The following is a 72,089-nucleotide window of genomic DNA, read 5'->3' on the forward strand; positions in this document are numbered from 1 at the left end:
CACCTGTCTTCAAGGGCCCAACTTTGGTCCCAATAAATTTTGAAAGATGAGACTGAAATATTTCAGCTTTCCCTCAGCATCACCAGAAAGGCTTCAACATGCTGAGTGGAACATGCAAAAAATGACCCCAACCAGTGGAGGAAAATGTCTGGTTGAAGCTGACATTACGGCCTCATGAGGCAGCTAATGTAAAGATTCTGGTGGCAGAATAGAAAGTGAGGTTTACAATCAATCAATAAATCAATCAATCAATCAATCAATCAATCAATCAATCAATCAATCAATCAATCAATCAATCAATCAATCAATCAATCAATTAAAACTTTATTGTCATTCAGAAATACATCAATAAATACAATTCTAAAGGAAATTTTTTTGCATCTGGCTCCCTGTGCAACACAAAAATAACAGAAGGATAAAATGGATAAAAACATAAAATGGATAAAAAGATAAAAATTGAAGGTTTCCAGTGGGAGCAAATATGGCTAACTGAACATCATACTTTAAAGAAAATAGTCGTCTCTCTGCCAACTTTAATATTTAACTTGCTGTCCAAATATTCACTAGTCTGAAGTCTGAAGAAGGGTCTCAACCTGGAACGCCTCCCATTCCTTGTCTCCAAAGATGCTGCCTGTCCCGATGAGTTACTCCAGCATTTTGTGTCTATCTTCGGTTTAAACCAGCATCTCAGTTCCTTCCTGCACAAGGCTATAGCTGGCAAATAACCATGATCCCTACCGATGCCCCATTTTATGTGCAATTGGGGACTCATTAGGAATTCACCATTATCTAAGCCATTGGAATCCATTTCCCAAAACTGTATGCATAAGAGGAGGAGCAATATTAGCTGTGATTTAGTATACATTGACCATAAGGTTGGCGGGAACACTTTCATCATGCATGAGTAATTCCAAAAGCAAATAGGATATTCAGGATATTTACCTCGGATGTATGAATCAGTATATTTTTTTAACAACTGGTCCAGTTTACAAGCCCTGCCGCTCCATACTATCAACATATGACAGCCTCGCCAACCCGGGAATTAACCTCGTGAACCTTCGCTGCACTCCCTCAATAGCAAGAATGTCCTTCCTCAAATTTGGAGACCAAAACTGCACACAGTACTCCAGGTATGGTCTCACAAGGGCCCTGTACAACTGCAGAAAGACCTATTTGCTCCTATACTCAACTCCTCTTGTAATGAAGGCCAACATGCCATTCGCTTTCTTCACTGCCTGCTGTACCTGCATGCTTACATTCAGTGGCTGAGGAACAAGGACCCCCCATTGTATTTCCCCTTTTCACAACTTGACACCATTCAGATAATAATCTGCCTTCCTGTGTTTGCCAAAAAGAGGATAACCTCACATTTATCCACATTACTGCATCTGCCATACATCTGCCCACCCACCCAACCTGTCCATGTCACCCTGCATTCTCATAGCATCCTCCTCACAGTTCACACTGCTCCCCAGCTTTGTGTCATCTGCAAATTTACTAATGTTACTTTTAATCCCTTCATCTAAATCATTAATTTATATTTTAATTAGCTGCAGTCCCAGCACCGAGCCTTGCGGTACCCCACAAGTCACTGCCAGCCATTCTGAAAGGGACCCGATAATCCCTATTCTTTGTTTCCTGTCTGCCAACCAATTTTCTAACCGTCAGTACCCTACCCCCAATACCATGTGCTCTAATTTTGCCCACTAATCTCCGATGCGGGACCTTATCAAATGCTAACTGCAAGTCCAGGTACACTACATCCACTGACTCTCCCTTGTCCATTTCTCTAGTTTTCTCTGTCCCGCCTTTCTTAAAAAGTGAGATAACATTAGCTACCCTACAATCCACAGGAACTGATCCTGAATCTATTGAACATTGGAAAATGGTCACCAATGCATCCACAATTTCTAAAGCCACTTACTTAAGTACCCTGGGATGCAGACCATCAGGCTCTGGGGATTTATCAGCCTTCAGTCCCATTAGTTCCTCTTCACATACCAATGTAGAAACAAAGGTTGGAATGAGAGTATTGGAAATTGAGGGGGTTTGGAGATGTAGAACTTGGAGTAGAGGGTGGCTAATAAATGGGTGGAAGAGATGAAAGGAACTGGGTAATGGAATAGAAAAAAAAGGTGTTCACAGGCCAATGATCGACCAAATGATCTCCTTCTGTTCAAAATTTTTACATTTTTACATTTCTTAAACTATCATTCATATAGAGTAAGGCTTGAATTCGACATATGCCTAAATGATCTTATCTTCATGCATTTAAACATTTTGCCATGTTCCGTGACCAAATGTCCCATCAATCCTGAGTGCAAGTGGATGAAGGTCCAGGATACTGCTGGCAGCTCAGAAGTTTCAAAACATTCATGGAAACTTTTCAACAAGATTAACATTTAGTTGTCAGTTTCTTTGTCTAGACAAGTCTTAAATAATTAGCAGTCTTATAAGAGACCTCCCTCCTGCTCCTGGTCATGAGAAGACATTTGTGGTTTGAAAAGGGCTCCAGTATAATAAGTGCACCGGTAATTGCTACTTGGGTGCTTTTGAAGCATGCGATTTTCCTTCAGAAAATAACAAGAGTTATTTCAATCTGGCAGTATCAGCAAGCATCAATTAAAACTACTCAGGGCTGAAGGGTCAATAAAGGTATCATTTGTATTTCTCTGCAACCAGCAGAAAAGACAACTTGTTTCAGAACCCTGTGAGACTCTGGTCTCTTCTAGGACAAAGAAAGCATCTACTCCTTTTAAACCTGTGCCCCTATAAGTGGTTAGACATTGAAACATAGAAAAATAGTTGCAGGAGTAGGCCATCCGGCCCTTCGAGCCAGCACCGCCATTCAATATCTATCTATATAACTAAAAGTCTCATCTTGACCACTTCCTGTCTGCGCTGTATATTGATTTTAGAAAGAACGCTACCCTATGTTGCTATGATATTTGGCCATCTTACTCACAGTCCTCCTCCGCTGAGGTAGCCCTGAGGATTTTCCGATTGATTAAAGATAAAAAAGTTATGAGTGTTTAAAAATTCTTGAGATCAGCTGATTGGTCCTCCCACCTGTCAATCACCATGATGAAGGTAACGCACCTTCCGGGGGGGGGGAGTGGGGTGGCAGGACTGTAAAACCTCAGATGCCTGGACGTGTGTCAGTCACTCTGGAAGATCGCGAGGGAGAGGCCACAAATGTGATTCTAAGCTGTGAATCAACTGAACTGTGAGTCTACAATGTACTTGCAATAAATGGTTTGTTAGACCTTAATGAAAATGCATTGAGTTGTTTGGCCTGCCCTGTGCTTGAAACTGCAATGGAAATGGAAATGAAATGAAAATGCAATGAGCTGTTTGGCCTGCCCTGTGTTTGAAACTGCATTGGAAATGGAAATGAAATGAAAATGCAATGTTGTTGGCCTGCCCTCTGCTTGAAACTGCAATGGAAATGGAAATGAAATGAGTTGTTTGGCCTGCCCTGTACTTGAAATTGAAATGGAAATGAAATGAGTTGTTTGGCCTGCGTGAAACCACAAATTTCTGCCCACAAGGCCCTTATTAGCTGAGAAACCAGTCCCTTTTGCCCAAAATGCCCGTATTTGCCCAGGAGGAGGATTTTGGCCTAAAAGGCCCGTGCCAGACCTCGAAAAGTCCAGAAAAGTGCCTTTCACTGAGATTTCACACAGATTTTTTTTTATGAGCCCCCTTGGCCCATCAGGCCTGTACTAGCCCAGGAGGAGTCCCTTCAGCCCATCAGTAAGTATTCCTCCTGCAAGTATTATACCTCACCCCAGTATATTTCTCCCTCCAGGCCAGGATAGACTTTTCTCCTTCATTGCTGTGATCTGCATAAAAAGATGAAAAATGTCTAAAATTGATTCTCCCTCTCCCTCTTCTCTCTCAGTCTCTCACCTGTTTCGGGCAGAATTTCTGGCAGTTTCTGAGCTGTCAGCCCACCAGGCCTGAGCGACTGAGCTGCCAGCCCACCAGGCCTGAGTGACTGAGCTGCCAGCCCACCAGGCCTGAGTTACTGAGCTGCAGCCAAAGAATCCATTCGGCCCACAACACCCATACTAGCACTTTAGAAAGCCCCCCCCCCCCCCCCTGGCCATCAATATTGGAATTGGTGGAGAGGTGGAATTGCATTGGGGACCAGGCATCCTTTGTGAACATGGGACCCAACGGCTCCCACTTAGTCTAGTGATCATCTAAAATCAGTACCCCGTTCCTGCTTTTTCCCCCATATCCCTTGATTCCTTTAGCCCTAAGAATTAAATCTAACTCTCTCTCAGGGGATAGGACTGGACTTTGCTGCCTTCCCTCACAGTGGGAACTATTGTGGGGGGGTGTTTTTATGTTTATTGTTAAATTCTTTAATGTTGTGTCTTATTTTTATTTGTGTGCTGCAAATGACAAGTCAAATTTCACTACACGAATTGGTGTATGTGATAATAAATGTCCTTTGTATCCTTGTATCCTCTTGAAACTGGTTCTTGAAATATGGCAGACAGAATTCATGAACTATTGAACAGTATTGATGTAGGTTTTTGACCTGAAATTTTTACTGTTATATACCTTCCAGGCATATAATATTTCAGATTAGTGAGAAGCTAGAGGATTGTGAAGCTTTAAGAAACAACAGAAGGCAACTAATAATGCAACAAGGGGAGAAAAGATGAAAGTAAGATTGTCAATAATATAAAAGAAGATTAGTCAAAAGCTTCTTCATATATATAAAAAGTGGAAGAGAGACAAAGGTGGTCATTGGACCACTGGAAAATTATGCTGGAGAAGTAGTAATAGGGAATAAAGAAATGGCAGGTTAATTGAATATATATTTTGAGTCAGTCTTCACCAGCAACATGCCAGAAATTCAATATAATCAGTGGGCAGAGGTAAGTGTAGCTTGCTAAGTTGAGTTGGCCGCTCTTGTCTTGCCACTCAGGGTTCTTCTTAGTGCTTCCCTGAAATTCTTAACTTGAGTTTGGAATCGTCACAGGGAAGATGATTCCAAACTCGAGTTAAGTTTTCATTTATTTTCTTCCATTAGCTGGGAGCCAGTTGTTCTCTCTGCTGACTATCGACTTCTGGCCATTGGGGCCTTCCTGGCCTTCGCATCAGCTTGCAGGGTAGGAACATTATAATGGAAATATGAGTCAGTCTCAAGAAACACACAGTCTCAAGAATAATGGAAATATGAGTCAGTCTCAAGAAACACACAGGGGGATTGCTGCACCGCTTGTCAAACAGGTCACGACAGCTCGCATGCTAATTAAATTAGAGATTGCTACATCTTGAAGGATTGTGTGCAAAGAGATTTCTTACTGGTAGCACAAATCTACTTGGGGGAAAAAAAAATAGAATTTGCCTGAGTAGGAGGAAAATGACTCACTTCATAATTTGTGTGGATCAAGGACAGATTAGCACCCGTACCATACATGTCATAATTGCTATACCATCAGTTAAGTGTTGTCACTGTTGCAGTTTAGGAAGCTTGACTGCGCAATTGTTCGCAAGATTCCAAAAACAGTGATTAAACGTACTGGCGCACGTTGTTTAGGATTTATTAGAGGATTAATTATTAGCCAGTTCCTCGGGGTGGTATGGCCATGGGATTTTTACTTGCACCTGACAGGACAGATCTTGCCTTACTTCAACATTTCATTTAAAAAAAGGCACCTCTGACAGTGGAGCATTGATATTGCTGAGAAATTACAACATAGGTTTAGTGCTCAAGTCTCTTGTGTTGATTTTGAACTGTAAACCCTCTAACTCCAGCATTCAGCTCTCATCTTGGCAAGACGGACACTTATAGAAGAAAAAGGAGAACAGGTATAGAGCTGGTGAACTATGTTTGAACAAGGTTTTCAATGTCTATCAACACATGCCATTGATGGGGAAGGATCTTGTAATACACATAGTACTCTACCTGGGCAATTCAGTGTAAGAAGTGTCTGAAAGCTTGATTCTGCTGGGCTTTATCTGTTTTTATCTGCTTATCATCAGCAGAGTACCAAAGGCAGTTTATCTCTGCTAGGTCTTTGTAGAATCTCTTGATTTGCCTCCTGATTTGAGATGATTGATCAGTCAATTAATTGCAAAGAAATGTTACCTGAAATTCTGACATTGGTTCATTTTGCATGTCTGCAACTGTCTGTAAAGAGCAGAATAGCAAAGGCGATTTCATTTTGTGAGGTTCTATTAGAATCTCTTGTTTCTGCCCTTGCTTTGCACTGCATGAATGATGTACAAGAATGCAGCAGTATTTGAAGGTGCTTTTAGCTCAAGTACAGGAAGGTTATTAAAGTTAAATTACAGCAAGTCCTTGTTAATTATGAAGAAGGGGTCAGAGTCCTCACACAGATATTTAAAAAAATGCAGAAATCACCAAGACTGCTGTCGATGATGTACAACCCCTCCAATAATATAACAACTACAGTGCAGGTTTCAGCTTCCTTCCATAATATCTGACCTCCAGTGACCCCAATGCTAACCCTGACTTCGCAAGTGCATGGTAAGTCAGCATTTCAATGAGGACTTAGCGTAAGTACCCATACCTGGTTAGAACAGGCAGAGAAAATGGATGAGAATCTGAGGTGAGGGAGGATGAAAATGAAGCAAGCTTGAGTATCAGCACTTGTGCAAGGCAGACTTAAACCAAATTAAAAGTCCTAAGAGAACAGGCAACTGGCACTGAAGGAGTTTGTTGACTAGACACTGTGAAAGCCAGCACCTGTGTGCCAGAAGAGGAAGACAGTACCTCCACTATCCTGGTCACAAGGGCAAACCCTAATCATACTCATTCACAACAGCTATTGGCAAGTGTGGTACACTCTGCACAGTGTGTTATGAAGTCATAGAGCAAGGTCCACATCAACCGTCAAACATTCAATCGCATGAATATTCTTTTATTCTTCCCATTTTCACTTTAACCTCTTTCCAAGTTCATAGATTTGGAGCAATTTACAGTGGCCAATTAACATACTAACCTGAATATCTTTGGGACATGGTGGGAAACCAGAGCACCCAGAAGAAACCCGCACAATCCTAGGGGAATGTGCAAACTCCACACAGACAACATCGGATTGAGTCTGGTCTTTAGAGCTGTGAGGCAGTAAGTCTACTTGCCACCACTTTACACGAGTCTTCACAGAAACATATTATTTGATCACCATGCCGATGTAGAAGGTCAAGTAGCCATCTATATTAATATAATTTACCAGTTCATGGTGCAAGGCCTTCCATGCTCCATGGTATTCTCATCTAGAGCATTTAACATAAACAGCTCAAACTGTGAAATGTACTAAATTTGTGAAAATTAATTCAACTTTTCACTTTCAGTTTATTATTGTCACGTATACCAAGGTACAGGCTTGGGCTTGCATGCTATCCCAACATCAGATATACTGGGCAAAGATGCAATCAGTTCAAACTTCAAGTGTGTTTTGTGCGTTTTGTGTGTTTTATGACTGCTGGCAGATCAATTTCCCTCCTGGGATAAATAAAGTTCTATCATATCATATCGTATCATAACTCAACCACAATTGATAGAGCAAAGGGGAAGATACAGAATGCAGATTACAGTCCTCAGCATTGCAGTGCATTGGTCCTTGACGAAGTCCAATGTCCTCACTGGGGTAGAGGAGAATTAGACGGTACCTACACTGAACAGAATACATTAAACTGAATTTATCAGAAGCCTGATAATGGAGGGGAAGAAGCTGTTCCCGAGTCTGGCAGTGCGGGCTTTTGTAGCTTCTGCCAGGCAGAAGCAGGGAGAAGAAGAAATGTTGATGACCTAATTTCAGTATTGTCTTAATGGTAATAGAATGGACATTAGAAAATTACTTGCCTATTACAGTTTGGTTTAGAGATGGGAAATATTGTATACTACAATATCTAGATACAGAAATATAGCAATAAAGAGTATATTCAAGAATCAGCGGATCATTAAAAAGCCTGAGAGGAAGCAATAATGAGGAAGGAATATAACTGGGAATACTGTCATGTACAAACCTCAAATTGCTATTATAGCACTGAAAGTTATTGGTTGAACTCCTGTTAGTACCCAAACATTTGCTAGGAAAACAATAACTTCATTACACCAGAGCTATCAACATCATTGTTTTTTGCTTATGGTTTGATATATAAAAATGGCAACAGATATTTCAGAAGAATCTGTCCAGTTATTATTGCATTTGATCAACATGGATTGAAGTGATGTTGCTGTTCAAGTGTTTTTATTCCAACCCTTGAAATGGATTTTTTGTGAATGTCATTACCATTACAACGTGGGTCCTTTATAATGAGAGTTCTTTTCATTAAATCAGATGCTAGTCCACAAAATGTCAAGATAATTACATCATGCATTGTTGAACCAGACACCACAGAGAGAAGCATAGCGAGACCAAGAGTGTGAGAATGAAAAAGAGACACTGAAAATGAATCATAGAATCACTGAATGGTTACATTCAAGACCTTTCAGCTCATCTGCACCAGAACAACTTTCCAGTTCCATTATACCACATCCACCTCTTCTCTATCCCTATAAGTTCTTCCTCACCATATAGTTGTCCAATTCTCCCTTGAAGGTCACAATGGAACCTACCTCTACCATAACCTGCAGGTGGTGGGTTTTGAGTGAGTGTGGGAATCTCCCCATCTTGTATTGTATTGTATTGTACTGTATTCAAATTTATTGTCATTGTCTCAGTTAGAGACAACGAAATGAATTTCCCTTACAGGCAGTATCATAAAAATAAAAATAAATAAATAATAATAAATAATAAAACAAATTAAAAATAAAATAGAATTTAAAAAAAAGCACAAACAGTGAAAGTCCACGGCACAACATAACACAGTGGCACCAAGGTGAGGAAGGCACCATAGTCCAGCCAGCCTCCACTCCGTTCTTCCCAGATGTTCACTCGTGGTCGAGGCCTTCCTAGCACCCGCAGTCGCCGCCCCGGGTGGCCCGATGTTCAGGCCCTCACGCCGGGCTGGTGGAACGCCGACGCCGAACCCTGACGGTGACGATGAATGCAGGGAATGCATCTCCCTGCATTCATCCCCTCTCTCTCTACTGTGACAGCCAATACTGCTGTTCACTAAACACAGGGAATGTGGCTTTAAGGGCTAATAACCTTCTTTGATGCTGCCCAGCAGAGTATTATCAGGTGTGCAATATTGGGCGAATTCCAATCAGAAATTACACAGATCCTATTTTAATGCTTGTAAATCTGTACACCTCCACAGTGCTTTTTTCAAAATGTACTTTTGGCCTATTTCCCAACTTTTCTGTAGGGAACCCAGCAGAATGTTTGCATCAAATGCAAGTGCATTGTAGCTCATTAAAAGCAGGAGCAATCCAATTGCTAGCCAATGCATTTAATACCAAAACTGTAGAAATTGAATCTCACACTTATTTGATACAATTCATGGATGCTTTGATTGGCACAAAACTCAACTGGGGGCAGCTCAACCTCCTCCCCCAAAACAGCAAAATTGGAGAACATTTACTTTTGTAAAATCCTTTTGCAAATAATGTTTCCAAAATGGAGGAAAATACGAGGGATGGATGTCACAGGTGACAACTAACCACTAACCCCTAACCAAGATCATCATCACTGATTGAATGCTGTGCAGTGAATGCCCCCCAAGTCATAACAGGGAGAGATCTCATTATTCAGGCAGGCTCCAAAACATCTCTGTGCTGTATTTTAAGAGACTGCAGTAAGCACTGTGTGTCCCTGCAATAATTTAACAAGTATACCAAAGGCATTGGAAGCTCAGGCCAACATATGCAGGCACCTAAACATTAATGCTCCAGTTAGGATTTAACTAATGCTAGGTACTAGATAAATGTGATCTTTAAAGAATTATACATAGATATTGGACTCATTTGCCTGTTCTATTTTGTGCAATTTTCACTAAATAAGAGGAATACTAGTGAATGAAGATGCTGCTATAAGATTTTAAAAAAACTGCTAGTGGAACTCAGTAAGTCAGGCAGCAGGTTAATCTGAAGAAGGGTTTGACCCGAAAGATTGCCTGTCCATTTCCCTTCATAATGCCGTTTGATGTTGAGTTCTTCCAGCAGTTTATTATTTCTTGTGGTTTAGACTTGCTCTTTGACTTATCAGGTATTATAAATGAGGATTACGCATTATTGCTCTAGAGTCAGTCAGGTAGATAGAAATGAGGGACTTGCATTGATAACATCCTGTGTGCAAGAAAGGCATGGTGGCACAGTGATTAGTGTTGCCGATGCAGTCCACGAACCTAGGTTCGATCCTGACCTTCAATGCTGCCTGTGTGGAACCTACACATTCTCCATGTGATCCTGTAAGTTCTCCCTGTGTGATCCGGTTACCTCACACATTGCAAAGATGCATTGGCGGTTATCCCTCACGTAAGAGGTGGTAGGAGAATCAATGGGAATTAACGGGCATGTGAGATAGAAGTCTAGGGATACGAGCGATGACAGGATTGCTCAATAAGCACATATGAACTTGATGGACTGAATGGCCTCCTTCCATGCAATAAAGAAATATAAAATAATATTAACTCCGGATCAGCATATGCCGTGTTAAGGCGAGCAGTGTGGGAAAGTGCCTGGTCCAATTTCTGGATGTGCTGATCATCAATTGGCATTGTTTGCTATCTTGTTAAAGCATCTGCAAAATGGATTCTTTACTGAAAATTGCACATAAAAAAACACTGGCAGGTGAGTCTAATTACTGAGTATAATTCTTTAAAGATGATATCTCTGCACTCGACCCGAAATGTCACCCATTTCTTCTCTCCAGAGATGCTGCCTGACCCGCTGAGTTACTCCAGCATTTTGTGTCTACCTTAGATATACATCAGCAACTGTTTTAGCAACAATTATTTACTCCAAGTCTGGCTAATCAAAGCCAACCAATCCAAAGTAGTTTGGGGCATCCTGAAACTGCCATTTCTTCAACAGAAATTTAAATGAGTCGAGGGGAGCCTTTTTCTCAAATGCAGATTTGAAAGGATTGGACAAAGGGGACAAGATAGAATCGAGGTATTTGAAGATAAGATCGGTGGGGCAGGAGTACACAGAATCTGTGGGGTAACCTTTACACACCAATGGTGGTAGGTGTATGGAACAAGCTGCCAGAGGAGGTAGTTGACGCTGGGACTATCCTAACTTTTAAGAAACAGTTAGACAGGTACATGGATAGGACTTGTTTGGAGGGATATGGACCAAGCGCAGGCAGGTGGGACTAGTGTAACTGGGACATTTTGGCCTGTGTGGGCAAGTTGGGCCGAAGGGCCTGTTTCCACATTGTGTCACTCTATGACTAAACGATGAGTCTGCAAGGGCAGTCCTGTTTGTGGATTTTTTTCCCTCGGATTTAGGTTGGAAGATTTCCCAAATGAGTTATTTACCTGAAATTTCTCCTAAAGACATTGTACATGTTGGAAAGATTTAATGCAGACCAACAACGTAAATATGGAAAATCAAGGAAGTTCTGCAGCTCTCAGTGCCTCACTTTTCCACCTCAGTTATATTACAGAGCAAAACAAAACTGATGTTGCTGCTTTACACATAGTGCTGGATTAACTCAGCACCTCAGGAGAACATGGATGGGCAACGCTTAGGGTCGGGACCTATCTTTAGTCTGAACAAGAGTCGCGACCTGAAACACTGTCTATCCGTGTTCTTCAGGGCTGCTGCCTGACCCGATAAGTTACTCCAACACTTTGCGTCCTTTTATATTACAGAGCAGTTCATTATTTACAGAAATGTACCGTTTTCACAGAAGTGCCCAGCGAAATGCAATGGGCAATCACACTGTAAGGATGCAGCTCCGTTGACCCCCCAGATATCTCGGCAGGTACCCCCGTTCTGGCACACGTCTCCATGGCAGTTGGAGGTCTCCAAAGGTGGAGCCCTTGTGGCCATTATTGGGAGAAAAGAGGATGGCGGCGTTGGAAGCAACGAAAAGGTGGCATCCTTGCCAAGCCTTGACCAAGGTGTTGCGGCAGAGTTCAGGTGGTTTCCATCTATCTCAGGAAAGCTGTAAAGAAGCAAAGTTATTGCAATCAGTTACAATACCAAATGTGGCAAAGATCTTAACGAGGTGTATACAATCATGAGGGGAAATGAACAGGTGAATGCACATAATCTTTTACCCAGGGTAGGGGTATCAAAAACCAGAGGTCAGGGGTTTAAGGTGAGGGGGCAAGATTCAATAGGAACATGAAGGGAAACAGAGAGTGGTGGGTATATGGAACAAGTTGTCAGTGGAAGTGGTTGAGGGAGATATATAGCAACATAAAAAACAGACATTTGGACAGGTTGACTTTTTCATCTCAGAGGGTGGTAGGTATATGGAACAAAGTGCAATGGGAGGTAGTTAGGCAGGTACTACAACACCATTTAAAATACTCTTGGACAGGCACATGGATGGAAGAGTTTAGTGGCATATGGACCAAACACAGGCAAATGGGACTAGTCTAAAAGGGACATTTTGGTCAGCATGGACGAGTTGGCTGAAGGGCCTGTTTCCGTACCGTATGACTATACAAATCCAATACTATGACTCTTGTCTGACCAATCACTCTGTGACATTTATTCACCCATGAGTTATTTTAAAACATTCACAAAAATTAATAGATGTGACAGTAGATCATATATAAACAAAGTCCTCTCTTCAACCTCTTACTCCAAAAACCCTTTCATTCAACATCGAATCACACAACCTGACAGCATCAGACAAGGACAATCAAGCAATATCCATTCTTAAAAAGAGCTGCAAATTAGCCTTAATTTCCCACAAAGACTTCAAAGTGCAAACACCTTCCTCTTTCAAAAGTTAGTTCAATGATCTTACATGAGTTACAATTGAATCTGTTTTCACTCCCCTTTCGGGATGTCACCTATCCTTTTTCTTCAGAGATGCTGCCTGACCCGCTGAGTTAGGGAGGTTAGAACCCAATGGTCACTCTGACGGAGCTCCAGAGTTCCTCTGTGAAGATGAGAGAATCTTCCAGCAACTATATCTGCAGCACTCCACCAGTCAGGCCTTTATGGTAGAGTGGCCAGACAGAAGCCACTCCTCAGTAAAAGGAACATGACATCCCACTTTGGGGTTTGCCAAAAGGCATGAGAAACAAGATTCTCTGGTCTGATGAAACCAAGATTGAACACTTTGGCCTGAATGCCAAGCGTCATGTCTGGAGGAAACCAGGCACCGCTCATCACCTGGCCAATACCTTACCTAAGGTGAAGCATGGTGGTGGCAGCATCATGATGTGGGGTTGTTTTACAGCGGCAGGAACTGGGAGACTAGTCAGGATCGAGGGAAAGATGAACGGAGCAAAGTACAGAGAGATCCTTGATGAAAACCTGCTCCAGAGCGTTCTGGACCTCAGACTGGGGTGGAGGTTAACCTTTCAACAGGACAACGACCCTAAGCACACAGCCAAGACAATGCAGGAGTGGCTTTGTGACAAGTTTATGAAGGTCCTTGAGTGGCCCAGCCAGAGACGGACTTGAACCCGATCGAACATCTCTGGAGGGACCTGAAAATATCTGTGTATCGACGCTCCACATCCAACCTGACAGAGCTTGAGAGGATCGGAGAAATGACCCAAATACAGGTGTGCCAGGCTTGTAGCATCATACCCAAGAAGACGTGAGGCTGTAATCGCTGCCAAAGTTGCCTCAACAAAGTACTGAGTAAAGGGTCTGAATACTTATGTAAATGTGATATTTCAGTTATTTCTTTTTAATTACTTTTCAAAAATTTCTAAACATCTTTTTTTTGCTTTTTTATTATGGGGTATTGTGTGTAGATTGATGATTTAAAAAATTGAATTTGATCAATTTTTGAATAAGGCTGTAACGTAACAAAATGTGGAAAAATGAAGGGGTCTGAATACTTTCTGAATGCACTGTATATCTATAGTCTGAAGAAGGGTTATGACTTGAAATGTCACCTGTCCATGTTCTCCAAAGACACTTCCTGACCTGTTGAGTTCCCCAGCATGTTGTGTCCTTTTATCCATATTATTATGAACATTAATGATTTGGATGACAATGCAGTTAACATAAAATCTCTTCCCTGTCCAGGAGACCCGACCTTTTCCCTGTCGGGTCTCCGTTGTCGTTGGGGCCTAGCACCGTGGAGCGGCCTCCAACCTGAACGACCCGGGGGCTCGGGAGACTGCGGAGCTGCGGACTACTCACCTACTCACTGGCCGGCCTCGGAGCGTGGGGAGCGGTGGTGACTCGCTGCTGCGACTCGACTCCTGGGGCTCGGAGGCTCCAGCAACGCAGCCGCAGGTCCGGTGGACTGGGACATCGGGAGCTCGCGAGTCCGGGGGGAGAGACCGTTTCCCGGAGCTCCCGCAACGCGACTTCTCCAGCCCGTGTCGCGGGGTTGGAATGACCCGGAGCGGGGCCGTACATCGCCCGGCTCGGCTTCATGGCCGTGGGACATTCCAGCGCCCGCCGGGGGCTCCAACATTGTGACTTTTAGACCGGGAACAGGGCCGTAAATCGCCCGGCACGGCCTAAAATGGCCGTGGGACTTAGGGGCTTGGATATCAGGAGAGACATGGAGCTTGGGGCTGGGGCTTGGGTCTTGGATATCGGGAGAGACATGGAGAACAGGGGAGAGAAAAGACTTTGCCTTCCATCACAGTAGGTCCACTGTGATGGATGTCTGTGTGAATTAAATTGTGTGTATGTCTAGGAAATTGTCTTTGTTTGTATGGCTGTGGAAAAGGTCGGGTCTCCTGGACAGGGAAGAGATTTTAAACGGTTTCCCCCTCCCCCCCCCGCCCCCCACATATACACATTTAAATGACAATAAATTGTATTGTATTGTATTGTATTGTATTGTATTGTATTGTATTGTATTGTATTGTATTGTATTGTATTGTATTGATGTCTACATTTATCCAGGATCGAGATCAGTTGTGAAGTTGGGCAATGAATGGCAATTGAAATGTAACACTGACAAATGGCAATTAATGGAAAGACCCTTAACAACTTTGATATACAATGGGATCTTCAGGTCCAAGTCCAAAGATCCTTCAATATGGCAACACAAGCAGGTAGAATGGTAAAGAGTCTGTATTGTGTGCTCCCTTTCATATGTTTGGCACAGACATTGAGGGGTAAAGGGCCTGTTCCTGTGCTTTACTGTTGTATATTCTAAATGTGAGGTATGGCACTTTGGTATGTCAAAGCCAGGGCAGGATTTACACAGTGAACCCTGGACAGTGTTGTTGAACAGAGGTTCATTGGGGCATAGACTCATACAGCGTAGAAACAAGCCTTTTGGCCCAACTTGTCCACACCAACCAACATGCTCCATCTACATTTGTTGCACATGGGTGTGTTTGGCCCATATCCCTCCAAACCTTTCCTATCCATGTAACTGTCCAAATGTTTCTTAAATGCTGTGATAGTACCTGCCTCAACTACCTCATCTGGCAGCTCCAAAGTATGCAAAACCATGAGAAGTATGGATAAAATGAATGTTCAGTCTTTTTTCCAGAGCAGAGGTTTCTAAAACTGGAGGGCAAAGGCTTAAGATGAGAGAGAAGCGATTTAGGAGGGATCTCAGAGGCAGCTTTTTCACTCAGAGGGTAGTCCGTATCTGGAATGAGCTGCCAGAGGAAGGTATGAAAGCTGATACAATTATGACTTGTAAAAGACCTTTGGATAGATATGTGGATAGGAAAGGCTTAGTAGGATATGGGACAAATGCATGCAAATGGGACTTGCAGAGAATGCCAACTTGGACAGGTTGGGCTGAACCGTCTGTTTGCTTGCTGAATAGCTTCATGACTAAATATTTCCCTGTAGTTATTGACCCATTTGCAAGTGGAAATAACATCCAAACCAATCCTTCAAAACTCTTTGTGAATTTGAAAGTCACTATTAAATAATTTTTCTCATTGTCAGCTTGAAAAATAATTCTCTGTTCTCTTCAAATCTCTGTTCTATTCCCTTCATGTGCCTAATTCCTTCTACCTGGATTTCTCGCATAACCCCTCTTCATCCTTTTCTTTGTACTGCCATACATCCAGTGCCATACATCCTGGATTTGTACTCAGTATGCACAGAAGGTGCTGAGTACCTGGAATGTGCTACATGGGACAGTGATGCAGGAAGATACGAAAGTGGTGTTTCAGGGGCATTTTGATAGGCACATGGATATGCAGAGAATTGAGGGATATGGATCATGCGCATACAGATGAAATTAGTTTACCTTGGCATCTTATCTTTGGAACAGATATTGTGGGCCGAAGGGCCTATTCTTCTGCTGTATTTTTAATTCTAAAAGAAACCTGGATAATTGAAGAAATCTTTGCTTCTGGTGGACATGTTCACTGTCCAGAACAAGGGGTCACAGTTTAAGGATAAAGGGAAAATATTTTAGGACTGTGATGAGAAAAACTTTTGTTACACAGAGAGTGGTGAATCTCTGGAATTCTCTGCCACAGAGGTAGTTGAGGCCAGTTCATTGACTATATTTAAGAGGGAGTTAGATGTGGACCTTGTGGCTAAAGGGATTAGGGGGTATGGAGCGAAAGCAGGTACAGGATACTGAGTTGGATGATCAGCCATGATCATATTGAATGGCGGTGCAGGCTCGAAGGGCCGAATGGCCTACTCCTGCACCTATTTTCTATGTTTCTATGTACCCAAAAAGCCTATAGACCTTTAAATACTTAGCATGAAGCAAAAAAATAAAATAGCCTTTTTTAGGTATTATTTTTTTTTCAAATTTTTTCATTATGATCCCAGGGTCATTTAAAAAAATATTTCTTGGGTTGCAGGCATTACAGGCAAATCCTCTCTCCACTTGCCCATAATAAGATGGTCAGCTATATTTCTGCAGTCAGTGCGATGAGGAGAGATCCTAGTTTTCGGCCAGCTGCGCCGAAGGAACTTGATGATGGTATGCAACTCAATGAGGAGCCTGAAGCTGACAAGGTTCCTCTCCATCTGAATCAACATTCAGGGCAGATTAAAAAGCAGAAAAATTGCAGATGTTGGAAATCTCAAATAAAACGAGAAAGTGCTGTAAATACTCAGCAGGTCAAGCAGCACCCGAGCCATAGACTTGATTCGGGTCAGTCATGCTTCAGTCGGACGACAGCAAAACAACCTGGTTACGTGGACAACCGCAGTTTCCACCCTATACATGGATCGATGCCCCCTCCCCTTCACCTGGTTCGTTGGAGCTGTGACATAGCAGATTTACTAGCCTTATTTGCATGCCACTCATAAGAATCGGTTGCGTCGTTTAGTTTAGAGATTCTGATTCATTTAGTTTAGTTTGGAGATACATAGTAGAAACAGGCCCTTTGGCCCACTGAGTCTGCGCCGACCTGCGACCTATGTACACTGGCACTATCCTACCCTTTAGGGACAATCACAACTTTTACCGAAGCCAATTAACCTACAAACATACACATCTTTGGGATGTAGGAGGAAACCGAAGCACCCGGGGTAAACACAGTCACAAGGAGAATGTACAAACTCCGTGCAGACAGCACCCGTGGTCAGGATTGAACTCGGGTCTCTGGTGCTGTAAGGCAGCAACTCTATCACTGCGCCACCATTCTGCTCTACCATGCCACCGTGCTACTGAAACTTGCAGGGTTAAATCTGCAGTTTAGACTCCCAGTAAAATTGCTCGGCACCAGTCCGATGCAGCGTTGCGACATAGTCTATGGTTCTTTAATCTACCTTTTCTTCAAGGTGAGGTCCCTCCTAAATTGTATTTTTCTTAAGTGAAAAGAAGAAAGTGGGAGCTTGGGAAATTAAGCTCACATTTATAGGCATCGTGGGTGTAAAGGTAGAAGAGCAGCAATAATTTCTGATGTGATGGGGTTTTCACGACACAATGATCATTACACCAGTGCATTTTAAGCACAGCTAGCAGTTTCATCAACCTCAAGGGTCAAAACGTTTGAGGGTATGTCCCTTATCAGTACTTAAGCACAAAGCTTACACTGCAGCTTTGCCTTATCGGAAGGTTGGCTTTGATTTTTTCTTTATTTGTGGGACTAATTTGGACAATATCGGTAAAGCTGCATTTATTGCCCATTGTTAATTAACCTAAGAATGTTCTTCTTATTGCGCTGCAGAGCAACTGCAATGTTATACTGTAAAGTAGTGAGTTGCAGAATATATCCAATGAAGAATTTTTAAGATCTCTTGGGCGTTTGCTCTCAACATATAAATCTTTGTGAGCTCTCTCCAAGACACTTTGGTTGGAACAAAAACTGAAGAAGCACTAAATGTTCCACCCATTATGACTGAAGTTCACCATCAACAATCAGATTAATCTTTTCCCTGATTCAGAGATCAGGCAACACCTTCAGTGGATAAAAGAATAGTGGCAAATGCACAAGTGACTATTAAATGCATCATTCTAAGTTCTGCAAACAATGAAGCTGCACAGATGACACGATGTAGTGGCCACATTTAAGCAAGCAGCGTCGTGTGCTACATAACAAAATCAGACAGGCAGAAGCATTGACCCTTTTAAAATAAATCAGTTGAAGCACTAAAAGATCTGAACGAAAAATTTCAAATCCAACACACACAAATGCTGACTGCAGTTTCAATGTCACACTGAAATGCATTTTACATTATAAACTATGCAGTGTTTTGCTGAACATTTAATTGCAGTTTTAGATGCAGCTATTGCTAAAGGGCCTGTCCCACTTACACACCTTTTTTGGCGACTGCTGGCATCCGTCATAGGTCGTCGAAAATTTTCAACATGTTGAAAATTCAGCGGCGACCAGAAAGACGCTACGACTCTTTGGAGACCTCTCACGACTATAGGAGACTACATGTCGCAAGGGGGTCACCTGTATGGTCGTGAGAGGTCTCATATAGTCGTGAGAGGCCTCCAAAGAGTCGTAGCGTCTTTCTGGTCGCTGCTGAATTTTCAAGTTGAAATTTGAAATTTGACCGGCGGTCACCGAAAAAGTCGTGTAAGTGGGACAGGCCCTTTAATGTGGGGAATCGAGGATTTCATGATTTCCTATCTCTCTGTTCTCCTGAGCCCACCCGAACAATCCCGATAGTCTCAAGAAGGGTCTCGACCTGAAACATCATCTACTTCTTTTCCAGAGATGCTACCTGACCCGCTATGTTACTCCAGCTTTTGATGTCTGTCTTCAATCCCAATAAAAGATCATTAATTTGATATGATAACTCTATTTCTCCATCAATAGATGCTACCTCACCTGAGACTTTTCAGGTTTTTTTTCCTTTGGACTTTCACATCCACAGTATTTTGTTAAAAAGTCCTTAACTTGTTGATCTTTCATAATGCATTGTGCACTGTAACAGATTTGCAATGTGAACTCAGTGTCCCAGTCTGGATGTCCATTAACAAATGCCAATGCAATAGGATGCTATGGCTATCAGAATACCACACTTTTCCACTTACGGCTTGTGTTCTAAAGTGAAGTTCGAGGAGCTTTGCCAGGCATCATTTTGAGCTTCATTTTGCACTTGACTACAGTATCCAAACCATGACTATTTGAATCCAGCACTAGGTTCTCAAGCTCTTCCATTTCTAGTATGACTACCTTGAAGTAGTACTATTCTTCATGTAAATTATAAGAAAATTCACAAAGAGTCAAGGACGGTGCTACGGCGGCTGAGGCGGCGGCGACCTGGATCCTGGGCTCGGCCGCGGGCCGGTGGAGGACAATGTCGGGAGCTCGCAGGTCACAGGCTGGTGCCTGTTTTCCGGAGCACCCGTTGCAACAGCTGCGGGCAGCTTCGACCACCCCCCGGGCCGCCATCGCCCGGTGGGGTATCGCCTCGGCGCAGAGGGAGAAGAGGAGGGAAGAGACAGTAACTCTAAGACTTTTGCCTATCACAGTGAGGAGGTGTTTGGTGAACTCACTGTGGTGGATGTTAATTTGTGTTTATTGTGTTTTGTTATTATTACATGTATGGCTGCAGGCAACAGCATTTCGTTCAGACCGAAAGGTCTGAATGACAAATAAAGGATTCAATTCAATTCAATTCAAGGACTGCTTTGTGGTGAAATGAAACTCCAAGGAACCATGTTGCTAGAGGCTTGCAAACAGTACCTGGGGAGAGATTTTTCTCAATCTCTCAATTTATTTTCAATGGAAGACTGGAAGGCACCAAAGATAAAATGTGACTGATTATCTTCTTTAGTGTGGGATTGCACATACTCATGCCAAAGCTCCAGTGGTAGATTACATTACAGAAGTAACTGGTCCTTGGCAAAGTGCATGCTCTGCAAATGGCTCCACGTCAATATCAGGGCCAATCGTCCACAACTGTGCTCATCCCATACCCCAGGATTCCCTTAATGGCTACAGATGTAGCAATCTTTGCTTTGAATGAACTCAATGACTGATCTTCCACGATTGTCCAAATTTAGAGAATTATAAAGATTCCTTATCCTCTGAGTGGAGACATTTCTGCCCAGCTCAACGCTCAATGCTAACTTGTTCTCTTGCTGTGGCCTTTCGTCATGGACCCTCACAATAGGGGAGTCAATCACCATGTGTTCAGCTAGTCAAGCTCTTTGAGAATTTTATGAGTTTCCCAGGATATCTCATTCTTCTCCACGACAGAGAATGAAGACCTAGTCACTCTGTAAATGGCATGCCTGGAGTTTTCCCTTCAGGGCAATACATCCTTACAGAGGATGTCAAGGAGATCAAAACTGTACACAATACTCAGTCTTACTTCATCTCACCCTATCAGCACATCCTATGTTTTTTCTTTTTGCCGTGTAGATGTTGTTTCTGAAATGCACCTCATATACAACTTTAAAAAAAGCACTTGGCAAATATCAAGCAAAGTGAAAGTTTAAAGAGCCAAGATTTCCAAACTGCAGAAAGGCTGTTCATGAAAAATGTTATCTCACAAAAATTCTTCTCACAGAAAGAATTAGACTTGTTTTATATTCTAAACATGGAAGAAGAGATGATACTCATTGGTATTAAGTGATGATAAGCTATTGGAGCCTGAAAGCCGTGACCACCAGGTTCAGGACCAGCTTCATCCCAGCAACAATCAGGCTCTTGAGCACAACGCAACATTAACCTCAGCAAATGTGATTTTCTTTGAACTGCGTCTTTCATTACAATATGGACTTTGGGTTTTGCACTATTAAGATAATCCAGTATTATGGTTATGAGTTTATTGTATTTTTAATTATGATATATTATTTGTGTGTAATTGTATTTACAGGCTTGTTTGCCTGCAGCAAGTAAGAATTTCAATGTTCTGGTGTCGGTACCAATGACAACTAAACACTCTTGATCTTGGACCAGAAAGAGGATGGAAAGTAAGTCACAATGTAAGATTTCTTGGAGAGAGAGTGTCAGTATATATTGCATCTTTAATAATTTAAGTGAAGATGTTAAATGCAAAATATATTGGTGGGGTTTGGAAAATACCTTTGTTTTCTAAATATGGATCCAGAGCTTCGGAAAAGTAGGAACTAACTTCAGAGATTGTTCGTAAATTTACTGTGAGAGGTTTAGTAGGAGAACATCTATAATAGCATAACTTGTTAAGGAACTGTCAGCACGGATTCAAGCAAGGGAGGTCATGTTTAATTAACCTGCTGGATTTATTGCGGACAGGCTAACCAAGAGAATGCAATGGAGATTATATACAGAGTTTGGCAGAAGCGCCGGATGACTTTTGCATGGTGGCTTTCTTTTTATAATGCCTAGGGTAAGGAATCATGCAGAGGGAAGCAATATTATCTGTCAGACAGAAAATCATCTTAAAACACAGAATTGGAACCAGTCAGGCAAAACATAAATTACAAACCTTGCAGCCAAGGACCTTTCTTGGGACAATGGCTACATTTCATTTGTAAATAGCAAAAACTTTGCTATTGTGTGTTCAAGGAGTGCGCCGTTTGATAATAATGGACCACAAGGCAGCAGATGTGTGTGGTTTGGCTGGTGCTCAGTGGTAGCACTTCTAAATCTGGGTCATAAAATCCAAAATTTGAGCTCCACCCAAGGACTGAATACATAATGTGGGGGGCATTCCAGTGCAACGTGAGGGGAATGCTGCAATTCTGCAGGTGAAACACATTGGATGAGATGTTAAAGCAAGGTCTTGTCTAGCCCGTGTCAATGAAGGTAAAACAAAATCTAATTTGATTACTTCTAAAAGAGCAGGTTAGTCCTGGTTCATATTTATCCCTATGCTAATATCATTTTATAGATCATTTGGTCATCGCTGCACTGATGCATCTGGCATCTTGCTGTGCTCAAATCGACTGTCCCGTTTCCTTTATCATTTGTATTGTTTATATGTTCCAGTCCATCACACAAAGAAGCCCTTCCCCATCGACTCCATCCACACTTTATGCTTTCTCGGGAAAGGAGCCAACATAATCAAGAACCACTCACACCCTAGTTATTCTCTCTTCTCCCATCAGGCAGAATATACAAAAGCTTGAAAGCACGTACCACCACATTCAAAAGCAGCTTCTTCCCCTGCTGTTATCAGACTCTTGAATGGACCACTCATATCACTGGATAGACACAAAGTCCTGTAGTAACTCAGCGGGACAGACAGCATCTCTGGAGAGAAGAACAAGTGACTTTTCCGGACGAGACTCTTCTTCAGACTTCGCTCTCGTATCATCGGGATGAATTCCCTATCTTCCATTCTACCTGTAGTTGTAACACTGTAGTCTGCACTGTTTATTTTTTTATTTTGCTCCACATGAGAGTTTATTCAAGATGGTGGTGCGGGCGGACAGAGGAAAGGAACTGTGCCAGTGACCGAGGAGGAGGCACAACTCCCGCTCGCGAGTGCTCTGCGTGGTCCGAGGTTGGCTGTGGGAGGCACCAACGGAGGCTGATTGGATTGGGCACCGCTCCAAGTGACCCGGATAAGATGGAGCCAGCAGCAGCATGGAGCAGTGGAGATGTAGTGGAGGACATCAACAATATCGCCTGATAAGGCTTCCCCTTCATCTCTAACCCAGTGCCTCCGCCAGGACAATTGGCATTTATAGCCAAGGTTAGACGCTATCATTTTAACAACTTTGAGGTTGAAGTGTAAAAGGTGGCGCCATAAACATGGCGATCCGTGTGACCTGCCTCAGTTTAATCTACTATTTTATGCTCTTGTACTTGTGATTTTATGATTGTGCCTATTTATAGTTAGATTTTACTAAACTGTATGTAGAAATTAGATTTCATTGGGCCTAGGGAAACACGCTATCGAACCATGTACTCATGTATGGACTTACCATCAAGGGCTCGCAGTCTGACGAGAGGCTAATCGGGAGCTCCAACGGCGCAGAGGCTCGACCAGCCCCAACGCGGGGTGCGATTGCCAGCCCGGGGGAGCTGACATACCCCCTATGCAGGAGCTAATCGCCCCGATGTGGAGGGCCCGACCGCCGGCTACGGGAGTCAAGATCGTCCCGTCAACGGAAGGCTCGAGGCCCCCGACCATGGGAGAGCAAAGAAGGGAAAGGATTTGAACTTTTTTTCGCCTTCCATCACAGTGAGGAATGTGGAGGATTCACTGTGGTGGATGTTTATGTTAAAATGTATTTTGTGCGTTCCGTTGCTTTTTATTTGTATGACTGACTTGGCAAATGAAATTCCTCGTAAGTTGCAAAACATACTTGGCTAATAAAGTATTATTGTGATTATGATTTGGTTGGCACACACATTTTTTCACTGTATCTTGGTACATGTAACAATAACAAACCAATACTTCACTATTTAATTCCCTTAATTACTTCACCTCTGTGACCTCCTCCAGCTTTAATATAGTTGAGAGATATTCATTGACACTTTGTCCACAGGTATCAGGCTAGATTTTGTATACTAATTTCAGAGGTAGTTTTAACACCAAAAATGTTCTGAGTCATCAAAGAAAATGCAAATCATAGTTGACATATTCAGAAGGATTCAGATCTCTCAGTCAAAGTCCAGGGTAATTTGATGTGAATAACCGTCCAACAACTAACATGGTCGGAAGGGAGCAGTGAAGATGCATGCTCAGTTGTTCGGATAAGGTTATACTGGTTTAAAAAAATTGATACAGAATAGTGCAAAACTGCTGTTATCAAATTATCATAAACTTTGCTGTCTTGGCAAAGAAATGAAAGCAATGATCTCATGGAACTGAATGAAGTACAGGTTGAGTCTACTACTTATACAGTTGGATTCTCAATCAGCAGGTTCAGAGGATGATGACAAACATAGTGAATGGGGAATTTTTCTCCAATTCTATGGCAGTGGCCCAGGTTAGTTCATGTCCTCTTTACTATTGCCAAAGCAGGTCTCTAATCTCCAGTTAAGGCATATGTCAGTCTTTACTATTCATAAGCCTTGTGTAGATAAATAATTTGTGCAGATGTGGTATGGGTAGTATTAATGGCACCAATGCCAGTCCAGTGGGTGCAGAGCAATGGTAGAACAACTTTCATTTCAGGTCTTCTGCTCTAGTGCGATTGCAGTTTTCCAGTCTAAAGGTTTGAGTACCCCTAATCTAGATCATTTTCTACTGTCTTGGTATTTACATGATGCAATGATAATGGTGCAGTTGACAAACATAGGTGGAGAATGCAGGAGAATGCCATGATTGTGTAGTGGAGGAGACTCAATGAGCCAAATTCTGATCCTACGACTTATGAACTTATGAAATCATAGCCATTTACCCTCTATCAACCAATCTACAACAGAACCAGAGATGTGATGAAGAAAACGCACAGGTTTATGAAAGACTGTGGAAGAATAGGGAACCAGAGGTCCAAAGCCGTCTATTTCTCATAAAACACTTGCCCTTACGACAGATCATATCCATTTATGTGTTGCTCAATGTTAAAATGTGTATAATTAGATGATTTGCATTCTTCGGAGGTTATAAGGTGAACAAACCAGGCAATCTAATGTAGTAAAAATGTAAGTCACCGGGAAAAGATAAGCAGGTGTAACTAGTTCTTTTTGTACACTAGGGTCTGGGGGGGGGGGGGGGGAGGGAAAGCGGTGACCTACTGAAAGTTGAAGATAATGAATGGAATTCACATCATTAATCTTAGCAAGTTGCTCGCTGAGATGTAAATGTCAGACAAGATAAGTTAAAAATGTGGGAATTAGAAGTAGAATAAAAAGCTGAGAGAACTGCAGGATTAATTACTGGTGAGGATCACTGAAGAAGAAAGGGTTCAATGGATAATTGGATGCATTTTTGGGTAACTGAAAGGATTGAGGCATATGGCAGAAGATAAATAAGCAATCGATCATCTCTATAAGCTTTTTGACCTTTCCCTGTTTCTGCTCCTGTTCTTATGACAGTATCTCAAGTAACATGCTTTCACTGTTTTACGGGAGGCTCAAAATGATATGCAATTCCCACATCTTCATGATAGAGCAAGCCAGAGAAGGAACAATTTGCACACACTGTAATTAAATACAAAAACTATCTCCAGTGGGATTCTGGAAATTTGAATAAATTAACAGTCTTTTTAGAGCACACTGCTCCAGCACTGTACAGTTTCCACAAGATGAGACAATGGTTATAGATTAATTATAGGGTAGAGTAGGTTAATCTAGTTAAATAATAGTTGAGAAAGAACTTTTGAAATCATCTGCTCAAACCTCTTTTCACCATTACAACTAAACAAAACAATTGGCCAATTCCTGGCAGTCTCTTCAAACACACCAGTTGACAGGATGTAGGTGCTTAAAGGGAAAATATTGTGAACAAACAATAATGCTGCAGCAGTGATGCTCGTGAGAGGAGAGAGGAGCCGGAACGAGCACATGAAGCACAACTGAGGACAACTCACTGGAATGCGGTAGTCATGAACTCCGAGAGAGGTCCTCGTTGCCGTTAATCTGACCTTACATTCTGTGCTTCTTAGTGGTGAAACAATGAACTCCTGCAGGTTGCAATCACTGTGCTAGGAAATGTTGGCATTGTAGGTGTGAAGCAGGTCAGATCTTTACCATTTTTGACAGGGAAATATAGAAAAATGGGAGCAGGAGTAAGAGTTGGCTCTCCAAGTTTGCTTTACAGTCAGTGCCGAAATTTAAGGTTATGTGCCTCAATTTAATCATGGCTGATCATCAAAAGTAAGTACCCTATTTTTCTGGCCTCTGGCATTTTCAATACCCTCTGGCCCCGAGTAAATTATCCAACTCCTTCTTGAATATATTCAATGACTTGCCTTTGATTACATTCTGTATAGAAAATTCCACAGGTCGCTCTCTCTCTGGTGAAGTAATATTTCCTTTTTTCAGACTGAAAGGGTACCTCCACAAATTTTAGATTGTGACCTCTATTTTGAGAGTCCTGAGCCATCAAGAACCTGCTTCCGGCATCCTATCTGTCCAGGACCTGTTTATCTATTAACTTTCTATGAGGTTTTCTGAAATGCCCTCTTGATTTTCTACCCTCCACTGAATATCAGCTTGACTGACCCAATCTCTCTTCTTGAGCCATGCGAGATATGTCAGACCTGTCTATTGCCTAATAATACTTGAAACATCTGACATGCGATGTTAGATTTGCAGCTTGAAGCATGCTAACACTATGCCATATTTAATCTGTGCTATGTAATTAGCCCTGAAGCTAATTATAGCATGAGCCATATTAGAACAGGGGCATGAACGATCGCCATCATTTAAGTCCTGAAGTAGGTAAGACTTGTGGCATATTGCATCTATGCTATATTAGACCTGTGAGACCCGAGGCAAGTTGAGCGAAACGGGTACATTTCAAGTAATTTACATTTTTTTTTGGTTGATATTAAAGTATTTAATTGCTAACAAATATATTTAATCATTTTCCATATTTACTACTATTTTCCTTAATTACTATTTGTCATATTTTTTTAGTTTTTGAAATATCTATATTAACATATTTTTAATAGGTTTAAAGCTGGTTTTCATTTTAGAGCTATTTTATTTAAGCTTTGAACATCTGTAAATGTCAAAGACCTACATAGCCCCTTAATTGCCTGTCAAAACTGCACAAGCCTCACCAATCAAGAATCCGTTTTGGCGAGCAAGTTGTCATGGCAAATATCCTGGAGAGGAAAAGGAAAATAAATAAACAAAAAATAAAAAAATGAAAGCCGCAAGAGTTTTCTTTTCCTCTTGAGGTCAGCTAGAATCATGCGAGCAACAACTGTCAGATTCTAATGAAAGAAACAAAGAGACAGGCACGGATGGGACATCCAGTCAACAAAATGAAAACCAGCTTCAGGTCCAAATTAGATAAGTGTATCCTACCTCAAATATCTCCAAGGTCCCCACGTAACGTGGACATGGGGAGATTTAATCATGGGCCAAAACCATCAGTGCACATTTGCTCAGAGAGTTATAACTTAAAAAATAAATTGCATCCTTAGCATTGGCCAGCTGATATCAATAGGAGAGCATTCAAGAGTCCAAAAAAGCATTGCTGTTTTTGCATTTAAACTTCCTGCCAGAGTGTTAATATCACGTGGGGCAGTTGGAGAATAATTTGCAGGCACTTGTGATGTATAAAGTAGAGTATGTTGGCAATTTGCGGGTGTCCTAACTTTGGAAGTTGTGTTGAGCCATGAACTAACCTGCACAAGGTCCACCCTGGCAGGAGCTCTAATAGTGGTGGTTCCTAGCCAGGGCAGTGCCTGGAGGTGGAGGTTGGATTGGGTTCACCCAAAGTAAAGGTCATCTGGTCACACATGGCAATGAGCGACCTACTTCTCCAATGATGCATTTATGTTCTGATGGCAGAGGATCATCAGAGTTGGACAACTTCGCCTCAAAGGGGTCTCCTGTTAAAATGCTGGACAAGTTGGCATGAAACTGAGCCCATTGTTGCTTCCATGGCATACTTCCCAGGACCAAGAAACCCTGCCCCCTTAATGTGCGTTCATGAACCCACTATCTGAAGTCTGAAGCTTCGTCAAAGACATAAAGCATATATTGCATCGCAATGACATGCTTGTTGCATGCCCTGCATTACTTGTGCATAGCAGATTCACATTCAGAAAAGTAGGTGCTGAGTGTGATATTACCCCTAGTGTAGGAAGTGGATATTAACATTTCTAGTTTTGAATTTATTATTTTCACATGTAGATAGGTACAGTAAAAAGCTTTGCTTTGCATGATATCCAATCAAATAGACCCAGGTTCAATCCTGACCTCGGGTACTGTCTGTGCAGAGTTTGCATGTTCTCCCTGTAACCACGTGGGTTTCCTCTGGTGCTTTGGTTTCCACCCACATGCCAAAAATATGTGGGTTTATTGGCCTCTATAAATTGCCCCAAGAGTGTAGGAAGTGGATATGAATGTGGGGTAACATGGAAGAAGGGTGATTGGGTCAATGGTTGTTGTGCACCCATTGGGTCGAATGGCCCGTTTCAATAGACAATAGACACCAGAGTAGGCCATTCAGCCCTTCGAGCCAGCACCGCCATTCACTGTGATTATGGCTGATCATCCACATTCAGTACCCCGTTCCTGCCTTCTCACCATATGCCCTGACTCTGCTACCTTTAAGAGCTCTATCTAACTCTCGCTTGAAAGCATCCAGAGAATTCTCTGAGGCAGAGAATTCCACAGATTCACCACTCTCTGTGAGAAAAAGATTTTCCTCATCTCCATTCTAAATGGTCTAACCCTTATTCTTAAACTGTGGCCCCTGGCTGGACTCCCCCAACATTGGGAACATGTTTCCTGCCTCTAGGGTGTCCAATCCCTTAATATTCATATACGTTTCAATAAGATTCCCTCTCAGCCTTCTAAATTCCAGAGTATACAAGCCCAGCCACTCCATTATGTCACCCTGGGAATTAACCTTATGAACACGCTGCATTCCCTCAATAGCAAGAATGTCCTTCCTCAAATTTGGAGACCAAAACTGCACACAGTACTCCAGGTATGGTCTCACAAGGGCCCTGTACAACTGCAGAAGGACCTCTTTGCTCCAAAACTCAATGCCACTTGTTATGAAGACCAAAATGCCATTAGCTTTCTTTGCTGCTTGCTGTACCTGCATGCTTACTTTCAGTGACTGACGAACAAGGACCTCCAGATCTCTTTGTACTTCCCCTTTTCCCAAATTGACACCATTCAGATAATAATCTGCCTTCCTGTTTTTGCTACCAAAGTGGATAAGATCACGTTTATCCACATTAAACTGCATCTGCCATGCATCTGCCCACTCACCCAACCTGTCCAATTCACCCTGCATCCTCATAGCATCCTCCTCACAGTTCACATTGCCACCCAGCTTTGTGTCATCTGCAAATTTGCTCATGTTACTTTGAATCCCTTCATCCAAATCATTGATGTATATTGTAAATAGCTGCTGTCCCAGCACCAAGCCTTGCAGTACCCCACTAGTCATTGCCTGCCATTCTGAAAGGGACCCGTTAATCCCAACTCTTTGTTTCCCGTCTGCCAACCAATTTTCTATCCATGTCAGTACCAATGCCATGTGCTCTAATTTTGCCACTAATCTCCTATGTGGGACCTTATCAAATGCTTTCTGAAAGTCCAGGTACACTACATCCACTGGCTCTCCATTGTCCATTTTCCTATTTGCATCCTCAAAAAATTCCAGAAGATTAGTCAAGCATGATTTCCCTTTTGTAAATCCATGCTGACTCGGACCAATCCTGTTACTGCTATCCAAATGTGCCGTTATTTCATCTTTTATAATTGACTCCAGCATCTTTCCCACTACCGATGTCAGGCTAACTAGTTTATAATTTCTTGTTTTCTCTCTCCCATCTTTCTTAAAAAGTGGGATAACATTAACTACCCTCCAATCCACAGGAACTGATCCTGAATTTATAGAACATTGGAAAATGTTCAACAATTTCTAGAATCACTTCCTTAAGTACCCTGGGATGCAGATCATCAGGCCCTGGGCATTTATCAGCCTTCTGTCCCATACGTCTACCCAACACCATTTCCTGCCTAATGTGAATTTCCTTCAGTTCCTCCGTCACCCTAGATCCTCTGGCCACCAGTATATCAGGGAGATTGTTTGTGTTCTCCTTAGTGAAGGTGGATCCGAAGTACCTGTTCAACTCGTCTGCCATTTCCTTGATCCCTATAATAAATTCACCTGTCTTCAAGGGCCCAACTTTGGTCCCAATTAATTTTTTCCTCTTCACATACCTAAAGAAGCTTTTACTATCCTCCATTATATTCTTGGCTAGCTTACCTTCGTACCTCATCGTTTCTCCCCGTATTGCCTTTTTATTTATCTTCTGTTGCTCTTTATGTTTCCAATCCTCTTGCTTCCCGCGAATCTTTGCTATGTCATATTTCTTCTCTTTTATTTTTATACTGTCCTTGAGTTCCCTTGTCATCCATGATCGTCCCTTACTCCCCTTGAAATCTTTCTTCCTCTTGGGAATGAACTGATCCTGCACCTTCTGTATTATTCCGAGAAATACCTGCCATTGTTGTTCCACTGTCATCCCTGCTAGGGTATCTTTCAGGTCAACTTTGGCCAGCTGCTCCCACATGCCTCCATAGTCCCCTTTGTTCAACTGTAATACTGGCACTTCCGATTTTCCCTTCTCCCTCTCAAATTGTAGCTTAAAGCTTATATTATGGTCACTACCACCTAATGGCTCCTTTACCTCGAGTTCCCTTACCAAATCCGGTTCATTACACAACACTAAATCCAGAATTGCCTTCTCCCTGGTTGGCTCCAGTACAAGCTGCTCTAACAATCCATCACGGAGGCATTCCACAAACTCCCTTTCTTGCAGTCCAGTACCAACCTGATTTATCCACTCTACGTGCATGTTGAAATCTCCCATAACCACCATCCTTGTGACATGCCAATTTTAAATCTTGATTCAACGTACCCTATATCCAGGCTACTGTTTGGGGACCTGTAGATATCTCCCATTAGGGTCTATTTACCTTTACAATTCCTCAGTTCTATCCATACTGACTCCACATCTCCTGATTCTACGTCACCCCTCGCAAGGGATTGAATTTCATTCCTCACCAACAGAGTTACCCCATCCCCTCTGCCCACCTGTCTGTCTTTTCGATAGGACGTAAACCCTTGAATATTCAGTTCCCAACCCTGGCCCTCTTGCAGCCATGCCTCTATAATTCCCACAGCATCATACTTGCCAATTTCTAACTGAGCCTCAAACTCATTCACTTTATTTATTATACTTTGTGCATTCATATAATACTTTTAATCCATTACTCCCCTCATCCTTCACATCGATTCCTATTTCACTTGACCATAGTCTCCCATCCCTCTCTGAGCTTTCTGTCCCATTTCCATGTTGTATCTCTGAACCAATCTCGGTACTGCTTGAAAGGCCAGGATTTATTGTCCACTCTTAAATGTCCCTCAGAATTGGGTGGTGACTGGCTATCTTCATTTGCGCTAGTCTCTCTGGGAATGGTGTTGGGTAGGAAATTCCAAGATTTGGTCCTAGCAGCGATAAAGGACTGGCAATAGTTTTCAAATTCAGGATGCCCTGCAAGGAAGGTCAGAGAGTATAGAAACAGACCCTTCACCCCACTTATCTATGCCAATCATGAGAGGGATCTGAAGGTGGAGGTGCTCCATTACACCTGCTGCCTTTGTCCTTTGAGATCACGTGTTTGGGTACCTCAAGCCCGAAGAGCGGTAATGAACAGATAATTGTTTTTTGGGCTTCTGAAATTGCCCATGACACTGGGCAGAACGTTCCTTTCCCTTGAAACAGAATCTTTGATGTTCACCTGAGAGGCCACACAATGTCTGTGGTAAATATTCACCCATCAGTGCAATACTAAAGACACGCTGCTCCAATTCCCTTTGTTGTCATATATGAATACATTTTAGAAACACAGCAATTATTTGGAGTGTTTGATTTGCCCATTTACTGTTAGCTAAAAGACTCCGTTATTTTTATGAAGCGAATTAGCTTACAGGCTCTCAGTGCTCAAACTGAACAAATGCCACATGATTTTCTCAAAGCGAAAAATGTATGCAAGTCACCCGAGTGGCTCACTTGAGATGCTGCAGTCTTTGCCTGTTGTAAATGAATTCGGCAGATGGTAAATGCATGCAGAATTTATAAAGCAACAGCGAGTCACTGATACCACATCAATCCAGATTGATAACAGGTTACAGCCACAGATTATTGCAGTATGGAAAACATCATCCTGTAAATAACAGCAGGGTACACCATGTACTCTAGTCTTTTCATTCTTTAATAAACAATAAAAGCTGCTGCAGGGGGCACTGCAGCACTATAAAAACATTCCATGTAACAAAGGTCTGCTGCTTTAATAAAGCACTTTTTCTTTCCAAAATAAACCACACGTTGTTGGCAAAACGTATTACCCTTACAAACCTAACCCCCTGAAATAGGAAAGACTTCCATTTCTCAATCGCAAGGAGCCTCATGAGCAGCACAGTAGTGCAGAGGTAGAGTTGCTGACTTACTGCATGAGAGACCGGGTTCGATTCAGACAACAGGTGCTGCCTGTATGGAGTTTGTACATTCTCCCTGTGACCCCATGGATTTTCTTTGGGTGATCCTGTCTCCTCCCATACTCCAAAGATGTATAGGTTTGTAGCTTAATTTGCCTCATGTAAAATTGCAAATTGTCCCTAGAATGTAAGATAGTGCTAGCATACAGGGTGATCGCTGGCTAGCGTGTACTAGGTGGGCTGTCGGGCCTGTTTGTGCACTGTATCTCCAAAGTCTCATCGTTGACAAAGTACTTTTTGAAAGTACTTTGGCCACTGCTGTAATGGGTTGGATCAAGCTGGCTTTGCATCCTGATCAGAAAACATCCAACCAATCAAACAGAAGTAAGCCCTGTCAGCATGCTTGTACCATGTCGAGGACTAGCCGACCAATTCCGGGGTGAACATAGCTGTCTGCACCACATGTGCCCAGTCTTGTTAGGACCTCCCAAATTCTGTTGAGGTTCCAACACCCCATTTACTTCAATTGGAATTCTGGATTCATTTTAATGATTCTAGATCTTATTTGAATTATTTCTTCACATTTATGTTATTTGATTTTTTAAAAATAAATAACAACTTTTAAATTATTTATTTCAGATTGTAAAATATTTGAATGACAGGAATTTAAAGAATACTAAAATAACTTTCATAGTCATCAAAGCTTTTGTAAGGGTCTGTGGGGTTAGTCAGATCTGGGGTTTTGTTGTTATTGAGACCTGGCTTTTAAGTGGAAGCTTCAGAGGCATCAGAGGCAATCTTTCACACCTGACACAGGTAAGTGATGGCATGCGGAGATCTCAGGCAAGTTTCTGGGCAGCAGACTTGGTCCATTACAATCTGACATAGCCTACAAATTACAGCAATCTACTTCCATTATCTTATAACAATTGTATTTATAATGTTGAACCTCACATTTGATAAAGATAATTGGAGAAGTGAGAGAAGACATGGAAAATGGAAGACCCAGAGAGGCCTTTTCAGGTTGAATTTGAGAGAGTGTTTCTGTGTATGGCAGAATCCAGAATGGGGTATTACTGTTTAAAAATATGAGTTTGACACTCAAGATGAAAATGACATACAACTAATTCCCTCACTTCTTATAAGATCAAATGAGGCAGAGGATCTGAATACTTTAAGGCAAAGGTAAACAGATTATTGATAAACAAGGGGGTGAAAGGTAACCAGAAGTAGGAAGAATGAGGTTACAATCAGATCAGCTATGATCTTAGTATATACTGTAAGCTGATCAGGCTTGAGTAATCTACAGTGCATTCAGAAAGTATTCAGAACCCTTCACTTCTTTCACATTTTGTTACGTTACAGCCTGATTCTAAAATGGATTCTTTTTTTTTTAAATCATCAATCTATACACAATATCCCATAATAAAAAGTGACAACAGGTGTATAGATATTTTTGAAAAGTAATTAAAAATAAATAAATGAAATATCACATTAACATAAGTATTCAGGCCCTTTAATCAGTACTTTGTTGAGGCAACTTCGGCAGTGATTACAGCCTCAACATTTCTTGGGTATGACGCTACAAGCTTGGCACACCTGTATTTGGGTAATCTCTCCCATCCTTCTCTGCAGATCCTCTCAAGCTCTGTCAGGTTGGATGGGGAGCGTTGATGCACAGCTATTTTCAGGTCCCTCCAGAGATATTCGATCAGGTTCAAGTCCGGGCTTTGGCTGGGCCACTCAAGGACATTCACAGACTTATCACAAAGCTGCTCCTGCGTTATCTTGGCTGTGTGCTTAGGGTCATTGTCCTGTTGGAAGGTGGAACCTCCGCCAAGTCTAATGTCCAGAACGCTCTGGAGCAAGTTTTCATCAAGGATCTCTCTGTATTTGCTACATTCATCTTTCCCTCGATCATGACTAGTCTGCCAGTTCCTGCTGCTGAAAAATATCCCCACAGCATGATGCTGCCACCACCATGCATCACCATAGGTATAGTATTGGCAAGGTGATGAGTGGTACCTGGTTTCCTCCAGACGTGACACTTGGCATTCAGGCCAAACAGTTCAATCTTGGTTTCATCAGACCAGCAAATCTTGTTTAGGTGCCTTTTGGCAAACTTCAAGCGGGCTGTCATGTGCCTTTTACTGAGGAGTGGCTTCTGTCTGGCCACTCTACCATAAAGGCCTGATTGGTGGAGTGCTGCAGATATTGTTGTCCTTCTGGAAGTTTCTCCCATCTCCACAGAGGAACTCTGGAGTTCTGTCAGAGTGACCATCGAGTTCTTGGTCACCTCCCTGACCAAGGCCCTTCTCCCTCGATTGCTCAGTTTGGCCGGGTGGCCAGCTCCATGCAGAGTCCTGGTGGTTTCAAAGTTCTTCCATTTAAGAATGACAGAGGCCACTGTGCTCTTCAGGACCTGCAATGCTGCAGACATTGTTTTATACCCTTCCCCAGATCCTTTCATCTTCATGGCTTAGTTTTTGCTCTGACATGCACTGTCACTGTGGGACCTTATATAGACAGATGTGTGCCTTTCCAAAACATGTACAATGAATTTAATTTATCACTGGTGGACTCCAATCAAGTTGTAGAAACATCTCAAGGATAATCAATGGAAACAGGATGCACCGAAGCTCAATTTTGAGTGTCATAGCAAAGGGTCTGAATAATTATGTAAACATGATATTTCAGTTATTTATTTTAAATTACTTTGCAAAAATTTCTAAACGCCTGTTTTTCCGTTTTTATTATGAGGTATTGTGTGTATATTGATGATAAAAAAAATGAATTTAATCCATTTTAGAATAAGGCTGTAACGTAACAAAATGTGGAAAAAGTGAAGGGGTCTGAATACTTTCTGAATGCACGGTACCCCTGTTGCTAATTGACATGCAAGTTAACTTCTTCAGACCATTGTTTTTAGCTGTTGGCTACAGTTGGTATTTTTTACTTCAAGAAACTTAGAAACAGAGAACCATCTAGCCTCTTAAGCCAAATCTGTTATTCACTTAGATCATTCTCAACTTGGGCCATACTTATCATAACTTAAATGTTTTTACCCAACACAAATGTCTGTATCAATTTTGAACATTCAGTGGGTTTTTGTGGAGTAGTTTCAGATTTTCACCCCCCTTCAGGTGAAGTTGCAGCTGACATTGGGCCTCAGGTCTAATTTAAAGCATAAAATTGAGTCGCACCCACTCCCTTTTTTCCTCCACCAGTGAACATAATCGCTATCAACTCCTTTAGTTCAACTAAGGATCTCATTTGGACCATACTTCAATCTTTCATCTTCCAGCTGGGAATGGAGGATTGGAGGACTTGAGTTAAGGAGACATGTACAAGACATTGGTAAGGCTGCATTTGGAGCACAGTACATGTTACAGTTACAGGGTCTGGAAGGTTTGAGATAAGAAGAGGCTGGAAAGGCAGGGCAATTTTTCCCTGGGGCATAAGAAGCTGAGGGTTGACCTTATAAAGGTCACAAAAAGGGTATATAAAATCATGAGGGACATAGATAAAAGGTGGATAGTCACAACTTTTTCTGGGTGTAGGGAAATCCAGAACCCAAGAGGCAACATTTCACACAGGATGGCACATACATAGATAGCTGCCAGAGGTAGCTGTGGAGTTTATAGAGGTGGGTACAATTAAAATGTTTAAAAGACAAGCGGACAGGTACATGGATGACGAAGGTTAAGGGGATATGGACAAAAGCAGGCAATGGGACTGACTTGGATAGACCACAGTCAGACAGTTGGGCCAATGGTGTATAACTCTATGCTGTATTTCCATGCTGTATAACCCTTTGACTATGGTGAAGAAAATGCAGGCCCAGCTTAAAGTCTAAAACCTAACCTAATAACTTAATGTTGCATATTCCAATGCTGTTCTGTGTTCCCATAACATTAATTTCTCATCATTGCCTGCAGTAATGTCCAACTGCCAAAGCAGGACTATAAAGACAAAGACCTAGATGCTGGAAATCTCAAATAAAACAGGAAATAGTCAAAATACACTGGTCAGGGAGATTTGTGGAAAAAGGAGAGCTAACATTTCTTATGTCAAATGCAATATCTATTTATCTCTTCACATATGATGTATGACCTGCTGAGTGTTTGCACCATTTTATGCTTTTATGAGATAGGGGATCTCATTTTATTTCGGAGTCACGTGAGTGATTCCGTGAAGAACCCGCTCAGCACGCATGCGCGGCATTACGTTTCAGCAGGCAACAGCGGCAGGCGGGAGTCAGGCGCTCCCGCTACAAGCCTGAAAGAGGAAGCTTTAGGTAAGCACATACCTTCAGTTTAACCAGCCACTCGCGTCTGTTTGTTGCTCCAGGTGGAGCAAAGCAGCAGACGCAAGCGGCGCCCGTTGGACTCCGGGCAAGGAGCGTTCCGTTCACGGAAGGGGGAGAGACGCCACCAGGACCGCACACGCTGCGGTCCACAGACAGGGTGCTGCGCCGGTGCCAGTCCAGACGCAAGCGGCCCCCCTTGGACTCCGGGGGAGTCAGGCGCTCCCGCTACGGGGTGAAAGAAACGGACCATCAGGTAAGCTCTGAGGTCGGGTTTTTCTTTCACAGGAGGAGCCTTCTGCTTTCAGGCAGAGAAGAAAGGCTCTAGAACAAACCTGTCCCCCAAGCCACGGAAGAGTGGGGGGGGAGGGGGGGGCAGCAACAAGGCGGTAGGACCGCTTACCTGGCCTCCGCTATTCCCCGATACCGCGTCCTAGCCCAGCCTGCTAGTGCCTGAGCAGCGGGCTGGAAGAAAAGCCACGGAAGAGGCGTCCGGCCGGTGGCTTCCGACTTGTCGGACGGGGATGTCTCTCCACCCGCCCGGGGGAGAGACAGCCGCCTGAGCCGCTGGAGCGGCTCCTGGAGCAGGAGCTCCAGCGAGACACGCTTCGTGAGGGGCGCTCTCGCAGGGAGGAGTTCATGCACTCCCTCCACAGTGCCTTCTGCACTGTCCATTGCTTCCTCCTTACCCGAGGGTAGCTTTGGTGACCAGGACTGGGCTGGTCAAGAAGAGGGGACGATGGCTGAAGATCTCGGGAGTATGCAAGTGGTGCAGGAACAGGAAGAGCTGCTAGGTGTGGTGGACCGCTACGTGGCAACCCCACGTGCAGGAGGCCATTCAAGGCCCTACAGGAGAGGTGGTCAATGAGGTATACAGCTCCAGAGAACTGTGAGTCCCTTAAAGTGCCAGCTGTAAACAGCCAAAAGTGGGGGCACGTTGGGGCAAACATTCGGAACCAGGAGCTAAAACTGCAGCAGATCCTCAGGCTCCTGACGTCAGCCATCACATCATCTGCTCGTTCCGTGGACCAATATGGAGATGACCACAACCTTCGTAAACAAATCATAAGACCTGCCATAAAATCCTAAATTTGCGGGGTTGTGCAAAACCCCAGCCACTGAGCCAGACCCACTGCTCTCTGGCAAAAACCTCACAAAGCATATGAAGGATATGGAGAGGCCTCAACAAGCTTTCGGTCTCATGAGGGCAGGCCCCGGGACGAGCAAAACCAAAAACAATAAGCAGCAGCACCCCATCGCGTCCATCAGTCGACGTCTACATATGGGACTGATGAAAGCTCGGGGTCCGCATTCTATCACCGAAAGCCTTCTTTAGACCAGGGCCCAGAGCGGACCCCATGGAAAATGTTCCACCCCCCAACATCACCGCCACGTCAGACAACGTGCAACACTCGTTGGACCGGCAGGAAACAGAAGAATACCCATAACCATGGAGGTAGGTGGGTCTGGTTCCTACCAGCATATAGAGTAATACTAACACACGGGAGTCTATCACGAGTGATCAGTATATACTCAATGGCATTAGTGGATACAAATACAATTCATACTAGAAAAATTGCCACCAGGTCAACATTCACCCCAGAGGGTATTTTCCCCTCTCCGTTAAAGAAACGAGAGGGACAAGCTGAACTGGTGAGACTAATTACAAAGGGTATCATGGGAAAACCTGAACCCTTGCAATATATTCACTAAACCCAAACAAGATGGTGGATGTCGCATCATCATTGACTTAACTTCACTAAATATGTTTGTTAAGTATATACATTTCAAAATGGAAACAGTTGTTACTGCCAAACAACTACCTTCCAAAGGATACTTCATGGCAAGCATTGATCTTAAAGATGTTTACTATTTAGTACCATTCACAAGGATCATCGCAGATACCTGAAATTTACCTGGATGGGGCAGCTATAGCAGTTTAAAACGATGTCTTAAATGGTAGGCAAGACCATGGAATTGACTATGTTAGCTGTGTCAGCTACAAAACAGTTATTTGAAACCCTGGGATTGTCTTACATCCAGATAAATCTAAGTTGAAGCCATCCACAATCATGGACTACTTGGGCTTCACAATTAATTCAGTCTACGCGACTGTAACATTGCCAAGAGACAAAATAGTTGAATTGGCACAATCATGCAACAATTTAATAGTCAACAAACTACCAACTACTCAACAAGTAACAGAGTAATTGGAAAAATGGTAGCAGCATTTTCCGGCTACATAATTCGGACCTTTGCACCAAAAACAACATACAGGTCATTATGATCGTGTCATGAAGTTACCCACTGAAGCAATATCAGAACTACAGTGGTGGACAAAAAACGTTTGGCATAGTTTACAGCCCTATTGTCATCAATAATGCCCTATTGATTTAGTTATCCAAACAGATGCCAGTGCTCAAGGCTGGGGAGCAACTAACTCTATATCCAGCACAGGTAATAGATGGACTAACCCGGAGTCATCATTACCACTTACACTGGGCATTAATTATCTAGAGATGGGTGACTTTTATGGTTTAAAGCATATGCACAAATATGCATCACTTGCATGTACGGTTACAAATAGATAAATACTACAGTGGTGGCCTACATTACCCATATGGACGGCATAAAATCGGTATCATGCGACAAGTTGGTCAACACAATTTGGCAATGGTGTGTCAAGACATATTTGGCTATCAGCAACTTACCTGCCAGGTAAGCTAAATGCAGTGGCAGACACCAGGCCACGTAAATTTATTGACAACATCGAATGGATGTTAAAACTTTTCGCAAAAGTTATCAAGCAATATGGCACGCCAGATATCGATTTATTTGCATCCAGGCTAAATCACCAGGTACCTATGTATGTCGCTTGGGAATCAGACCTGAGGCAGCAGCGGTAGATGCGTTCGCGCTGGATTGGGGAAATTCTTCTTCTATGCATTTCCTCCCTTCTGCCTCATCAGTTGGGGACTACGCACAATACAAATGGACTCTGCTTCAGGTATTTTGATAGTACCCGACTGGCCTACACAGCCATGGATCCCAATACTCCATGACCTGGTTGTTGAAACTCCGATGGTATTCCCCAGTGACCCAAAGTTATTAACACCCAGTGTCGGGCACAAGCCACCCGTGCCATGAAAAAAATCAAACTCCTGGGTTGCAGATTCTGCACAAACCACTTCTGGGACTGGGATTATCATAACAAACCGTCGACACCATGTCAGCATCCCTCCGAACATCCACTAAAAAACAGCACTTGTCCAGCATCAAAAAATGGGAGATGTGCTGCTTGGATACAGGGACCACCTACTCAACCGCTACAGTTACCAACGTACTGGAATTCCTGGCGAACTTTCACCATGATGAAGGACTCAGCTACAGAGCCATCAACACAGCTAGCAGTGCCCTGCCTGTCTATTTAAAACCAGCTCCAGGACAACAGGCCATGGGGTCCCACTCGCTGGTGGTCAAACTAATCAAGGGTTTTTACAACTCTAACCCCCTAGACCAAGGTACACCCATACATGGGATGTCAGTGTGGTCCTGACATACCTCAGGGGATGGCCACCAGCCAGATGCCTCAACCTGGAACAATCTATGCTCAAAACACTCATGTTGATGGCACTTGTATCTGCACAGAGGGTCCAGTCACTACACCTATTGCGACTGGACACCATGCTCACAGCTCCAGACCAGATCTCTGTCGTTATCCAGGGAATGATCAAACAGAGCAGACCACGAACACCTAATCCAGTCGTGGAATTCCGGGCTTACCCGCCAGAAACACGGTTATGTGCCATGACCCTACTATCCTACATAGACACAACCAAAATATTCGAGGGAGATGAAAAGTCTTGTGGGTCAGTCACAAAAAACCTTATGGTCAGGTGACGAGCCAAACCATTTCGAGATGGCTCAAGCAGGTGCTAAAAGCTGCTGGGATAAAAACTAACATGTACAAATTTCATTCCACCAGGGCAGCATCCACGTCGACGGCTAAAAGAATGGACGTGCCTATAGACCACATCCTGGCTACAGCAGGATGGTGGGGGGAAAGACCGTTCAGAAAATTTTATAGTAAGCCATTGGCAAAACCTGTTTTAGTTGCAGGAAAGATTTTACAGACTGCAAATATTTAATTTAAGCCCAGGGGAGCAATTTAATTTCTTTGTTGTTATTGTTAAAAAATACCATTGTGTTTTTCTACAAACAGATTCATTGGTTGATTACGATAACACACTTCCTCCCTCAAATACTTCAGCAGTGATGTAGTAATAACTGTTACACGGTTTGAAATCAGAGCTTTGAAAACTTCACGGAATCACTCACGTGACTCCGAAGTAAAATAGTAAGATTAAACGAGAACTTACCAGTTTGAAGTTTGATCTGTATTTTATGAGGAGTTACGATGAGGGATTACGTGCCCTTCGCTCCCACCCTCAATAATATGGGTCAAATTCATAAACTGATGTCTCCTTGTCTTTACTATGTTTACTTCAATAACTGTGTCTATCTGTGATTCCACACCGCTGCTTTGAAGTATGCCGCGCATGCGTGCTGAGCGGATTCTTCACGTAATCCCTCATCGTAACTCCTCATAAAATACAGGTCAAACTTCAACCTGGTAAATTCTCGTTTAATCTTACTATTTTAGTAGAGAACTTGCAGAACCTATACGAGGCCTCATTTTGGGTCTATCACCTAAGGCGCTGTTCTGAAAGCACATATCAGAACAGCATCTATCCATGTCCTCCAGACATGTAGAAACAAGGAACCACACATGCTGGTTAATACACAAAAGGAAGCAAAGTGCTGGAGGAACTCAGCAAACAGACAACATCTCTGAAAAACATGGATAGGTGACGTTTCTGGTCGAGACCCTTTTTTCAGACACTTTAGTCTGAAGAAGGGTCTCGATCTGAAACATTACCTATCCATGTTCTGGGGAGATGCTGCCTGACCTGGTGTGTTACTCCAGCACTTTGTGTCCTCTAGAGATGCCGCCTAACCTATTGAGTTACTCCATCACTTTGCATTTTATTCAAATTTTCAGCACCTGCAGTTCCTGTGTCACCTCTCTTTTTTATAATTACGCCATAAAATTCTGGACTGCCAGATGGAAACAAGCAAAAGCATGCATGAGGCATTTTGAATTAGGAAGAAGTGTATATTCATTTGGGGATGTCAGAGAAAATAGTGTTTAGAATTCAAGTCAAGTCTGTTTTTAATTCCTCATTAGGGAAACAACAACTCATATCAAAGGCTACAAACATTTGACCAGATGGCCCCAGCAATCTTTGTTTGCATCATGTAAGCAAATGATTCTCATTAAGATTTTTCATGTTTTTGGCCCATCCGGTCAAACTCTCCCTGGTAGCATCATCTGAAAACACATCATCACTTTTCACATGTTACATTCATTAATTAACACTTCAATAGACCACTGTTTATTGCTGATCACTACCTGCCCCGGAACTAAATGGCTTGATAAACCATTTCACGGTGGTGAACCTATAGTCACAAAGGCCCCATGGTGGAGAGAGGTGGCAAATTTATTGTCCTGATGAACATTAGCAAACCAGATAGGTTTTTGTTCATCATTACCACTGCCCAGTTTTATTTTAATTCCAAACTGCTAATCTGAGTTTAAATTTCACAACTTCCATAGAAGGAAATGATTTCAGGTCTCTGGATTGTCAATCCAGGCCTCTAGATTATTAATCTATTGATTTAACTGACATCCTGCCATCATTCCACCTGTCCAAGGCTGACAGCATTCAACATATCGTATCACCCTTCAATTGTCTAACAGTCAGTACTGTTTGAATAGATATTTTCTCCAATTGGAGAGATGGACAGATACCCCGCTCTCTGGCAACTTCTTAAAACTGAATTTGCCAATCTAATCCTTCGGAAGCCAACAATCCCCTGCTAGGAAGCGGCCATTCCAGGTGGCCCAGCCACTGTGAGGACTCTCCCGACGCCGGGGTAACTCCACCCGGCCAGAACGGCCAGGAACATCGGGCCTCCGTAGAGGCAATAGCGGTGGCCTCAAATAGGCCTGACTTCTGGGAGAACTGGGGTTGGGGACTGGACTTTGTGCCTTCCCCCACAATGGTAACCATTGCGGGGGGATGATTTTTCTGTGTGTAGTTACTATGTTAGTCTGTGTCCAAGATGGCTGTCAGTAGAGAGAGTGGACGCTGGCGCGCTTTAGCTGCCGCTGCTCTCTCTTCACATTGTGTTTTTTGATTTTTTTTGATTTTGTGTCTTTGGAGCGATTTCTATCTTTTTTTTTTTTTAATATTTTATTTTATTAGAAGTAAGTACAGTCATATGGCACCAAAGTGCCTGATATATGTTTTCATAATACATTTTATGTACAACTTTTTTTTTTTTTTTTGTTAAATTGAAAAAAGATTAGAATAAGAAAAAGAAGTTAGATAGTAAAGGATAGAAAGATGTGAAATATATAGTGTGTGAAAAAAGAAAACGAGTAAATGAAGAAAGTTGAGAGAGAAAATAGAGAAAAGAAAATAAAATAAAAAAGAAAAGGAGATCATTAATTATAATCTTGACCAACCCTCGTCCAGTCCTGAAACAGTTAGTTTTTACAATTGTGTTGCACCATATGATTCCAAAAAAACGACGAATGTAGACCAACTCGTTATGAATTGGTCTGATTTGTCCATTAGGAGGAATCACATTTCCTCAAGATGAGCGGTGTCCAACATACTTGCAATCCACATTTTAAGCGTTGGTATTGATGTACCTTTCCAAAATTTAAGAATTATTTTTTTTGCTATTATTAAACCATAGTTAAGGAATAGATTTTGAGATGTATTCAATTTATTCCCATCTTCCATTACACCAAATATAATCGTTTCAGTATTAGGTTCCATTCTTGTCTTGAATAATTTTGTAAATATTTCAAAAATATCATTCCAAAATCTATAAAGTTTTATGCAGGAAACTAAGAAGTGTGTTATAGTTGCCTTTTGGGCTAGACATTTATCACAAGTGGCGGATATATTTGGATAAAATTTGTTCAATCTTGTTTTTGAATAATATAATCTATGTACAATTTTAAATTGAATTAGATTATGTCTTACATTAATTGAACATTTGTGAATATATATCAGGTATTTTGCGATTTCTATCTTTAATTTGTATATTGATGATGTCCTTATTATTTATTTTTCTCCGACTATATGTTTTTTTCTCTTCTGTTAATCTTTGTAAGATGTCCTTGAGATTTGAAAGGCGCCCGAAAATAAAATTTATTATTATTATTATTAATCCTTGGTACCACATTTGACCCCGAGATGAGATCAAAGGTAGACACAAAATGCTGGAGTAACTCAGTGGGACATGCAGCATCTCTGGAGAGAAGGAATGGGCGATGTTTTGGGTCGAGACCCTTCTTTAGGGAGACCCTTCTTCTGAGGTTAGATCATTGTGTTAAATAGTGCTGTTTATTAATTACCACCTCCATGACATTATCACAAGTCTACCTGACAGCACCTGACCTGCTGCCCAAAGCCTTATCCATGCCTCTCATATTCCGAGTATCCCAGTGCAGTTCTACATTCCTTCCTCTAGCTTCAAAACTCTTCAATCATTTTGTCTCACACCTTCTGTTTTTCATCTCTGGCCTTTGGTTTGTCTGCCTGTCAAACCCCCCCCCCCCCCCCCCCTCACCTGTGTGAACCTATTACTTGCCAGGCTTTGCCCTGCCCTCGAGATAAATACAAAATACGGGAATAACCTAATGGGTCAGGCAGTATCCATGGCAAACATAGATTGATGACATTTTGAGAACCCTTCTTCAGACGGATTGTAATAAGGGAAAGACTGGCAGCAAAGAAAGGTAGGATAGTCATGGTCGGAAACAGATGACCTCAGGCATGGATGGAGGTTTTCTGATGGCCTCGTTGTTAGACAAAGGTTAGATATAAAAGCAGAGCTGTGCCCATGAGGGATACATAGTTGCAAATTGTGAAGCTGGTTAATAGATTTTTAAGGTGGGAGGGGAACTGGTGCAAGATAGGCCAGGCTTCGGGGGAAGGGGGGTTTGGGGGGGTGGGTGGGGGGGGGGGGGGGTGGAGAGTAACGGTGGAGAGTGTTGGGGAAGGGGAGAAAGGAGAGGGGGACAGGTGTTTGTTGACATTACCTAGAATTGGAGAATTCAATGTTCATACCGTTTAGTTGCAAGCTACCCAAGCGGAATATGAGGTGTTGTTTCTCCATTTTGTGTGTGGCCTCAATCAGGCAATGGAGGAGGCCCAGGATAGAAAGATCAGACTGGGAATGTGTAGGAGAGTTAAAATGGTTAGCAACCAGGTGTTCCAAATGGCCTTGGCACACTGAGCACTAGTGTTCGGCAAAGCAGTCATCGATTCTGCGTTTGGTCTCACCGATGTGCAGGAGCCCACATCGGGAACACCGAATGCAGTAAAAGAGGTTACAGGAGGTGCTTGTAAATCTGTCTCCTCTGGCAAGACTGCTGGATGGTGTTGAGAGTAGAGTTGTAAGGACAGGTGTTACATAGAGCATAGCACAAGACAGCACAGGAACAGGCTCATTCGCGCCACAATGTTTGTGCCAAACATGATGCCTGGCTGATCTGATCTCATCTGCCTGTACATGTTCCACATCCCTCTATTCCCTGCACTTCAATGTGCCTATCCAAACCTGCCCCCATCGAACTGTGTAAAAGAAAACGGCCCCATATATCTCCATTAAACCTTCCACCTCTCACCTTATAAAGGTGTTGGACATTTTCACCCTGAGATAAAGGTTCTGACTGTCTACCCTCTCGATGTCTCTCAATAATTATATATACTTCTCTCCTCAACCTCTGAAGTTGCGGAGAAACATCTCCTGTGGCTGCTCCTCTCTTCCAGTTTTCTCCAACCCCCCCTTCCCCCCCAATCAGTCTAAAGTATGGTCATGACCCGAAATGTCACCTATCCATCTTAATCAGAGATGCTGCCTGACCTTCAGAGTTACTCCAGCAATTTTTTTCCCTTTTTGTAAACCAGTAACTGCTGTTCTTTGGTACACAAAAATGCTGGAGAAAATCAGCAGGTGCATCAGCATCTTTGGAGCGAAGGAAATAGGCAACGTTTCGGGCTGAAACCCTTCTTCAGACTGTTTGATCAGCCGATCAGTCTGAAGAAGGGTTTCGGCCCGAAACATTGCCTATTTCCTTCGTTCCATAGATGCTGCTGCACCCGCTGAGTAAATCCAGCATTTTTGTGTACCTTCGATTTTCCAGCATCTGCAGTTCCTTCTTAAACAACTGCTGTTCTTTGATAGACACAGAATGCTGGAGTATCTCAGTGGGTCAGACAGCATCTTGGGAGAAAAGGAATAGGTGACGCTTCGAGTCGAGATCCTTCTTCAGACTGAGGACCGAGACATAGTCTGAAGAAGGGTCTCGACCTGAAATGTCACCTATTCCTTTTCTCCAGAGACGCTGCCTGTCCCACAGAGTTACTCCTGCTTTTTGTGTCTATCTTCGGTTTAAACCAGCATCTGCATTTCCTTCCTACACATTTAATCTGCAGTTCTTTGCATCCACTCCTAGAAGTCTTTCCTTTATCAGGACGGCCAAGATCCTGCCGAGTCTGCCTACAGGGATGAAGTCCAAAAACTGACCGTCTGGTGTACCAAAAACAACCTGGTACTAAACCCATCAAAGACAAAAGAACTTGTCGTTGACTTCAGGAGGAAGAGGAGAGAGGAACCTGCTCCCTTATACATCAAAGGAGACATGGTGGAGAGAGTCAACGACTTTAGGTTCCTGGGAATAAACATCTCCCAGGACCTCAAATGGCAAATGAACACCGTCACTCTCTTGAAGAAGTCTCATCAGCGGCTGTATTTCCTGAGGTCTCTACGGAGAGCTAACGTCTCACAGCCGCTGCTGCTGTCCTTCTATCGATGTGCCAGTGGAAAGTATCCTCACCTACGGAATCCTGGTGTGGTTTGTCAGCTGTACTGTGGCTGAGAGGAGGGCGCTGCAGGGAATTATAAAAACTGCGCAGCGCATTACAAACGCTAACCTGCCCTCCTTGGATGACATATACAAGGCCCGATGCTTGCGGCAGGGCCATAAATATCAAGAAGGACACATCCCACCCTGCCAACCACCTTTTTACTCTGCTACCCTCGGGGAGGCGACTCAGGTCTCTGCAGGCTCGCACCGGTAGACTAAAAAATAGTTTCTACCCATGTGCGGTAAAAGAGCTTAACTCCAATAGTGAACACTGGGAAGCAAGAAGTAACTTCGAGGAATACCGCTAAATTCTTTTAAACTTTAAAAAAAATGTATCTATTATTTTACTATTAACTGTACATATGTGTATTGGATGTCGTGTTGTATTTCTTTTAACGGAGGAGAAGCAAATGGAATTTCGTTGCTCAGTTTTGTGCAATGACAATAAACATATTCTATTCTATTCTATTCTATCCTGGCAATTCTTAGCTAACATCTCTGAAAGTAACATCACGGGCAAAGACAGAAATGAATAGCGACAGCCACCAGCTTGTTAATGGAAACCAAAGCATGGAGAGGAAATGCTGTCCTTGCCAATGACACCCTCATCCCATAAGTAAATAAAATTAACATTTAAATATGCTTTACTGTGGCTTTATTTTACTTGCTAATGATTGCAGGAGAGTGAGACTACTTCTAAATCTGCAAACTTCGCTCCTTCCTTCAAGCCATGGAAGCCGGAGGGGGGTGGGAGGCAGTTTTCAGACAAGATCTGCAGCAGAACGGCAGGAGGCGAGATCAGCATCTTGTTCTTCCTGACATTAACTCAATGGCAAATTAACTGGCAAAACTGCCAAAGGGAGATTGGTCTGTTCAATATTTGATCTGAATAGATTGCAGGGTTATTTTCCCTATGCAAGACTGTTTCAAATTGCAGTGAAAACTCTCATTTTGCACCAGAGGTTTCACCAAATTATTTACAATTTTAATTTTCTTTGGATCCTTTTTAAGAAAGCATGCTGTTTAAATCTCTTATTAATCTTCATACAAAAGGAACTTCCATGCAGGGATGCAGTTTTTACTTTTACAGCAGTGCGATTTGCATTAGCAATTCCCTTCTTCTCTGGAAAGACCGCACAATCAATATTTAAACAGACACTTCATGAAGAATATTTAAGATATGCCAAAGTGTTTGGCTATCCAACTTCGCCAAGTCTTCAATTCTACTATAAACTTTGCTAGAGGCACAATCATTACTTTGTGTAATGGGCACTTTAAATGCACATTGTTTAGGAATATTCTGGAAGATTAAAACAAAACTACTTACATTTTATGCTTGAAAGAACATTTATAATTAGACAGGACCAGAATTAAAATGACATATCGGGAATGACCTGATCAGCTCTGAATTTATTGAGCAGTAAAGCAGACACAAGAGGCTGAATGGCCTCAATTTCTTGTTATACATTCCTGACGATATAGAGGCATAGAATCACATAATACACACCAATCATTTGCACTAATCTCCCGCTAATTTCACTTTATTCTCACTACAGTTCCCTCAACTTCCTTCAGATTCTTTCAGTGTTGGTTCATTGTGCTAAATTGGCTATTTTTGTGTTATAAAATCATAGAGTGATAGAGCATGGAAACGGGTCCTTCAGCCCAACTTGTCCCCACCAGCCAATAAGTCCCAGCTACACTAGTCCCACCTGCCTGCCTTTGGTCCATATCTCTCCAAACCTGTCCTATCCATGTACCTGTCCAACTGTTTCATAAGGGTTGGGATAGTACCTGCCTCAGCTACCTCCTCTGGCAGCTTGTTCCATACACCCAACACCCTTCGTTTGAAAAAGTTACCCCTCAGATTCCTATTAAATCTTTTCCCCTTCACCTTAAACCTATGTCCTCGACTCACCTACTCTGGTTGTTATAGGCTCAAAAGTAATTCTACGTGCAAGTCTGACCAATAACTGCAAACAAGGTCTTTCTTCATAAACAGAACACAGAAAGATAAAAGGTAGATTAGTATTAAATATTGTGGCTTCAAAATCCAAAGCTATCTTTTCCCTACCTGCAGCGGCCAATATTGTGTCTGCCGACAGCCTTTAATAGGATTAAAGGGCCCAGCCCATTGATTTCCGTCACTCCCAGGCAGCCAGTAAAATTGTCGAATGGCTCAGCAATCTGCAAAACAAGGATCGTCAGCTCAAAATATGTCGTCTCAAATTTACTGCACATATCCACCTCAATTCTGTGGACATTCCATAAATCTCTTAATTCCCTGTGAAACAGTAGATCTTACAGGAGAAAAGGTTGTTGATAGGGGGCAGAGGAGATTTACAATAAATACAGTAATGGGCCTGTCACACTTAGGCGACTTTTTAGGGGACTGCCGGCGACTGTCATAGTCTTGTTGGATCGCTGAAAATCCAAAGACTCAACCCCATACTACAACTATGTCTAAGACAAGCTACGACAACCTACGACCTAGTTGACGACACGCTACGACAAGCTCCTGGTAATAGTGGAGACTGAGAACGACCACCTACGACTACACCTACGACCACCAAATTCAAGCTACGTCAAACTATGACTCTGTAGGCATAAAAATTTCCACCAAAACAAAGACATAATCTTATTTTACTATAAAATGGTTTGCAGGGTGGAGTTTCAAATCATTTTGAGACATGACTGCCATGAAGGAACTTCAGAGGGCATTGCGCTCAGTAGAAATACAATCCTTGCTGCTTTCAGCAGCCCTCTTGCTTATACATCCGGAAGACAGAAGAACAAGAATAATGGTGAAGAAACTGCACTAGAAAGTCTCAGTGGGTGAAGCCCTTCTTCCAGAGGAGATGCAGGTTGGGCAAGCATGACACATGTTGAAAAATTTGCATCGACCATAATGAAGCCACGACTAGTTCCCAGAATGCAGGAGCTCCTCACGACCATGAAGGCGACTCCCCAGCAACCACCCGCAAACATGTGGCGACCATGTGGCAACCGGATGGTCTCCTGCAGTCGCCCAAGTGGGACAGGCCCATAAGAGTGTTCTCAATCTATGCTGGCCTCAACGCCTCCTTTCTGCAAGTTCCCAAAACCTTTAATTCCTTCAATTATTTATTGATCCCAAATAAATATTACTAGTGATCGGGCCTCCAACATCCTCAGAGATTCACCACCCAACGAGAGAAGAAATTTCTAACTACCACAGTTTTAAATGACTGGCAACTTATTTTTAGCTATGTCTCCTTGTTAGTTTTTCTCTCATGAGTGCAAAAATATTCACATCTTAAGGTCTTACATTTTTGAATAAGGCTATCCCTCGTTCTTTTAAATTCCAAGGAACGCACACCCAAACTGTCTAGTTACTCTTGATAGGACGATCTTTTCATCCTAAGAAATTAGCCTGGTGAATCTTCTGTGGTCTGCCTCCAATGCACCTACATCCATTTTTAGCTAAGGGAATGAAAGCTGTATACAGTGTTCCAGACCTAAACTCACCAACACAATGTACAACTCCAACAAATCCTCCCTATTCCTAAAACCCCAACCTCTTTGCAGTGAAGGCCAACATGCCATTTGTCTTCTTAACAACTTGTTGGACCGGCCTGCCAACACTTTGTGATTCATGCACCAACTTCTACATCCTTGCGCAGTAACTCCAACCATTACAACTTGCAGGTTTGGAGTACTCCTGTGAGAAATGCAGTTGAAATTAACATCAGCAGGACATCTTGGCTGATCAAATCGATTTATCAAGAGCGTCACGAGGAGCACAACAGACTTGCATCATTCACATTTCTGCTGTCAGTATACAAATCATCAGAGTGGAATCAAATGAGCCAATGCATCAGCTTGGGAAATGTTAACTGTGATTAAAGTATCTTAGATCCGTTTTTTTCTGACATCGTCCATCTTAGGTCAAGAAGAAATTTGCCTGGATCCGTTTTCTCCTTCTAAACAGATTGAAACTGAGCTTCAACAAACCTATGCAGCTTTGGGAAGATGGTTTCCTTGGGCACACCAATAGTAGTGGGTACATATTAAAATGTCAAAATATTTAATTGACAAAGAAACTGATCAGTGTACACCAAGAAACTATTAAATGATGCACTGTATTTTTTTTCAAAGTCATTTTCAATAAATTGAAGGCAGGTTATCTACAGATGAAGGACTCAACAGATTTATTAAAATGCATATTTTTATCATGACCTCATTTTCAGAAGAATTCGAAAACTGCATCAGGCTTCTATTTTAAATATAAAATGTAATGAAAATGAAAAGAAAAATCAAGGAAAAGCTACCTGCTATTATACCACTTAAATGCACTGGTTAGTGGAATAGAAGTGACTTTTAGTAGACATTTTAAGTCTAATCTCTCCACAGTTTCAAAGACAGTACTTCAGAAATTAGTCTCTCTCACATTGAAATAAGCACAATTTGTTTGGGTTATCATTAACTCCTTCACTTTTAAACATATTCTCTTTGCTGTCAATTTGTATTTTATTTTAACTGGTGCTTTCATTTAATGAGAATGGAAATTAAAATGATTTTTTTAATGCTTTGTTTGATTTCTTCTTGCAGTCAATAAAGGGTGTGGGAAGAGCATTACACACTCTTATTTCCTTGCCTTCTCTATGAAGAAGCACCTGGGATCATCTCTGTTTCCCTCTGAAACATTTAACCGAGAAGCAATTAGAGGCACAAAGTCAGGCTCTATCTCTCAATAACTAGCACACGGGATGCAAAGCCTCACCGGGCCATCCGCAAAATTGCTGTGACTTTAAAGATAACCAAATCCATTTAAAAAATGATACGTTCATCAAAGTGATGGATTTGAGGGCTGAAAATGGAATACATATCCATTATGGATATTCTCTGTTCAAAGTGTGGTTCTTCTCTTTCACGAAAATGCATGCCCGTTGAAGAAAGGTTAAAACAGAAAAGATACTGTTGGGGAGAGAGTCCCCAATGAAAGACATGGAGAAAAGATGTGACCTTCTGTTTATGGAAATGAATCGGGAAGACATTGTGTGCAATTGATAATTGTTATTCACAATCTGGCATAATGATTATTGCTTGAATTCACAAATGTATATCAATGCCCACAAGTCAACCCATGGGGCTACATTGGATTTTGAATCGGAAGCATACTTGCCCGTAAAGAAACTGGGTGACGTGGCAGATATTCTCTAGTGTTGCATCCCATTTGTGTGCAAATCCAAGTAGAATCTTGATTGCAGCTTATCCTCTGCTGTTTGTAACATTGAAGGGAAACTTGTTGGACTGTAAATACGTAGGTATGGACTCAGAGAGACGAAAGGCCCGTTTCCATGTTGTAACTTTAAACTACTCAACTTTGGAGCAGTCAGGTTTACTAAATTTCATTCTAGTTATTGATATTTTTGGTTGTGCATGTGTTTTGATATTGTATCTGCTGAAGCTCTAGTCCAGGCTCACAGAAGAGAGCTTAAGATGTGCTCCCCAAACAATGAAGGAAATGGAATCCATTCAAGATATAGAAACAATACCTCCTAATTCTAAACTTACTAATCAGCATTCACATTCACAGTTTGTGGAAATGTTAGGTGTGAGCATGCAGTCTTCTTCTAATATCTCTACTCACCATAGTATCTGATACGACTGAGCACACAGTCAACTGCACCCACTTTAAAACCCATTTTCAGGTCACGGGTTTCCTTAGAAAGGCAAAATGCATTCCCCATCCGAAACTGCCAATGGGAAGGTGGTCAAGACATGTCTTCTTGAATTGCCACCATCCCCATGGTGAAGATGCTCTCACGATACTGTTGGGGAGAGAGTCCCCAATGAAAGACATGGAGAAAAGATGACAGTATTCCATGCGCTTGTTATGCTTGCCCTTGGTAATGGCAGAGGGCTTCTGCTTGGAAAGTGCTGTTTGAAATATTTGTTTAGTAACCGCAGTGCATTTGCACAGTGTCCTGCATGGCATTCAAATCCTTGTCAGTTGTTGGACCAGATAGCATTCTACTACACTCCTAACTTTTGTGCACCTCTCCCTCTCCCAATACAACACTCTTCAGATCATAATTGGCTTAACTATTTCAACAAGCACAGTAGATAACCTCACATTTAATTGTATCACCTAACCTGTTCTGCCTGTGGAAATGACAGTGGATTCCCTGTGCATCCTCCTCGCAGCTGACACTGCCACTCGTCTTTGTATCAGCTGCAAACTTGGAGATTATACATTTATTTTCCTTATCCACTGGGTCTAGGAAATGTTCCCTGTGGTACTTCACTTATCATTTCAACCACTCATACCAGGACCTGTTTGTTCTTACACTTTCCTGTCTGCCAATCAGCCTTCTGTCCACGACTGTACATTACACCCCAACTCATTTGCTTGAATTTTGCACATTAATTTCATAGGTAGAATGATTTCAAGCTTTCCAGAAGTTTAAATACTGCACTAAGGCTGGTTCTTTATTCATTCCCATCCATGCCACTCATTACTGCATCAACCACATCCACTAAATTTGTCAAGCATGGTCTCACTTTCCTAGTTGGCAAGTTATAAAAAAGTAGAATTAATGATCAACACGAGTTACTATAACTGTTGCTATGCATTACTGTCTCAGTTATCCTTCCTTTGGATAATACTTGCATTTATTTAGTTCCTTTTAATGTCCCAAGCAATTTTTTAAAAGGTAGTAGTAAAGAAGATGTCATCTGCCAAATAATGATATATGAATAAAGGTGACATGATGCATTGTCGAGTAATGCATTGATGATCACAACTTGGAGGGGGAGACAGACTATAGTTCAGGGTTAAGGAAGGTGAAAGGTAGGAGCCTGGTTAAGAGTGAAATCGAACAGACTTAACTTGTTCAACTGCTCTCAGACGCCTACCATCTGCTTTACGTCTTAATTTTCCAATGCATATACATTATCGTTGGCACTAGTTAATAAGGACATTACTTTCAAGAGAACATTTTTTCCAAGAGCTAATTGATTTCCAATGTATCTAAATTAGCACTGATGGTTTTATTTACAGAAATGGCCTGATAAATGGCAATCTTCCCATTTCCACAAAGGCAGCCCAAATAACATAATGAATTAGTCCCGTCAGTTGATCAGATTTAGTGACCAAACAAAATAAGCATTCTAATTAGATCTATGCGCTTCAAGCTCTTGCTTTAATGACAGCAGTTCATGAACAAAAACATGAAATATTGAATATCAGACCTCATTCACACTACATCATGGCCATTACTGCATGTTATATCAGCTGATCAACATGTCTACCCTGTTGCTCAGCCACATAGCTGCAGGGTCTAGGAACTCTCAGCTTGGGTCAGTGGATTGTTGAAATGCAAAGGTGATAATTCCGGGTCCAAATTAATCTGAACCACAAGGTGAAATGATTGTATAATATAATCCTCCAGATAAAATAAAATTATTGAACATATACATATTTGAACTACAGCTTCAGCCATTCTCCAAATGTCACGGACCATTCATTTTCCATTTGTTACTGTTGAGACTTCTGGATCCCTTCTCTCAGACACGAAGAACTGTGGTCAATTATGAAGGCAGTTTTTGACTACAACTGTTCCATCTCTAGGACTACACCAGTCTCATCGCCAGGACAATATTGCTCAGGTTTGGCGGTGAATGGCAGTGCTGGCTGGAAGGGCCGAATGGCCTCCTCCTGCACCTATTTTCTATGGTTCTATATTTCTATCTCCAAACCTGCACTCTTCCTCAAATTCCCCAAATTGCCTCGCAGTCTGTGAAACGCTGTTGGAGTAAGATGCTATTATAATGTTTGAAATGCATTTGTCAATTTGTGCATTGTAATGCCCATTGCACAGGAATGGCACAGTGACAGGACAAATGGTTTGATTGCTGTTGCTTGCAGTTTAATTGTTGGCTGAGACACTGAGAAGAACTACCCAGCCCCTCTTCCAAAATGTCCCATTGGATTTTTTTTATGGATACAGTTGTCCTTTATATTACAAGCGGGTTACATTCCTAGAAAGTAGGTGATTTCAGAACTTTCTGGAACACGAAATTGTGCCATCCACACAAGCATCGAAATATGAGAGTTGAAAAATAATTTACTTTTTATCCACAAAAATTCCATGAGGGTGTACATTATTTCACACCAACTTACTGGGCAGCGATTTGTGATTTCTGTAAAGGTGAATTTTCATAATCCGGAAGTCTGTAATGCAGGGGTTGCCTGTAATACGAGGTTATTTCTACAAGTGGGAGAGTCTACAACTAGAGGGCACAGCCTCAGAATAAAAGGACGCACCCTTAGAAAGGAAACGAGGAACAATTTATTTTGTCAGAGGGTGTGGAATCTGTGGAATTCATTGCCCCAGACGGCAGTGGAGGCCATGTCATCAGGTAGTTTTAAGGCAGAGATTGACAGATACTGATTGGTAAGGATGTCAAAGGTCATGGGGAGAAGGCAGGAGAATGGGGTTGGGGGAGGAGAGGGGTGGGGGAGAAATAGATCAGCCATTATTGAATGTCAGATTAGACTCAATGGGCCAAATGGTCCAATTCTACTCCTTTGAAGAAGTTTTAAACTCATCATCCTGCATTTTTTAATTTGCTCTCAGACTTCAAGTTCAAGTTCAAGTGAGTTTATTGTCTTGTGTCCCTGTATAGGACAATGAAATTCTTGCTTTGCTTAAGCACACAGAAAATAGTAGGCATTTACTACAAAACAGATAAATGTGTTCATATACCATGATATAAATATATACACACATGAATAAATAAACTGGTAGTGCAAATAACAGAAAGTGGTTGCTAATAATTAGAGTTTTGTCCGAGCCAGGTTTAATAGCCTGATGGCTGAGGGGAAGTAGCTATTCCTGAACCTGGTTGTTGCAGTCTTCAGGCTCCTGTACCTTCTACCTGAAGGTAGCAGGGAGATGAGTGTGTGGCCAGGATGGTGTGGGTCTTTGATGATACTGCCAGCCTTTTTGAGGCAGTGACTGCGATAAATCCCCTCGATGGAAGGAAGGTCAGAGCCGATGATGGACTGGGCAGTGTTTACTACTTTTTGTAGTCTTTTCCTCTCCAGGGCGCTCAAATTGCCGAACCAAGCCACGATGCAACCGGTCAGCATGCTCTCGACTGTGCACCTGTAGAAGTTAGAGAGAGTCTTCCTTGACAATCCGACTCTCCGTAATCTTCTCAGGAAGTAGAGGCGCTGATGAGCTTTTTTGATAATTGCGTTAGTGTTCTCGGACCAGGAAAGATCTTCAGAGATGTGCACTGCCCAGGAATTTGAAGTTCTTGACCCTTTCAACCATCGACCCGTTGATATAAATGGGGCTGTGGGTCCCCCTCCTACTCCTTCCAAAGTCCACAATCAGTTCCTTGGTTTTGCTGGTGTTGAGGGCCAGGTTATTGCGCTGGCACCATATGGACAGTTGCTCGATCTCTCTTCTGTACTCTGACTCATCCCCATCAGTGATACGCCCCACAATAGTGGTGTCGTCAGCGAACTTGATGATGGAGTTCGCACTGTGGTTCGCTACGCAGTCATGGGTATAGAGTGAGTACAGCAGGGGGCTGAGCACGCAGCCTTGAGGTGCTCCCTGTGCTGATTGTTATTGAGGCTGACACATTTCCACCAATACAAACAGACTGTGGTCTGTGGACGAGGAAGTCGAGGATCCAGTTGCAGAGGGATGCGCAGAGACCTAGTTCTGCGAGTTTGGTAACCAGTTTGGAGGGGATGATTGTGTTAAATGCCGAGCTGTAATCAATGAATAACAGCCTGACATATGAGTTTTTGTTGTCCAAGTGGTCCAGTGCGGAGTGGAGGGCAAGCGAGATCGCATCCACCGTTGATCTGTTGTGGCGGTACGCGAACTGCAGTGGGTCCAGGTTTTTGTCGATGTAGGAGTTGATTTGCTCCATGATCAACCTCTCAAAGCACTTCATCACCACCGGCGTTAGTGCCACTGGTCGATAGTCATTGAGGCACGTCACCTTACTCTTCTTCGGCACCGGTATAATTGATGCCCTTTTAAAGCAGGTGGGGACCTCAGACCTCAGAAGTGAGAGGTTGAAAATGTCCGTAAATACTCCCGCCAGTTGGTCCGCACAGGTTTTTAGAACACGACCGGGTATACCATCAGGACCAGGTGCTTTTCGGGGGTTCACCCCACTGAAGGATTTCCTGACATCGGCCTCTGTGACTGAGACTGAAATGCCATCGCAGCGAATGGGGGATCGGGAAGGCACATCAGTATTCTCCCTGTCAAAGCGCGCGTAAAACGCATTGAGCTCGTCAGGGAGTGATGTTACACCGGCATTCAAGCTGCCTCCTGGTTTTGCCTTGTAGGAGGTGATTGCATTCAGACCCTGCCACAGCTGCCGAACATCTGTCTCGTCCTCCAGTTTGGAGCAGAAGTCCCTTTTGGCCTTTTTGATGGCCTTACCAAGGTCGTATCTTGTCTTCATGTAGGCCACTGTATCATTGGAGGTGAATGCCCTGTGTCTGGACTTCAGGAGAGTGCGGATCTCAAAGTTCATCCAAGGTTTCTGATTGGGAAACACTCGGAAGGTTTTTGTAGGGATGCAGTCCTCCACACATTTCTTTATGAAGTCTGTAACGACTGTGGCATATTCGTTCAAGTCCGTTGCCGAGTCCTTGAACATTGCCCAGTCTACAGACTCCAAACAGTCCTGGAGTTGTTCTTCTGCCCCCCCCCCGACCAGCTCTGTGCTGTCATCACTTCTGGGGGTGCGCTCTTTAATTGCTGCTTGTAGGCAGGAAGAAGCAGCACCGCGGTATGGTCAGACTTACCGAAGTGAGGGCGAGGGATAGAACGATAGGCATTCTTGATGGTGGTGTAGCAGTGGTCGAGGGTGTTAGGTCCTCTGGTGCAGCAGGAGACATGTTGGTGGAAGTTGGGGAGTGATTTCTTGAGGTTCGCCTTATTGAAGTCCCCAGCAATGGTGGTAAATGCCTCGGGGTAAGACGTCTGGTGTTTGTTGAACACGGCCTGCAGCTCCTCCAGTGCCAGACGGACGTCTGCCTGGGGTGGGATGTAGACCGCGGTCAGGATAACGGAGGTGAATTCTCTCGGGAGGTAGAAGGGACGGCACTTCACCGCCAGATGTTCGAGGTGTGGAGAGCAGGAGTTGGACAGGACTGCCACGTCTGAGCACCACGCAGAGTTGACCATGAGGCAGATGCCCCCTCCTCTCCCTTTCCCAGATGCCAGGGTACGGTCCATACGGTGGATGGAGAACCCTTCAGGCTGGACCGCTGATTCTGGGGAGCTGGCGGTGAGCCATGTCTCTGTGAAACAGAACACAGAGCATTCCCTCAGCTCCCTTTGATAAAGCAGTCTTGCCCTTAAGTCCTCCACTTTGTTTTCAAGGGACTGTACATTAGCCAGTAGGATAGTTGGGAGAGGGGGCCGAAGTCCCCTGCGCTTCATTCTGACCTGAAGTCCTGCCCGACGGCCACGTTTCCGGACACAATGGAGGCTTCCCCTTTGTCTCCAGGTACTGTGCTTGCTGTACCTGCTGTTTCTGCGGACCTGCGCTGGAACGGGGATTCCCTCACAGACGGCAGCTCCAGCTCCGTAACGAATGGAGGTTCCATCACCTTCTGGACTTTCAAGAATGCAGATAAAAAAACCCTCATATCACTGTGATTATTGGCTGTGGACTATTAATCAGTATCAATACTCTTCCATGAGATAACCAATAACCCATTCTCTTAGTTTCTCCTTCCTGCTGCCACAGTCTAAATCCCAAGGTTCCCATCTCGCTCACTGCTTTATATTTACCTCATTTAATGAACAATAGGTGCATTACATAGTCTACTCAACTTGAAATTAAAACACACGATTAATGCCGAAGCAAGATTAAAATGAAAAATAGAATATGCATATTCAGACATTTGCAATTACTTCATATCTATTCTCAATCTATCATTTATTTCAGCTCATGAGCTTGTCATTGTCATTTTAACCATATAACCATATAACAATTACAGCATGGAAACAGGCCATCTCGACCCTTCTAGTCCGTGCCGAACACGTATTCTCCCCTAGTCCCATATACCTGCGCTCAGACCATAACCCTCCATTCCTTTCCCATCCATATAACTATCCAATTTATTTTTAAATGATAAAAACGAACCTGCCTCCACCACCTTCACTGGAAGCTCATTCCACACAGCTACCACCCTCTGAGTAAAGAAGTCTCCCCTCATGTTAACCCTAAACTTCTGTCCCTTAATTCTCAAGTCATATCCCCTTGTTTGAATCTTCCCTACTCTCAGTGGGAAAAGCTTATCCACGTCAACTCTGTCTATCCCTCTCATCATTTTAAAGACCCCTATCAAGTCCCCCCTTAACCTTCTGCGCTCCAAAGAATAAAGACCTAACTTGTTCAACCTTTCTCTGTAACTTAGTTGCTGAAACCCAGGCAACATTCTAGTAAATCTCCTCTGTACTCTCTCTATTTTGTTGACATCCTTCCTATAATTAGGCGACCAAAATTGTACACCATACCAGAATTGGCCTCACCAATGCCTTGAACTACTTAAATTCTGGAAAAATGCGCCCACACCAACAATAAAAATGTGGATATCAAATATGTTTGAAACACTGCATCTGGAAGAGATGAGATTCCTCTTAGCAGGCAAAGCAGACAAATTCCAAAAGACGTGGTCTACATTTTTGGAACTATTACAAGCATGAGGTGCAATAGTAATTTTAAAAATAAATAAATAAATAAATGGTACCAGGATCTGGTAAAACAACAAAAACAGACTTGGTTGGTAGTCCCCTTTCTGCAGACATCCTTCCTATAATTAGGCGACCAAAATTGTACACCATACTGCAGAATTGGCCTCACCAATGCCTTGTACAATTTTAACATTACATCCCAACTTCTATACTCAATGCTCTGATTTATAAAGGCCAGCACACCAAAAGCTTTCTTTACCACCCCATCTACATGAGATTCCACTTTCAGGGAACTGTGCACAGTTATTCCCAGATCCCTCTGTTCACCTGCATTCTTCAATTCCCTACCATTTACCATGTACGTCCTATTTTGATTTGTCCTGCCAAGATGTAGCACCTCACACTTATCAGCATTAAACTCCATCTGCCATCTTTCAGCCCACTCTTCCAACTGGCATAAATCTCTCTGTAGACTTTGAAAATCTACTTCATTATCCACAACCCCACCTATCTTAGTATCATCTGCATACTTACTAATCCAATTTACCACACCATCATCCAGATCATTGATGTACATGGCAAACAACAGTGGACCCAACACAGATCCCTGTGGCACCCCACTAGTCACTGGCCTCCAACCTGACAAATAACCATCCATTACTCTCTGGCATCTCCCATTCAGCCACTGTTGAATCCATCTTGCTACTCCACCATTAATACCCAACCATTGAACCTTCTTAACCAACCTTCCATGAGGTTTTTTGGACCTGTTACAATACAATTCAATTTATTGTCATTTGGACCCCTTGAGGTCCAAATGAAATGTCGTTTCTGCAGCCATACATTACAAACAAATAGACCCAAGACACAACATAATTTACATAAACACCCATCACATTGCTGTGATGGAAGGCCAAAAAAACTTATCTCTCCACTGCACTCTCCCCCCCGATGTCAGAGTCAAAGTCAAAGCCCCCGGTTGCAGCCACCGAATCTCCGGAGGTCGGGCCGCAGCAGCATCCACCACAGCTCCACCCGCTCTGGACTCGGCCAGCTCTGCGACGGTGAGGTGAGTAGTCGGCACCACAGCCCCCGGTCTTCCTGTTGGTGGCCGCTCCTCGTTGCAGCCCCAACGACAACGGAGACCCGACAAAGAAAAGGTCGGGTCTCCCGTGCAGGGAGAGATTTAAAAGTTACCCCCACCCCCCCCACACCACCCCCACCCCCCCACACACATACCCCAACAAGAAATAACAAAAACTACATAAAAACATAGACATAAAATAATAAAAACGCAGACGGACTGCAGAGGCCGCTGCTGACGAAAGTCGCGCCGCCCACCTGTTGTGGTCCTGCTGTTTAAATAACTGAAGTCTTACACTGTGATAAAGGTCCAAAGACTTTATTAACGTTACGGCATCGTTAACTTCATAATAGCATGTTTCTCTGAGAGTGTGGGAACAAGGCAGGGGGGCTAGTGTAAAGCTAGTGGGTGTAGCTACAAAGTATGACTCATAACACGAGTGACACTGATCTACATCCTCCCTCTTAAATAATTAACATCAGTACAAAACCATTAACTAAGTAAAGCATACATAGCAATTGATAATAAACTGGAGGAAAGTCAAACATAGCCCGATTACTTCACAACCGGCTTGCAAACACGACCAGCACATGTACGATAAAGACCATCTCCGTTCTTTCCCCCCGGGGACAGAGCAGGTGGCTTCACAGGTGAGGGAGACCGATCCAGCATTCCCGAAGACGAAACAGGAGACTGTGGCGCAGGCGAAGTTGCCACTGGAAAACCAGCCATTACAGACGTGGGCTGTTGTGCTGGAACAGGCGGAGGAGTGCCACTGGACACAGATGGAAGTATACTTGTACGGTCTGGATAGTACGGTGGTGGAGCTGGCTCGTTCACAGGCAGGATATGCTGTCTGTTAAGCCTGTAGGTGCCGCCATCGGCACTGACCAGATATGAGGGTGGCTCAGAAGCAGCTCCTGAAATCACACCAATATGGTCATGGCCTTTGTCAGTCTGCAAACAAACCACCTGCCCCTTGGTCAATGGTGGCAGTGGCCTACTTGTTTTGTCATACCACTGTTTTTGAATGTGACATTTTTGTTGTAACCTGGACTGAACCAGCTCAGGCGGAACCACCTGCGGGATCAATGCTTGGTCCGCCACATGCACCGTGGCTCGGGTCTGACTCGACAATAAATGTTGAGCAGGTGAACCCAAAATGGGGCCACGTGACATGTTGCGCAAGTTGAGTTGATCCAGGAACACGTCGGAATTAGCTCTGTGCGAATATTCCACGAGCTGTTTAGCACTCTTGACAGCCCGCTCAGCTAGCCCATTCGACTGTGGATATTCAGGGCTGTTGGTAATGTGTCGAATATTTCAGCGTGTAGCAAACTCCCTGAAGTATTGACTGGTGAATTGACTGCCGTTGTCAGTTAACAGTCTACCCGAAGATCCTTGGACTGAAAAATGGCGAGATAACTTCGAAACCACCCTGCGAGAAGTGGGGGTGCTGAGAAAATCAATGTCAAACTATCCTGAATACGAATCGACGAGTACCAGGTACTGCTTGCCATGCCACTCAAATATGTCAGCTGCCACAGTAGACCACGGGAGTGCATGGACCGGATGTGAAAGAAGTGGTTGGTTTTGTTGGTGAGGTGCCCAGCTGTTGCACATTGCACAGGATGCCACATTCTCGGTGATGTAGTCGGCCATGCCAGGCCAGTAAAACATGCTTCTTGCCCGTGGAACGGTAGCTTCACCGCCTGGGTGCCCTGCGTGGACAGTGTTAAAATACTTGTTGTGCAGCGAAGCAGCAACCACAGGCTTGTCTCCTTTTAAAATAATGCCATCCTGCAGCACTAGCTCATCACGGATGGCAAAGAAAGGGCGAACTGGCAGCGGAACGTTTATAGTGTTTGTCTGGCCAGCCGCGCTTAATGATGGAGGCAAGCGACCGTAAAGTACTGTCAGCAGCAGTGTGGGCAACCAAATCCTCCACACAGGATGAGGGGATAAAAGACAGTCATTACAATAAAGTCATCATCAGGCGAGGGCGGACCCTCGCAGGTCTTCCAGGATGCTCACGAGAGAGTGTCAGCCAGGTACATATCCTTACCATGTTTGTAGATCAGAACAATGTCATATTTTTGAAGTTGCAGCAACATCTGCTGTAAACGCGCTGGAGAGGCATGGATCGGTTTATTAAAAATTCTGATCAGAGGTTGGTGGTCAGTTTCAATCGTAACCATGTGTCCAAAGATGAAATCGTTAAATTTCTTGCAGGCAAAAACAACCGCCAACAGCTCTTTCTCAATTTGGGCATAGCATTGTTCTGTGTCAGTCATTGTGCGCGAGGCATAGGCAACAGGCTTAATGTCCTTACCATCATTTTGAACACATGTTGCTCCTAGTCAGTGTTGGGAGGCGTCAGAAGTCAGTGTGACTGGTATTTTAGGATCAAAATAAGCAAGAGTAGGAGCACAAGACATCTGCTGCTTAAGAGTGTTGAACGCCTTCTGCTGCTGTTCGTGAACGTTGCCCTGCGTATGGAAAATTATGTCGAATTTGCAACGAAATAAACCATTTCCTTAAATGCTGTCATTCACGTAACAGAGTTAAAACCAGACAATCTGTTAATTCGCTTGGCCATGAAAGCTCCTTCTCAGAATTCTCACAACCAACTCCCATGGGTTTATAGGCTGCTGGCGAATGTTTTGATGTTGATGTACATGCCTTGTCTGATTTAAGGCATAAACAACTAGACCCCAAGATCGCTGTGTTCGTTAATGGCAAAACTCTTTATCTGAAGGTCAATTCGGGGGCTAGGTGCAACGTCATTTGCCTGGCCGTGCTCCAAAAGTCACAAAAAAAGAGATTGTTTCTCCAACGGCTGCTTCCCTTGTTCTGTTTGCAGGAAGTCGAGTGCACTCTATCGGTTAAGTTGAATTACGTTGCTGTCTTAACTCATGTGTCCACAGCCTGAATAACCTTAACTCACATGTCCACAACCTGAATTTCTATGTGAATTTCTATTGTGAACCCCCACAGTTAAAGCAATTGTCAATCAGTCTCAACTTGGTAACAGGCACTTGAGGAAAATGAGGAAAGATTTGATAAGACATACCGGCAGCATTAATTTCATGATCAGCAGAGTGTCCCAAGACTTTGATGTGAGCGTCAGCCATTTCAGCAATGTGGCGGTAGTTTTCCATCAGTCTCTAGAGCAAGGTCAGCATCCCGCAGTAACTCATTGCGTAATTTATCATTGCAGATACCATGAACCAGAGGGTCACGGATAAGGCTATCACATTTATCTCTGAAATCGCACCGATTTGCGATGTGCTTCTGTGCACTGACATACAACTCCATAGATTTGCCCTGTTCTGGCACCATGAAAAAAGAGATGCTGCTTAATAACTAAATTGGTACATAACTGTCGGAATTTGTGCAGTAGGCAGTCGGGGTCTTGAACAGATTCAGCAGGAGAGAGCTGGACACCAGCCTGGCCAAGTCTAGCTGATTCATAGTGAAATCTTCTGGCACAACGAGCAGCTTCTGTGCCTGCCAGATTAAGAAGTATTGACGCTCGAACACCAGGACCAGCAGTAGCGCGAGTCGCTTCAATGTAGATTGAGAAATCTTCTTCAAATACACGCCACCGTTCTGCAAGATCCTCTTAAAATACCAGGATCTCTGGTTTTCGGAGAGCAGAAGCCATTGCAATACAGTTGAAAAAACAATAAACTAAAATAAAAGCAATACAATTAAGCAAGGAGTGAGTTTGTATACTCTGACACCATGTTGCGGTCCTGCTGTTTAAATAACTGAAGTCTTACACCGTGATAAAGGTACAAAGACTTTATTAACGTTACAGCATCTTTAACTTCATACTAGCATGTTTCTCTGAGAGTGTGGGAACAAGGCAGGGAGGCTTACTGTTAAGCTAGTGGGCATAGCTACAAAGTATAACATGAGTGACACTGATCTACAGTACCGTAACCATATTAGTCTATTTAACTTAGTTTACATAACTCTAAACTTAGTCCACTTAAACAATTAATCGATTCAGATCTTAATTTGTATTTATCAGTAATAAATTTGCCACAGCTATTAATTAAAGAGTAGCATGGTATGTTTGGGATCAAGGGATATCCATGACTTGAAAATGGATTCCTAATGGAAATAATTATGTGATGGAAGAGAATAGCAATTCTGAGTCCTTGTCAGTAACCATAGTGACATGTTTTTTTCTTTTGATCTGCATTCTTGAAGATTTTATAGTTGCTAGAAGGCTGACATTAATGAACAATATAAAATCCAATGACATAATTTGCGAGACGAACAGGAACAAATAATTTTCATCCAGGGCTTTAGCCAACATTTATACTGAAACCTCAGCACTCGAACAAGTTGTCCAGTCATTGTGCCATTCCTGAGCATGGGACATTTCTGGGTGACAATTGACATGGTTCAAGTCTGGACACAATACTTGAGGATGCCGTAGTCAAATGAGGGAGCACACTAGGTTTGCTGGATTGGAAGTATGATGATGGAAGTTCGTGAAATAATTAGAAAAGTTGAGGTTGTTCTCTTTCAAGAATGAAGGTTTAGAGGAATCTTAGTTATAATTATCAAGTCCTAGTACCAGCAACATGGAAACAGGCCCATCTGTCCAACTCATCCATGCCAAACAAAATACCAATCTACACTAGTCCCATTTGTTCACGTTTAACCCATACTCCTCTAAACCTTTCCTATCCATGCACCTGTTCAAATGTCTTTTAAATGTTTCTAAATGTCTGCCACAAACACTTCTACTGGCAGCTCAGTCCCTAGGTATATGGACGGGAAAGGAATGGAGGGTTATGGTCTGAGTGCAGGCAGATGGGACGAGGGGATAATAAGTGTTCGGCATGGACTTGAAGGGCCAAGATGGCCTGTTTCCGTGCTGTAATTTTTATATGGTTATATACCCACCACCCTCTGCACCCCCTCAAATCTTGTTAAATCTTGTCCATCTCACCTTAAACTTATGCCCTCCAGTTTTTTTTTTTTAATTCCCCTACACCAGGAATCCACTCTATCTATGCTTCTCATGATGTTATACATCACTATAAGATTATCCTTCAGTCTTTTTTGGAATAAAGTCCTAGCCTGCCCAATCTCTCCCAATAGCCCAGTCCCTTTAGCCTTGGCAACATCATAGCAAATCTTTTCTGCACTCTCTCCAGCTTAATGTTGTCTTTTGTATAACATGGTGAGCTAAACAAAACACAATACTCCAAGTGCAAGCTCACCAACATCTTGTACAACTGTAATATAACATCCTAATTTCTATACTCATTGCCCTTACTGATGAAAATCAGCGTGCCAAAAGCCTTCTGTCGACTTGCTGCACCACTTTCAGGGAACTATGTACTGGTATTCCTTGGTCCCCGCGTTCTATAATCCTCTCCAGGTCCCTACCATTTGAGTTGTCCAAAGTAAGAAAGGGATTTGACAGAGTAGTTGGCAAAAATGGTTTCACTATTTGATAAACCAACATTCACACGTTGATAATAATAAGTAAAGTAAATGAGGGCGTCAAAGGTTATGGGGAGAAGGCAGGATAATGTGGTTGAGTGGGGAAAAATAGATCAGCAGTGATTGAATGGTGAACTAGAATCAATGGCCAAATGGCCTAATTTTGCTCCCATATCTTATGGAAAAGAGTGAGAAGGAAACTTTTCAGAGCTAATTGTAATGTGATGATATGCCTAATGGGACGATGGAAGCTTGCTCAACAATATCTTTAGGAATATGTTGGAAAATGAAGAAAGGATGTAATTGTGGTTCACCACGAGGCCAAAGCCTCCTGCTAACGGTCAGGATTTTAAACAAATACAGCATGCAAACAGGCCTTTTGACCCACCGAATCTATGCCGACCTTCGATCACACTAGTTCACTTTTTGCATCCATTCCCTTCACACTAGTGGCAACTACAGTGACCAATTAACCTACAACCCCACACGTCTTCGGGATGTGGGAGAAAACCCACGCAGTCACAGGAAGAGCGTGCAAACTCCGCACAAACAGCACCCAAGGTCAGGATCGTACCAGAGTCTCTGGTGCTGTGAGGCAGCAGCTCTCTCGCTGCATCTCTGTGCTGCCTCTTGATTCTACATCAGAAACATAAAGAAATAAAATATCCAACAGAGGCATGTTCGAGGATCTGATGCCTTACCTGATTTGGGTGGTAGCTGATTGGTAGGCCTCCGACAAAGACTGGCCCTGTCTGTTGATTGATGAGATGAGACCAGGTAATGTGGGATGTGCTGGTCACCATGGAAACTCCAGATAATGTGACCACAGCATTGCAAGGACGTAGGTCTTGTCTGTGTGAAACATTGTAACATAAAATTAAATATTTTTACATATAAATCACGAATGTCAATAACATTTATATTCAAACTCAACTTTTGGCACTTAAAAATGTAAATAAATGTGGTTAGATGCGTGTTGATTTTATTCTAAAATATAATGCATTGTTTATTTCAGAAGGTAATTGTACAGCCACGTAGCTAGTTCTGATAATCATTGAGGTTCAATACAAAATGCATGTAATTTAAAACTTCCTTCATTCATTCATTTTGACCTATCCAGATCATCGATGCAATAGCAATGGCACAATGTTTACTAAACCAGCAAAAACTCTGCATTGTGAGTGCATGCTTTGATTCCTTACAAACTGTTTGATGAACATTGCTCATTTTATATTCCATGTTGAAATATAAAAATGTGTAGCTGTCTAATAATCATTTCAGAAGAGAAATTGAATAAATCATTAACTGCGGAAAATAAAAGATATACAGGCCCATGGGAAAAGAATCGTGCGTTTCATCATGGTCTGGTTTCGGCAACCCAAATGCCCAGAAACAAGGGAGATTACAGAGATTAGTAGACACTCCTGTGTCCATCACAGGTACTGACCTTACCACCAGCAAAGGGATTCATAGGAGACTCTGCCTTAAAGAGTTAGCCGATATCAAAGAACTCACACCACACTGGCCACCCTTTCAGTTTGCTCCCACAATCAGGAAGATTGTACAGGAATCTGAAGACTGGCCAGAAGGCTCAAGGATTGTTTCTTCTCCACAACCATCAGGCTATTGAACACTAACCTCAGTGACTATAAACCTCTATGGACTGTGTCTTTGGTTGCAATGTAGACTTCGGTATTTTGCAATAGTTTTGCCGTTATTCATTTTTAAAATTATATTTATCTGTGTGCATTGCATTTATGGGCCTGTTAAGCTGCTGCAAGTAAGAATTGTTTTGTTCTGTTGTACTTATGAAGATTGACCCTCTCCTGACTCTTGACACTGACACATGCTTTTGTGATACATGGCACGACAATTACAAGATGAGTTAGAATTTAACATAAGGCTGAAGGTTACTCAATACACCTCCAGTAGGAAGAATCCTGCTTTTAGCCAACAAACAATCTAACAGAGGACAGACACAACAGGCTGAAATAACTCAGCATGCCAAAGGATTGAACCCGGGACTCTGGAGCTGTGAGTCAGTGGCTCTACCATTTGTGCCACCTTGTCCCCCCAACAATGGTGACGTTTCACCTATTGCTTTTTCTCCAGAGATGCTGCCTAACCCACTGAGTTACTCCAGCACTGTGTCTTTTATTGTAAACCAGTATCTACAGTTCCTTGTTTCTCTTAAGAAATGGTCATACTTGGATTCCTCATTGAAGGAGGTAAACCAATCACATCACATGTTATTGCTTTGTGACCCTGATTGTATCCATTGTATTGAGTGAAAACTATAATTCATAATCATGAGTAATAGGCCATTCGGCCCATCAAGTCTACTCTGCCAATCAATCATGGCTGATCTATGTCTCCATCCTAACCACATTCTGGTGCCGTCTCCCCATAACCCCCGCCACCCACACCGATCAAGAATCTATCTATCTCTGCCTTAAAAATATCCATTAATTTGGCCTCCACAGCCTTCTGTGGCAAAGAATTCCACAGATTCACCACCCTCTGACTAAGTCAGGCAAAATATTAACTATAATATACAAAATTGAGGAGATTAACCAAGGAGAATGGTCATCACATTATTCCTTTTATCGTGTATCTATCTGTACGCTGTGAATGGCTCGATTTTAATAATGTATTGTCTTACCATTGACTGGCTATCACACAACAAAAGCTTTTAACTGTACCTCCGTACACATGACAATAAACACAACTTTTCCCCAGGGCAGGAGACTCCTAGAGGGCTTGGGTTGAAGGTGAGAGGGTAAAGATCTAACAGAGACCCCAAAGGGGCAATTTATTCATGCTGTGTGGGGTCTGCTGTAGAGGCAGGTACAATGATGACATTCAAAATACATTTAGGCAGGCACGTGGACAAGGTCAAACCCAGCCAAACAGGACTGGCACTGCTATAACACAAGGCCAGTGTGGACAGGTTGGGCTGACAAGCCTATTTCTGTGCTGTATGACTCAAGTAAATGATTTCACCCCATCCCCCACCAATAGTATCATAGATTGACATCTGCAGTTCCCAGCACTCTAGGATAAGCAAAACATAGATGGCTGCAGATCCGAGCAGGGACTTGCTTGAACACTTGGAAACTGGTCCAGGTTTTAGGCTCTTGAGGAATGTAACAATTTAAATTCACCACTTTAAAGTTTAGTCCACGCTGCTAAACTTCCATAGAGAAATTTATGTGTAAACATGGACTATAGGAAATCCCCACTCAGATGAGAGCGCGGAAAATAAAGGAACACTTAATGATGCCAAAGCTCTAGCAATAAGGCACGACTGCAATAAATGTGAGAGTTTTTATTCTGCATGTATGACTACTAAAGGCTTCTCACCTGATGTGAACAACATACATCCTCCCATCGTTGACTTTTGCAGATGTGTTTGCACTCCTTACTTCTCCTGGAAGCTTGCATAAAAACTGGAACTGAGAAAATAATATTTTTTGACTTTAAGGAAGCAAAACAAGAGAAAGTAAGCTTGGAAGTAAATATTGTTGTCATTTCAAATAGAACATTTTACCTCCGTTGCGATTTACCTGATATGATGCGCCTTTAAATGTACCTCTATGTCCTTGGTGATGTCACTAACCATGGAATAATTGAGACCTGCAACACTCAAGCACGCCCTTCAGCCCACAAATTCTGTGCCAACCACCGTACCCCTATTTTGTCACCGATCTTAACTGAATTCATTAGATTCTCCCCACATTCCCATCAACTCACTCAGATTCTAAAACATAGCAGCACACGAGGGGCAATTATCAATTGCAAATTAACACACCAATCGAAACAATGGGATGATATTGGACTTGGGAGGAAACCGAGAGCAGGCAAGGAGACTCGTGTGGTCACAGTGAGAACATGGGAACTCCACACAAACAACATCCGAGGCAAGGATTGAACCTGGGACTCTGGAGCCGAGAGTCAGTAGCTCTACCATTTGTGCCGCATTGCTCCCCCTAACAATGGCGATGAGCAAGTGTGAATATTTTCCACCTGCTTGGCACTGAACAAGACGTCACAGTCACCCCCATTACTCATTAATCTCCATTGTGGTATCCATACGAACATGGACAAGTACATGGTTTAGAGAGACATGGACCAAATGTGGGCAGACGGAGCTAGCATAGATGGGGCATGGGCAAGTTGGGCCAAATGCTCTGTTTCTATGCTGTATGATTCTGTAACATAACATTAAAAAAAGAGAGGACTAGGCCGTATCCCATCCCTACACCACGCTTGCTGTCTCTGCCATGCAATAGAATCGTGACTAATCTGATCTTGGGTAAACTCCCCTTTCTGACTGTTCCCTTCACTTCCAAAATCAACCTCTGCCTTCGGTGGGAAATTGCAGGCAGGTGAAAGCAGCTCAGTTAATTAAGCAAACCTACCTCCCCTCCATGGACTCCATCTACACTTCAAGCTGCCTCAGGAAAGCAACTAATATAATCAAGCACCACTCACACTATAGACATTCTCTCTTATCTCCCCCCCCTCCCCCACACACATAGGACAGAAGATACCAAAGATAGAAAGCACGTACCACCAGATCCAAGAAAGGCTTCTATCAAGCAGCTATCAGACTCTTGAACAAATTTCTCACATGCTAAAGATGTATTCCTGATCTTTCAATCTACTTTGCACTTTTTTTATTCTGCACTTTTTTTCCTGTAGCTGTAACACTATACTTTGCATTTTATTTCCTTCCTGTTACTTCACTACCTGTTGTATTTGAGTGTGGTATAATTGGACCGTTCTATGTATTGATCTACCTGGATAGCATGTAAAACAAAGTTTTTCATTGTATTTTGGTACATGTGATAATAATAAACCAATACCACATGATTCAGCCTCCGCAACTTTCTTGGATGGAGTGTTCCAAAGATGCATGGAAGGAAGCAGCTCTCCGTCATCCTCATCGTAAACAGGCAACCATTTATTTTGAAAATATCCCTTCTACTTCTAGATTCCACTACAAGAGGGAACATCGTCTCACAGATTACCTTATCAAGACCTTCCCCAAATTCTATATGATCTTTAATTGAATCATCTTTCTTTCTTGAAATGCTACACTCCCTCACACTTCCATATTCAACCAGGTTTTTGCTACCCAACATCTCCCTGTATGGCATGATGTCAGATTTTGTATGATTTCAGCCCTGTAAAGTGTTTAGGGATGGCCTGTTACACTGGAGATCAAGTCTGCTATGCTTATAAACTCAAACCTTTATTTTAATCCATCTCCCTTGACACGTGGAGAATTCTGGAAAAATAAAATCTTGATTTCTCAATTTTACCCTGCTTCTTGTCCAGAGTTCAAACAACCAATTGCAATGCCCTGCCATACATTCTTAACCAATTCCAGAAACCCACCCCACCTCTATAATCCACACACACGTTCGAGACTGAGACTCGAAGAAGGATCAAAAAGTGATATGGTTATCCTGTTTATCCACTTAAAATCATTTCACCAAATTATAATATCAAACACTGGTTGTACTTCACAAAATCTGAAGGGACCATAGGGAACTGACACAGGGCAGTGCATAATCTTCTGGGCGAGTATATATCAAAGAAAATTAAAGGTCGACGGGATGCTCACAATTTAGTTAAGGCTGAAATGAAAGAATCAGAACCATTCATCACAGCTGGAGTCACTCTGTACCTGCAAGAAGCCTTGTTCAATAAAGAGCTTGAAGAAGAAAACATCAGCTGCTGTCTGACTTTGTTGTGCATAGACGAGTGTTCCGCTGGAGCTGTAGGTCTGGAATTGAACTGAGATGTTGTTTCGAGGTAGCAAATTGAAACCTAAAAATTCCAAGTGCGAATTCCCATGGTATTGAGCATAACCGAGTTGGGAACCTGCAGAGGATGAGAGAACAGAAACACTATCAGAGACGGCTATCTAGTTTAGAGATACAGCCTGTAAACAAATGCTTCAGCCCACTGAGATCACATTGACCATTGATCTCCTGTTCACACTAGTTCTA

General features: G+C 42.7%; 1 long non-coding RNA gene across 1 annotated transcript; it reads left to right on the top strand.

Annotated features, from left to right (window-relative positions):
- Nucleotides 1-15,545: 15,545 nt before the first annotated feature.
- On the top strand, nt 15,546-41,091 carry LOC116973635. The gene is made up of 4 exons (XR_004412097.1): nt 15,546-15,667; nt 19,570-19,575; nt 39,671-39,680; nt 41,080-41,091. It is a non-coding gene; the product is annotated as an uncharacterized LOC116973635 (long non-coding RNA).
- The last annotated feature ends 30,998 nt before the right edge of the window (nt 41,092-72,089 follow it).

The sequence above is a fragment of the Amblyraja radiata genome, chromosome 5, assembly GCF_010909765.2.
Source record: "Amblyraja radiata isolate CabotCenter1 chromosome 5, sAmbRad1.1.pri, whole genome shotgun sequence".
NCBI lineage: Eukaryota > Metazoa > Chordata > Chondrichthyes > Rajiformes > Rajidae > Amblyraja > Amblyraja radiata.